This window comes from Setaria italica, chromosome V (genome assembly GCF_000263155.2).
Source record: "Setaria italica strain Yugu1 chromosome V, Setaria_italica_v2.0, whole genome shotgun sequence".
Classification (NCBI taxonomy): Eukaryota; Viridiplantae; Streptophyta; class Magnoliopsida; order Poales; family Poaceae; genus Setaria; species Setaria italica.
The window spans coordinates 24,332,987-24,393,934 of NC_028454.1; the positions used below are offsets into that span (position 1 = coordinate 24,332,987).

Below are 60,948 nucleotides of genomic sequence, written 5' to 3' on the forward strand. Positions count from 1 at the left end.
GTAGGCACATGCACGTAACCCCTTTAGTCCCGGTCGGTTTCACCAACCGGGATTAAAGGGGGTCTTTAGTCCCGGGTGAATGACTCGGGACTAAAGGATCCTCTTTTGTCTCGAAAAATTAACCCCTATCCAACCGGGGCTAAAGCCACGTTTTCCATTAGTGTTACGGGCTCCTGTAATTTCTTTTGATTTAGTACTGTATATATAAGCCATAAGAACTGTATATATGCTCACTACTTCAAGAATACAAATGCCTTTAGTTTTAACATATATACTCATTCCCTGCAGATCTCGTTAACATGGGATATGTTTGGTTGCATGCACAACATGATACATGTATGGATGATCCTGGATGGTGGGGGTTCAACCAATTTGTTTGTGCCATATAGTATACAATAATAAATTAAGTGGGATGGCTTCATCCTAGATGAGCTGGTACAATTCACCCAACCAAATATAAGGATCATTATTATTTTGAACCATTTCATACATGAACCAAATTATACAAGCAACCGAACACACCCTTGAATACTACCGTAGCCTTTGTTTCAGAGTGTGCCTAAAATCAAGTAAGGCACTCCTTTCAGTATTAACTATAGTCCTCACGGCGTGGCAACCAAGGTACTGTAGCAATTCATGCCTAGTTGGAGATAGTCATTGATATATATGTATCTACTATTTCCACTTGTAGCTAATTATTTTGGTACATATGGATAGGTTGAGGGGGCGTGGTTATACGTCGTCAGAGGTGACAAATCTGTTTGTCACCTTTTAATTAGCGCGTTCGTCCACCACGCACACGCACGGATTAGTGGGCCACTTTTAGCCCAATAATTAGTGGAAGGGTCTCCTCATTTATCGATGCATGCAACCATTAGTGGAAAGAAAATGCACCGTGCTTGCAAAAAAGACAAAAATGATGAAGTGACCCACATGCATGCAAATCACTAAAAAAAAGTCATAACTCCTAATCCAAACATCCAAATTAAATTTTAGTTACACCATTATGTTTATTACAACGAGATCTTCAAAACAAGACCTCACTTGACTATGTTTGGATAATATTTTTAAAAAAATATTTTTTAACATACAGATTAATTAGTTCTAACTAATGCCAACAAATACTTGGATGCCAGAATAAATTACTATTTCCTACGAACAAAAAATTAAATATGACGAACAAAAAATGGTACGATGTGAACAAAAATATTGAACATTATGAATATTTGATTGTGTATGAAAAAAAAGAATCCGAATCATTGTGAATAAATAAATCCACGTCATCGAACAACTTAATCTACAAAACCAACAAATAATTTAGAATAAATTAGTCTAAAAAACTAGAATCACATGTGTCAGTGTTTAGATCCGGCAACCTACTGAGAGGGTACCCGAGGTAGTGTTTTATGCGTGGGGCTCACCGAGATCAGGAACTCAAAGGTGAACTCGAACACACGATTTAGGCAGGTTCAGGCCGCTTATGTCACATAATTCCCTTCATCCTGTGTGTTGCTTGGATTGTATTGATTGAACTTGTTTGGAGGAGGTCCCTGCCTTACCTTATATTGCTGGAGGCGGGGTTATAGGTTGGTTCTTTACAAGAATACTAGTCGGATTTGATTAGAGAGTATTACTCTAATTTCTACGAGTAGTTTCCTAATCGTCGACTAGTTCTTGTCCTCCACATAGACTACGCCGTCCTGCACCGTAGTCTCCATGTCTAACACGTCTCGGTGTACAATCCCGTATGTAGGACTGTCCAAACCTTTTGGTGGGTCCATAGATGTTTGGACGACAAGCCTCTGAGTACTTTTTAGTCAAATGTAGTAGTCCTAAGTACTTCTGTAGACGTCTCCGACTAGTTTGTGGTTCTCTTTGAGTACTCCATCAGATTGAGCCTTCGAAGGAACATGAGTATTGCCATGCGGCGGGAATGTGCTCAAGTCTCATTTAACTTGGTCTTAAATCTTCAATCTTGAATCTTATATGAAAGTGCGATGAAAATCGCAGTCTATATGGAGTAGCCCCCAAGCCTTAGGTTGAATCGAAGAGTCAGGTTGAGGGTTAATCTTGTAATTTCACATCTCTTTTATCCTAAAACCCCCCGAGTCGATAGGCACATGGCACGCAGCCCCCGAGCCGTTACACAACTAGTTTTGGGTATAAGGGTCAACTACTAGCCAATGTGACTGTTCACCAACAGTAACCTTATCTCTTTCCGAAAATATTGGAAACTGTCAAGCCATAACTTCGAGCATTTAAAAATGGAATATTATCCGTTAATCTCGCCTTTGTTTTAACTATGCCACGGTTATAAATAATAGAGGAATTCATCCCTTTCGTTTCACCCTAGCCATTCTGCCCGTTCATCTTCGACATTGTAGCCCTAGCGCCGCCGCTTGCAATCCTCGACCTCGAGTGCCGCCCTCCCCCACCGCCTAGCTCCCAAGCGCAGGCACAAGAAGACCCTCATGGCAACACGAATGGGGAAGAAAGTGACCTCCAGCAAGGTGGCGGAGAGCAAGAAGAGGAAGGTCGAGAAGAAGAAGGAGATTCAGTTGCCGGTGCCCAGGTACGGAAAGACGGACTAGGCGGCTCCACCAAATGAAGCCTGCACCAGGAAGAAGTCCATGAGGAAGGAGGTGGACATCCAGGCATTGGTGGGTTCCAATCTTCTCCAGGAGTAGGACTCCATCACCTGGAGGGTAGCCTGCAGCAACCCATAACCCATGGAGAGCTACACCCATTGAGAAAGGTTTGGCTCTCCCCACATCTGATTTCTTCCGTGGGTTGCTGAGCTACTACAAGTTGGAGTTAGTCCACCTCAACCCCAACTCGATTTTGCATGTAGCTATTTTCGTGCATCTTTGTGAAGTCTTTCTTGGAATTCAGCCACACTTCCAGCTCTTTCAGAAGTTCTTCAGAGTGAAGCCTCAGCCTAGAATGGACCACGCAAAAGGGAGGGGGCAGGTATCCAACTGTGGGAGCAAGTTAAAGGCTTGTACCTGGATTATGAGCTGATTGACTCCCACTCGGGCTAGAAGGAGCGGTGGTTCTACATTGGAAATCATAAGCCTCGACTACCCAAGGTGACAGGCCACCACCCAATCTGGAACAATCGTTGGTTGGATGAGCCGAGCCATGCAGATAGCTTTCGACTACCCGAGCTTCTAGAGAAGATCGTGGTACTCAAGAAGGATGGGTTGACTGAAGTAGGCATAGCCTTCAACTTCATGAGGAGGTGAGTCCAACCCCTTCAGCTGCGCTGCACATGGGGGCATGACTACTCAGGCCCCAACGACCCATCCCGGATGATGTCAGGAGACTTGTCTGTGGATGAGGAAATGGCGCGACTAAGGCGCCTTTTCAAGCACGCTAGGACAATTCCAATGATCGTGCAAGAACACTGCGCCACCAACCCACTAAGCAGTGTAAGTACCTGTGGCCTGCAACCCCTAAGTACTAATTTTTGTACTTGTCAATTTGGTGACTTGTCTTCTTTCACAGGAAGAACGTCACTTGTTTTGCTCCACTCCTCCTCCACCTGGATCGGTTGGCTCAGATGCCACTCCACATGTACATACCATCGCGGATGTACAGAAGGCGGTCGAAGAGGAGGAGTCGGAGGGTTTTTCCTTCTTCAGCAGCTCTGATTCAAAAGCTGCGGAGAAGTATGTTGTCAAGCCCCGTCTACTAGACAAGGCGGGATCTTCCTTCGGGACATCAAAGCATGAAGCAGAAGATGACCTAGAGGCCGAGCTAGCGCCACCACCGAAGAGGAGGCGCACTGTCTCCATGAAATGTGTGGTGAAGAAGCCGCCCACCACCAATGAAGTCGCTCCTCCGGTAATCACATTTGAAGAAGGACAAAATCCTATGGATTGAGTACCCGTAAGTTGTTTCCCTCTTCACTATGTCTTCTTAGTTATGACGTTGGAGGATTGCAGGTAGTCAAGGAGGAGACAAGGTGGAGAAGATGACTACTGAAGTCGTGTAGCAAGAGCTGCTGGAGATCAAGGAGGTTGTCAAGCTTGAGGATGACGAAGAACCTCCTGTTGCCAGGGTCAACCCTGTGGGCACCCAAGCTACTCAAGAGATGGAGATGGCAGCCAAGGCTGGCAAGGATCAAGCTGTGATCTCGCGGGCCGCGCCAAAGAAGCTGTCGTCCACCATAAAGTCCCTGCGCCTGGGGGGAAAGCCCTCCTTGAAGATAAGGTGGTCCACAAAGTAAGTACTCGAGTACTGATTGTGACCCGTCTATGCCTTGTATTGTATCTTAACACTTGTTTCTTTCAGGAAATCTGCCAGCGTGGATATTGGAGGCCCAAGCCCAAAGTTTGAAGCCGATGGCAGCAGCCGCTTGGCCTAAGAACTCATCCTGCCACCTTCAATTCCGCCGCCAACAGAGCAGCTGGCACCAGAAATAGCTCCAGGTACAGTATCCCTAGTTGCTGCGCTTATGCATGATGTTATTGCATCACTTAATGTCACTATAGTGCCAGCCCCTGAGCCACCAGTAGCTAAGCCCGTAGCGGCAACTTCTTCTGCTGTGGTGGCTACGTTGGTAGCCCCTGAGCTAGAGGCGGAGGATGAGGCTGCAATGGCGACTACTTCTGGGACCGAGGCTACGCTTGTAGCCCCCGAGCCATAAGTGGAGGTTCGAGCTGCTGGCACTTTGCAAGTGTTGGCTGCCATCCCGCCGTCTGAGGCTGAACCGTTAACTAGTCATGGCAGGGCCTCCATTGCATCTTTGGAAGCCGGTCCATGAACTAGCCAAGAGCTGGTTCCTCTTGGTGCGCCAAATGCCAAACAGCATGAGGAGCCGTAGATAGTCGAAGGGGTGAACCTCGTGGATATCCAGCTCCTGGCGAACCATTTGACCAGAGTTGGAGGCCACAGTCATGGAGATGCACCGCTGTTGAGGCGAGTACACAGTGGTAAGTGCCTCTTCTACGTTTATCTTTGTCTTGAAATCAGTACTCGTATAAGATACGAGTAATTCCTTTGTTTTCTGCAGAAGTTGATCGAACGCTCCTTCCGGAAGTCAGATATGATCCAAAGCTACAGGGACACCATAATGCGAGCTCAAGCCCTGGAACGTGAGTTGGCAAAGGAGCGGCAGTACTCCTCCCGACTACTTATGAAGTACGACGGCCAAGCTGCCGAGTATCGCAACCTTGTCCAACAAGCCGCGGAGGTGAAGGACCATATCCGGAGGCGCAACAAGATGTTAAAATATCAGTTGGAAGGTAAGTTGTCATCTCCCACTGGTCTTCGAGTAATGGTTTGTACTTGGTGATTCTGAGTTGCTCTTTGTTTTGTTCTTTGCAGCGCTTAAGAAGGAGAAAGATGATCTCCAAGGCCGGGTGACTGACTAGCAAAACTCGTACTACAGAGTGACAGAACAACATGACAAGTTGTCCGCTCTGTACGAGACTCTCGAGCACCAGCTGGAGAAAGAGCGGAAGATGCGCATGGATGGAGAAGTTGATCTGGTGAACACCATGATGATCCTTCGAGAGCACGAGGATGAGTTGGCGGCAACAAAACCTTCTTTGAAGGAGCTATCAGAAGCCGCTAGCCCATTGTTGATATGGTGGAGCCCCAGATGGAAGGTGTGGAGCCTTGCCCACTGGCGAAAGTACTCAAGAAGGTTCCTGCAAAGATCACCGGGTACATCCAGAAGATGGCTGAGTCCATCTCGAAGCAGCTACTCACCATTGTGAAATCTCTATAAAGAAGTGCAAAGAAGTGTGCAAGCTAGAAAATAAATTTTTAGGCTTGGAGTTCCATCACGTTGCCCGTGATAACAATGTCGTTGCGGACGTCCTGTCCAAGATGGGTTCAACACGTGCTCAAGTTGATTGATGTGGACTTTGCAAACCATCCATCATAGAGCAGGCACCTGTCGGGGATACATCCCCAGTATCCGCAAGGAAGGAAGAAGTCAGACTCCTACTAGGATTCCCCTATAATCCGACTAGGACTAGTCCTGTGTACTCCTACTAAGACTCCTCCTTGTAATCCGACTAGTACTCTGCCCCCTGGAGTATATAAAGGAGGGCAGGGGTACCTAGCTTGGCAGGTCATACCTCAACACCCAAGCCCAGGACACACGAGAACAACTCCAGTTCATCAAATACAAACCAACACACAGGACGTAGGGTATTACGCGATCTAGCGGCCTGAACCTGTCTAAATTGTGTTCCTTACATCACCATCGATTCCTTGATTCTCGACGATCCTTACCGCACAAAAGACCTCCTAGGGAATCCCCTAGGTGGGTTGTCGGTCTAAAACACCGACAGCTGGCGCGCCAGGTAGGGGAACTCGTCGGGTTTCTCAGCGCGAACTCAATGGCACGGTCGTCATCAAGCCCATCTTCGCTATCGAAGCGGGCGCAACCTTCATTTTTGGATCCTAGCTCTGCATCGCCGACGGCGCCAGATCATTCCGGCACCAGATCGTCAACTTTGATGGCGACCTTGGGTTCCACCGTGATTCGAACTCGAACTCCGACGGCGACTTCAGGTCCGACTACAACTTGGAGTCCGACGGCGACTCTGGGTCCAACTACGACTCGAAGTCCGACAGCGACTCTGAGTTTGACTACAACTCAAAAGTCTGACTACATCGCAAGCTCGCTGACGACTACGGGCGGCTCGTCGATGATTTCATCGACTATGTCGTAGGCACGCCGACTACTTCAGCCAAGCATGGTCTACGCTCAAAACGCACCCTTGTCTCGGGGTCTTGGATAAGTCCGACCCTCTAAGCTGGGGGTCGGGCGATTCGAAGCCTTGCGGCAAGGGGTCGGGCGCATCCAACCCTGGGACCAAGGGTCGGGTGAGGCGGAGTTCCACCCTCAAAGCGTTGGGCGCATCCGACCCCGGGACCAAGGGTCGGGCGAGGCGGAGTTCCATCCTCAAAGGGTTGGGCATGTCCGACCCCGGGACCTTGGGTCGGGCGAGATGGAATGAACTACTCCTCGCCCACATCAAGACAACCACGATCAGTTTGCCGACCACTCCGTCAGCTACGGGTAGCTCGTCGATGACTTCAACTCGTCTCGACTAAAAATGAGTCAGGGCAAACTTTGCATCACCGACAACTAGTCAGAATCACCTCTGACTAGTCGACTTCGTCAACAACCGTTACGGCTTCATCAACGACTGTCACGGCTTCATCAACAATCATCCACGAATCAAGCTAAGTCACTTTTCTAAATTATTTTCCGGCTTCTTTTCCGTTTGCGCGCAACACGCGCTCTACTTGCCAGAAACTCTTGTGCGCAATGCGCGCACTATTCGCCGGAGGGCAGCAAACTCTTTCGCGCTACCACGCTCTCTTTTTATCGCAACAACGAATTTTCCCTGTTGCCTTCTCTTAAGGTCACTACTCTTTTCGAGCAGAACACGCCTTAACTCGTGAAAGCCTCAGGTGCATCTGTCATGCCTAAGCCCATACGCGTATACGAGACAACGATCTCACACACGCAGCGGCAACGGCTACCCAGAGACTAAGAGCCTAAGCGTAATAGGCTAACTACTCGGGAAGAGTATGACAAACAAGAGCTTGACTCGCAATCGTGTAGTCTCTTTCTTGTCACAGTAGCGACTCCTCTCACTTTTGTCTTCTCTTAAGGTCACTACTCTTCTCGAGCAGAACACGCCTTAACTCGTTAAAGCCTCAGGCGCATCTATCACGCCTAAGCCCATACGCGTATACAAGACAACGATCTCACACATGCAGCGGCAACGGCTACCCAGAGACTGAGAGCCTAATCGTAACAAGCTAACTACTCGGGAAGAATATGACCGAAATAAGAGCATGACACAACTTTCATACTGATCGCTCAATAAATTTCAGCAATTTCAAAATCCTACAAATATGCTACATAATGTACGCATTTTATCTTTCAGGTCAAGCTTTGGCGACGACGCTCGTCGCGACGCCCACTAAGCATGCCTCCAACGACACAGGCTAGTTCCCGAACTTGGGGGCTAAGCACCAATCAGTACTCCTAATATCTCTAGTGGCTCAGCTAGCTCCCAGGCTCGGGGGCTGGACGCCGCACAACCACTCGACGTGGCTCCAACGACTTACCTGGCGCATAAGCACGGGGGCTAGACGCTGCAAGACTACTCGAATGATGACCCGAGTGAAGATTCAAGACCCTCGGGTTGATTATTCAATCAATCCAAGGCTCGGGGGCTGATAAGCTACACCCAACAATCGATTTTTTCAAGTCGAAAGAGGAAGATTCAAGATTTTGACCCTCAACCTGATTCTACGATTCAACCTAAGGCTCGGGGGCTACTCCATATGGAGTGTGACTTTCGCCGCCCTCCATACACGAAGACTACAATATCATGTTGATCAAAGACTTTGAGCACACCATAGCCTCATGGCAGCTTTTAGAAGCATTGAAAGATTCAGCCTGACAAAGTACTCGAAGAGCACCAAGACTACTCGGCGAATATCTCAAGACTACTCGAAGATTGCTGCATTCGACTATGAAGCACTTGGGGGCTTGTCGGGGATACATCCCCAGTACCCGCAAGAAAGGAAGAAGTCAGACTCCTACTAGGATTCCCCTGTAATCCGATTAGGACTAGTCCCGTGTACTCCTACTAAGACTCCTCCTTGTAATCCGACTAGTACTCTGCCCCCTGGAGTATATAAAGGAGGGTAGGGGTACCTAGCTCGGCAGGTCATACCTCAACACCCAAGCCCAGGACACACGAGAACAACTCCAGTTCATCAAATACAAACCAACACACAGGACGTAGGGTATTACGCGATCTAGTGGCCCGAACCTGTCTAAATCACGTTCCTTGTGTCACCATTGATTCCTTGATTCTCGACGATCCTTACCGCACAAAAGACCTCCTAGGGAACCCCCTAGGTGGGTTGCCGGTCTAAAACACCGACAGCACCCTCAGCAGCCACCGATCGCAGCCCCATAGAACCAGATCGAGAGGTTATGATGATTGATGTGGATTGGAGAACACCATTTATTCACTATATCAAACATCACAAACTACACTCAGACAAGACACAGGCAGAGAAAGTCTTACGACAAAGCAAAAGCTATGTACTCATTGGAGACAAGCTATACAGAAGAGGCGCATCTTCAGGAGTACTCATGAAATGCGTCACACGAGAGGATGGCAAGGACATATTGGAAGAAATACACAAATGGATCTGCGGCAACCACACTCTTCATGCACAATAGTAGGCAAGGCATTTAGAGCAGCATTTTACTAGCCTACTGTACTAGCCGATGCAGAAGCACTAGTCCGTCGATGACAAGGTTGTCAGTTCTTTGCAAAGCAACAACATGTCCCTGCCTACAAGCTCATGACGATACCTCTAACATGGCCCTTCGCATGCTGGGGGCTCGACATGATTGGACCACTCCCAACTGTGGCCCGAGGATTCAATCGAGTACTCATAGCCATTGACAAGTTCACCAAGTGGATTAAAGTCAAGCCTGTCACCTGCCCCAGACAGAGTACTCGACTTCCTTGACAAGACCACCCACCACTATAGATTCCCTAATCGGATCATCACGGATTTAGGCTCCAAATTCAACAACCACGAATTCTAGGAGTACTGTGAAAACAGCGGAATCGACATTCATTATGTCTTTGTCGCTCACCCAAGAGCTAACGGCCAAGTCGAGCGCACCAACGGGATGCTATTGGAAGCTCTGAAGAAAAGGCTGCACGACATTGGCAAGACCAAAGGAGGCAAGTGGCTCAAAGAACTACCCAATGTACTCTGGGGCTACGTACTCAACCGTGCAAGCCTACGGGCAGTCACCCTACTTTTTGATCTATGTTTCAGAAGCCATACTCCCTGCCAACATCATGTGGAAATCCTCCACAGTCGAACAATACGATGAAGGCGTGGTAGAAGAAACAAGGTGTCTAGACATAGACAGACTAGAAGAAGCCCGCTGTGCAGCACTCGTCTAGTCAGCAAGGTACCTTGAGGGACTCCACCGTTACCATGATCGCAACGTCAAAGAACATTCCTTTAACATCGGTGACATGGTCCTCAAGAGCATCCAAGACACTATAGAGCTGCACAGACTCAATTCGCCATGGGAGGGGCCTTACATCGTATCCAAGGTCACAGGCCCAGGATCCTACAGGCTACAGCATCTCTTCGACGAAGACGTCAAGAACTCGTGGAACATTGAGCATCTCAGTCGTTTCTATTCCTATTCAGTAGACTACGGGACATTGTACACAGGTCATTGGCCTCAACCTTTTTTTTTGTGCATTTACTTTTCGGCGGTAGTCGACTACTTGTCCTCACCTCCATAAGCGGCTTGCAAAGGCGGGTCAGCTGCAACCATGAACTATTCAGCTCTCAGGGCCTTAGCGCCCCAGTTTTGACTTGTAGTCACAAGTCTTCTTGAGTTATTCAACTCACCCAGCGGCTCGCAAAGGCGGGTCAGCAGCTACATGAGCTAGCCATGCGCAAAAGCACAGTCGACATGAGAGTACACAAAACTACTCGTTTCAACTACTTATCTCATATATGCATTTTTTGAATTTACGAATCTTGCAAGATATATCAAATGCTTCCACCCCAAGAAATCAGAACGTCAAAAATACAACAAAAGTGCACAACAACGACTGCAAGCAACTGCCTACTAACAGTTACAACATAATTCCTAGGCTTTTACAATATCACACCAAGCATGCGCAGATGAGCCTAGAGACTACTCCAACACTAGGAGCAAGAAGCGTGGAGGAGAAGGAAGTGCATGCAAGAAAGCTGCACTCTAGGCAGCTGTACCCCATTCCTCCCCTCTACGGTGACCTGGATGTAGACTAGGGCATACAGCACCCCTGTCCTGTCATCCAACATCACCTCCCTCTCCCTTCCACAATCACTTAGAACAGGACTACGAGTACACAACGTGTACTTGAGTCTTACCCAGAGCAACTTCGGAGAGAGGGAGCGGTCGAAACCACACCACCGTCCTCAACCAGATAGCTGGATAAAGACCAGGACCCTCGCGTTTCTCCTCCAGCGAGCTCCAGCGTCGATTCATCCAGAGAGCAGGGGAAAAGCCAGGGCACATGGTGCTTTCTCGTACGAGGATTCTTCTAGCATCGCAGCCAACGGACTCAGCTCAAAGATTTGTGAAGGGAATGTGGAACCTCCATACGAGGAATCTTCTAGCACTAGGGCGCTCATTGGAAGCTCGCCACCATCAAAGAGAAGAAGCCTAAGGCCAACTACTGCTATAACCCGAGCCATGCTTTTCACAGATGCAGATGGAGCTCTATTTATAGCTAGGAAGCCAAGCTACCATCTAGGAATCGCCACCACACACTCATGACTACATAGTACAAAGCTTGCCCCACCGCCTGGTACAAGTACAGTACCCACGTGCAGAGCCAATTGACCAGAGTAAAATGCTCACATGTGATCCGCCCTGATTGCAAAACGACAAGGCATGCATAGTACTCTCGTGCGTCCTCTCGGATACGCTTGCAATAATGCAGGCACAAAGGACAAAGGCACAGTGTTCTCGTGTGTCCTCTCGGGTACACTTGCAATAATGTAGAGAAAAAAGATGACTACTTCCTCTGCGAGGCTACGAGTAGTAAGCTACCACAGACTACTCATCAGCCGAGCCCACAAGTCAAGTCAGCCATAAACAAATGCTCAACAAAGTACTAAGGATCATCACAACTGCACTAGTCGGAAACTGCAAATACAATATTTCAGTTCCTCCAAAAGATCATTGTTCAAAGATACAAAGTTTAGAAATAGTTGCAACCAATATGAACCTAGAAGACTACTGCAGGTTGATGAATTTGGTTGCTTCCTCAGCATGGGGTCCAATTCTTCCAAGTACTACTGATATGTTTCGTCCGAGCAATCCGCAGCAACACCCTCCACCACTGGAGACAGCCTTGGGATAGAATGACTTGACAAATCCCAGCAGCTGCTTGGATACCGACTTGGCCATGCCTTGGACTAGGCTATTAATCTTCGCCGGCGCATCCTTGACCCTCTCGAGCAAGGGACGAGGCTCTACTCCTTCAGGGGGCTCCACCATGTTAGCTGGAGGTGAAGGGGGCTCCACCATGTCAGCCAGAGGTCGCATTGCATCAGACCACTTCTGAAGAAGCTCTTGTTGCGCCTTGAGAGTAGTCATGGCCCCAACCAGGCCAACATCACCGTCTCAACGCATCTTAGACTTGTTCTCCAGATCGCGCTCTGTTTTCTCCAATCGGCTTTTGAGCTCTTCATGCTCATCCATCAGCCTACAGAAGGCATTCTTCCAATCAGTGATTGTGTTCTTCAACACAGTTTCTTGGTTTTTCAACTCTGCAAAACAGCAACGAGTAGTCAGAAGACAAACCACATACAACAGACAACTCAAAGACTACATGCACGAGTACTCACTCTCAACTTTATGGTGCAAGGCCTTGTTGTGCGCAACAATGAAGCTCTTTGCACCTTCAAATTCCCGCCGCTCCACCTGGAACAACGCAACAACGCTATCATACTGCTGCAGAAACTCGGCAGTCTGCCGACGCTCCTCACTAATTTCCTTCTCCAGAAGCTCAATGCGACGCGCAGCCTCGCTTTGCTCCCGCAGAAGTTGGACATTTTGGCGAGACTTCTCAAACAGATCCTAAGTATAGAAACATCAGCACTCCCAATGGAAAACTAGTTACTCAAATCAAGCAAGAAGATTACAAGAGCTGAACTCACCTTAGTATACGCCACGACATGCTAGTTCATCTCCAAGATGGAGGATATGGCCTGTGGCTCCAACAGGGGGCTCTCAAAAGCCTCGATTTCCCTCCGCGGCAATGGACGCTCAGCCGCGGAACTCGTCTTTGCGCCGGGCACCAAGTCTAGTTCCCAACTAAACGACAGCCCTGCAGCTGCCGCAACAGATCCAAGGGCGCGCCTAGCCTCAAGCTCGGGGGTTTCAGTATCCACAGAGTTGAGAGGAACGGCGCCCAAGACATTTGCCGCAGACGGATCTTCAACTAATATGGCCTCAGGCAGCGGTCCATGGGCAGTTGTCTGGGCAGCTCTCGATGCTACATCCTTGAGAGAACCAATCATGTCCTGTAGTAACACGGCCGCCAATGATGTAGCGTCTTCCCCCACCTACGGAGCTAAGTTCTCCTCCGATTCGATGACAGGCATGGGGGCTGAGTCCACAGTTGAGTGGCTTTCGTCATCAACTGCTAGGCCCATGGCTGCCGCACCAAGGTCAACACTCGAAGATGACCTACACACAACAAAGCATCAGAACTAGAGAGCAAATACTCGATACAAACTCAGTACTCAATCACAGTGCAGGGTACTCATCTGGTCGACCGACGAGGCATCAGAGGAGCTTTCCTCACCAAGCGCATTTGCAAGGTACTAGGAATTGGCATACTTGACGGGGTAGGCAGCGGAGCTCCAGGATTGTCGCCAATACCCGCAGCAATTACTTGGGCAGTAGCAGCCACGTGATTGCCACTAGTGTCCACACGTTCTCCACCGTCGGAAATTTCGGATAGAGTAGCATCAGAAACAGCCTCCGGCATCTTGACTGCTTCACTCATGTCCGTCTCCGTTGATCTGGCTACACTGCCAGTAGTCACCACCTCCTCCAAGGTCATGCGAGGAGTAGTTACCTCTGAAGCCATGGCCATATCACCGGTGGCCGTATCTGCCGCATCAATCCCGACATCGGCAATTGTTTCTGCAACTTCGCCGGCATTATTGGTAGCCATCTCACGACATCAACAACCTCATCAGCAGCTGCCTCTATGGTTTCATCTACTTCACTAGTAGTCTGCAGAAGAAAGAACTTAAAGAATAGTCAAAACTTAATACAACAAGTAAAAGAGTACTCGTACCTCAAGGCCTTGTCCTTTCGCAAAAGTTATTACCGGCGGGGGTGCATCATGAATGTGAAGATCGCGCCTAGTGCGCCTCTTGGGCACAGCATTTCGCTGCTTCTTTGGCGGTGGCACCAAATCAACATCTATGTCGTCGTCGGCACGACGTCTTGATGCGAAAGAAGACAACTTATCTTATTTTGAGATGCACGGCTGCAATAAAAAGAAACCCTCACCGTCAGAATTAGAGCTGTCAATGGGATCGGTCCCTTCATTCCCCCTCTCCTCCTTTTCCTCTTCTGAGGGAACCCCAAGCAATTGCAGTGAATATACTGGCATTGCATTCTTTGCGACATCCGTACCGGGAGGAGGAGGAGGCAAATAATACACAAGTACATCTGCCTGCACAAGAACAAAGAAGTCGAAAAACAACATATCAAAACAATAAAAGTACTCAAATGACAATAATGATAAATACTTACTTCATTCATCTTGTTCTGGCTGTCAAATTCTTCAACCGCTCCAGGTTCGCCCTCAAGTTCCTTGAACATCCGGTGCAGTCGGGCTCCAACCTCTTGATCAGGGATATCATCAAGCGACATCCGCGAGGGATCATCAAGCCTATAGTACTCGTATGCAAGAGTCTGCCGAAACTACAATGGCTGCAGTCGTCTTTTCATAAAGCTAGTGGCTCTGACTACTCCTGTCAAACCCTGCTTCTTTAATGCAGCAATCTTGGTCAACAGATCAGGTACTTGAATACTTTCAGTAGTTGTCGGTTCGTCAAGCCATCGGCTTCTGTACTTTGGACAATGTCCAGTAATCTTGGGCAGAGACGGCCTGTGATCTTCAATATAAAACCACTTCTCCTTCCAACTACCATGAGATTCCTTCAGCTTATACTCCAAATATAGATCCGAGTACTGCTCACGAATCTGGAAGCCAACACCTCCAATAACCTACATATTCTCTCAACTAGGCTGCAGCTTCAGACGAAAAATCTTATGGAAAAGACCGAAATGAGGAAGAATCCCCAGAAACGATTCACACAAGTGAACAAAGATGGAGATATGCAAGATGCTATTGGGATTGAGATGGACGAGTTGCAATGAATAGTACTCCAAGACGCCCTGGAAGAAGTTAGAATTCGGAATAGCAAGCCCATGCTCCACAAACCGAGCAAATATTACTGTCTCATTGGGGTGCACTTCAAACATCCAAGTATTGCCATAAGGGGACCTCCAGCCCACAACCACCTGCTCCTATAGCAGCTTGGCATCCACCAGCTCTTGGATCTCCACATCCTTCATGGTGGATCACTTCCAGGCCATCGCCTGATTGGGCGACACAGTCTGGTTGGTTTCCCCACACTTCGACGCCAGCAGTTCGGGCTCCTTTCCCTTTTGGGAAGTTCCCCTCTGGGAACCCTCCTTGGGTGCCTTCTTGGCATCCTCCTTGGACTCCTTCTTCGGACCTTCAACCTTCCTCCCCATCCTGATTATTGCCTTGGTATTCACTTGCATGCACTCGGGCGCTTCGAGGAGGCATCACAGGTGACGGAACGCGCGGCGGCACTAGCGGTTTAAGATGAGATCATGGCGGCACTGAGAGCTAGGGTTCTTTTCATCCAAATGAAAAATGCAAAATGATAGCATAAAGGGTAGGGGTAACTCCCCCGTAACTTTTATAAACTGCGGTGGAGTCTCCGGGGTAACGGCCCGATATTTTCGCTAATCAGCGGCAATTATGGCCTTGTCCATGCAAGACAGGTTTTTTCCAAACCAGTAGAATCTGAAAGGTCACGGAAATAAATTAAAAGACACTTATACCTCTCGAAACTAGTCGGGTAACGGCTTAGGGGCTGCATATACCATGCCTATTGGATAAAAATTTCTTTTTCTTTAAAGATCAAGATGAATATGGAACAAATGCAAATTGACCCTCAACCTGATTCTTCGATTCAACCTAAGGCTCAGGGGTTACTCTATATGAAGTGCAATTTCCATCGCACTCCCATATAAAGGATTGAAGATAGAAACAACGTCAGATGAGGCTAGAGTACCTTCCAGCCGCATGACAACACTCAAGTACTCGAAGACTTGGCCACAACCAAAGTACTCAAAGAGCACCAGAAACTAAGTCGAGCAACGTCTCCAGAAGTACCCGAGGTTGTTACATTTGACTACAAAGTACTTGGGAGCTTGTCATGCATACATCCATGGGCCCACCAGAAGATTTTTATAGATCCATATGAGGAGAAGTACATCGAGACATATCAGGATATGGAGACTATAGTACAGGGTGGCATGGTCTACATGAATTACCAAGAGCTAGTCATAGACAAGAAAACTACTCTTTCGATTTAGAGTGGAACTTTGTAGTCGTATCTGACTAGTACTCTTGTACAAACAACTACCCTATAACCCTGCTCCCCCGAAATATAAGGGTGGGCAGAGACCCTCTACAAAGAAGTTCAATCCAATACAAGCAAACAACATACAGGACGTAGGATATTACACGATCTAGCAGCCCGAACCTGTCTAAATGGCGTGCCTACGTACACCATCGAGCTCCTAATTTTGGCGACACCCACCAATCAAAACTCTACCTCGGGTACTTCCTTGGTAGGTTGCCGGGTATAAGACACCGATAGTGCTGCTACTCAGAGAAGAATTGACACCCCTTGCATCTTTGGAAGAGCTCCTTTGCATGAGCTACCACTGTTGGCCAGTAGAAACCAAAGCGGAAGGCTTTGCCAACCAAAGTGCTTGAGGCGGCGTGGTTGCCGCATGTTCTCGATTGAATTTCATGCAGTAGTTCAATGCCCTCTCTATGTAGAACACATTTCATCAGAATCCCTGTGGATGCAGCTTTTCGATAGAGCTCTTTGCCGATGACGACCTAGTTTGCACGGCGTCGAGCTAATTTTTCATGCTCTATTTTATCCTCTGGCACCATCTGGTCGGTGATCAAGGCTATGAACAGGGTGCGCCAATCTTCTTCTGCCTCAATCATCATGACATCGATGGGTTTTGGGTTGGCTGGGGCATGAGCGCCAATGTCGTTGGCCTGGTACGGATCTAGAATTTTGATGGAAGGTTCTCGGAGATCTTGTACGAATACGCCAGCTGGAACCTACACACGCTTGGAGCCGAGCTTGGACAGGATGGTGGCAGCGACATTGTGGTCCCTGGGGACATGATGGAACTCAAGACCATCAAAGTGTGCCTCCAGTTTACGGATTTCTGCACAGTAAGCATCTATGTATTTCTTGGTGCAGTCCCAATTCTTGTTGACTTGCTCGATGACAACCTTGGAGTCGCCATAAGCAAGGATGCACTTGATTCTGAGGGAAATGGCGATGCGGAGGCTGTGGATGAGATCTTTGTACTCAGCGCCATTGTTGGTGGCCTTGTAGTGGATCTGGAGCACAAACTTGAGTTGCTCGCCTTTGGGGATTATGAAGAGGACCCCCGCGCCGGCTCCTTCGAGGTTGAGGGTGCCATCAAAGTACATCGTATAGTGTTCTGGCCTCTCCAGGGAGGGTAGCTTCTGGATCTCCGTCCACTCTGCCACAAAGTCAGCCAGGATCTGCGATTTGATCACATGACACGGGCTGAAATCGAGGTCGAACTCATCGAGCTCCACGGACCACTTAACAACTTGGCCGTTGATGTCCCTGTTGTGAGAATTTCACCGATGGGGAACAAGGATACCATACAGATCTTGTGTGCCTAAAAATAGTGACGCAGCTTTCTTGATGATATCACCACTGCGTAGAGCAGTTTGTGAACCTAGGTATAGCAAGTCTTGGAGTTGTTGAGGACTTCGCTGACATAATACACCAGTCGTTGCATCGCGTAAGTATGGCCAGGCTCCTGGCGCTCCACGACTAGCACGATGCTGACAACATGCGTCGTTGTGGAGATGTAGAGATACAGTGTTTCTTGGTTAGCCGGGGCCGTCATGATGGGAGGAGTGGTGAGGAAAGCCTTGAGCTCTTCAAGTGCCTTGCTGGCCTCGTCATCCCACACAAATTTGTCCGCCTTTTTAAGGAACTTGAAGAAGGGTAGACCGTTTTCTCCAAGTTTGCTGATGAAGCGGCTAAGGGCTGCCATCATGCCAGTAAGTTTCATGATGTCCTTCTTGTTAGATGGTTTCGCCATGTTCCGGATTGCATTCACCTTGATGGGGTTGGCCTTGATGCCTCGCTGGCTGACCATGAAGCCTAGGAGCTTTCCAAATGGGACACCAAAGACGCACTTGCCCCGATTGAGTTTCTAGCGGTAAGCCCGGAGGCTGTTGAATGTCTCCTCATGGTCGAATATGAAGCATTCCTCGTCCTTTGTCTTGACAACCACATCGTTGATGTAAGCCTCGATGTTTCTGTGCAGCTGTGTTGTGAGGTAGCCTTGGATTGCCTTCTAGTAGGTAGCGCTGGTATTTTTCAAACCGAAGATCATAGTGTTGTAGCAGTAGATGCTGAAGGGCGTTATTAACGTTGTCTTATCTTGGTCGGCTGGATCAAAGGCAATCTAGTGATAGCCCGAGTAGCAGTCGAGGAAGCAAAGCAGGATGCTTCCCATTGTAGAGTCTACGACTTGGTCTATGCACGGAAGAGGGAAGGGGCCCTTAGGGCAGTGTTTGTTCAGGTCGGCATAATCAATGCACATTCTCCATTCACGGTTTTCTTTCTTACGAGAACTGGGTTGGCTAACCAGTCTGGATGCTTACATTCACAGATGAATTCAGTAGCTAGAAGCTTATTTAATTCTACCCTAATGGCCTCCTTGAGACCTTGGGTGAAGTGATGAAGTTTTTGCTTGACCGGCCGCGTAGTCTTGCTCAAGTCCAAGGCGTACTCCGCTAGCTCCCTCGGGACACCAGGCATATGAGATGGCTTCCACGCAAATACGTCCGAGTTTTCCTAGAGGAAACTGGTGAGTGCGAGTTCCTATTTCTCCGAGAGGTCAGCCCCTATGAGGGCCGTCTTGGTCAGGTCTTCTAGGCCGAGGCAAATCTTCTTGACCCTGGGGTCAGGCTGCAGCACCATGGACATCGACTTCTTCTTAGGGATTGTTAGTTGGTCCTTGCTCATCTTCTGGGCTTCACCTACCATGACGATGGCTTTAGCTGATATCTCCAGGGCTTCTGCGAGCTGAACTGCCTTGGTATCGCATCTGTACGACGTCTCCACATCGCCGTAGATGGAGAGGACTCCGTTTGGGGTTAGCATCTTGAGGATGAGGTAAGTGTGGTGTGGGATTGCCATAAATCTTGCCAGCATGGGCCTACCAAGGATAGCATGGTAGGAAGTCTTGAAATTGGCCACCTCAAACATAAGGTGCTTTGAGCGGTAGTTGGCCTGTGTGCCAAAAGTGACCCGCAAAATAACTCGGCCAATGGGGTAGGATCCTTTGCTAGGGATGATGTCGTCGAAGGGTTCTTCACAGGGCTAGAGCCCCTCAAAGTCGAAGATCATACGCTTCAAGGTCTCAGTGAAGATGATGTTGAGGCTGCTGCCACCGTCAATCAGCACCTTGGGGAGTAGGGTCCGGTCTATGATTGGGCAAACCACCAGCGGGTAGGACCTGGGATCTAGGATGTGGACCCAATGATCTTTCCTAGAGAAAGTTATGGACTGCTCTGACTAGCGCCAATACTGGACTGGCTGTACAGAGACAAAGTGCATCTCTCACTGGCGTAACTTCTGCTGGCGGTTGCTGCAAAAGGCATTATAGCTGCCCACGATGATATTGACTTGGCGCTATGGTCGTTGGAAGTCCCCATTCTAGTCGTCACCAGGCCGTTGGGCATCTTGATGTGGGTGGTCACAGTGCTCCTCTCTGTTCTAGTTGTCACGATCGTCGCGTCTGCTATTACTGCGGTCATCATGTTCATCGTGGTTGTCACAGTGGCGGCCTTTGCGGTCGTCACAGTCATCACAGTGGCGGTCATTTTGGTTGTCATGGCAATGGTTGTTGTCATGGTTGCGATAGTCACGCTTGTTGTTATCCCGGTGGTAGTTGTTGCGGCAAGGTTGCTTGTATTCCACCTGGGCGCCGAGCTCTTTCTTCAGGACTGTGCAATCCCGAAGAGCATGACGTGCGTCCTTGTGGAAGGGGCATGAAGCGCTGAGGGTTCTGTCAAATTCTTCCCGGTTGAAAGTGGTCGGCCTAGCTGGATCAACTTCAGCAGCGTAGACCTCTGGAGCCCTTTTTCGAAGTTGGGACTCTGGGCATGCTTGGGGTTCATCGTGGATTGGCTGATCGTAGTCGTCGATCGGGTGGTGCTTGATGTTCTGGAACTGAACTTTTGCCATCTCCTCTATGTCTACTTGCCTGTTGACAACTTCCATCATCTGCCCGACCATCTTTGGGGTAGCCTCATACAACTTGTAGAACATGGGGCAGTTCATCAAGCCGGAGCGAAAATACCGGATGATACCATGGTCATCGATGCCAGCCAGCTAGTTGCAGTTCTCAAAGAAGCGGTTGGCATATTCTCAAATAGTTTCGCCTATCCTTTGGTGGACTTGGCCAAGTTTCTCCATGTTACCAGGTCAGCTGTAGGTGGCCTCATAATTCTAGGTAAAAGCTCTAGCGAGCTGACCCCAACTATTGATGTTATTTAGAGGGAGATTCTCCAACCACAGGAGCGGAGCATGACCCATCACAACCGGGAAGTAGGTGGCCATCTGGTCGTAGGTGCCATTGACAGCTCTCACCATGGTATTGTATCTCTTGAGCCAGATGGTTGGGTCGCAGCGACCGTCATACTTTTCATTGATGGCTGGCTTGAATGTGGCCGGCCAATCAACAGCCCTGCAGCATGGTGTGAAAGTAGTAAAGCCATCGATCGCCGTGTCTTTGTCATAATCATTGTCAAGGTAGTACTAGACGGGAGGAGCCCTACCGCGTCCACCATAGTTGCGTCTGGGTGGGTAGTAGGCATCTTCAAGAGCGTCATACATGTAGTCGTAGTCACGCCTAGGTGGGTTGTATGTGTCTTCAGGAGTGCCATACACACGGTCGTAGTTGGCGTGGCAGCGCATCTCATCTTCTTGGCGATAGCGGTCCTCGCGCTCTACCTCACGGTTGGGCACAGGAGCGCCATAGTCGTGATCGTACTCGGCGCGGCGGCGGAGGTCATGCTCATCACGCTCATTGTGGTGATTATTGAGGTCGATGCAGATGTCACGGTTCTGATGAAGGTCACGTAGCTCATCATGAAGATCACGTTGCCGTTCTGGTCAGCCACGGTCGTCATCATTGCCTCTCTCACCACAATGGTGGTTATCATTGTTGTCACGATGTCGGTTGTTGTTGATGTTGTTGTTGACGGGCAGGTTGGCGTTGTTGTTGACTGGTGGGTTGGCATTAATGTTGACAGGTCGATTGGCGGGTTGGATAGCATTTTGCTCCACCCCCTCTTCGCAGATTGGCTCCAGCTGACCACCTACGTGGTCGCCTCGGCGATGGTCAGATCTTCTATGCCCAGATCAGCTTCGGAAGTTCCTGGGAGATGTGGACCGAGAATGTGCAAGTCGGTTGTTGATCTGCTCCTCGATCTAGGCATTGGCAACTTGGAGTCGCGTTTGAATCCATTGCATTTGGTCTGAATCTGGAAAATTTTCTAGCTCAGCAAAGGCAGCCACCAGGTTGGCCTGGGGTGTGGCAAAGACATTGTGGCCGGCCTGCTCGAGGTCAGCTAGTAGATTGCGGGCAGGTACAGGATGTCTATGTCTTTCCCGAGCGCCACCTTGTTTGGCGTTATCTCGATCATTGCGCGGCTGCTGGCGCTGGTCGGCTACTGCATCTGCATTAGCAACAGGTTGCTGTTGGGCGTCGGCTTGCTCCTGTTGGCGCTGTGCTGCGCGGTTTTGGTTCCTGGCATTACGGACTTCCTCTTGAGATTCCATTTCACTATCCCGAGGTGGCTCGTCAGTGGAGACCATGAAAGCTTCACGATCTGGCGTGGAGGAGTTACTGTCACCATTGCTTCCATAGGCATTTGGCATCAGGACAATGCGAGGCACCTGGAATTCACCACAGTCCAGAAACTAGGCGGGTTTGGGTGGGTCTCCAGATTGGATCTGGAAAACCTGATCAAGCTTGGTGGAGTACTCAGTAGTCGAGTGTCGCAGGTCGAAGGGGACGCGGGATGGACCCTGCGCCGACCTAGTTGAGCGTAGTGCTGCCTCGGATAATTCTATGCACTCAGCAATAGTGCTGCTGATGCAATCTAGCCCCACGATCAGATCAGAGGGCATGGGTAGGTGGGCGCCAACGAGTAGATCTGGAACTTTCTCGGAGAGAGAGAGAGAGAGAGAGAGATAGAGAGAGAGAGAGAGAGTTCGCCGACTTGCTAGGCAAGCAGCATGATGATCCTTGGGTGGAGAACTTGTCCCACCAAGACTGATCCGATGGAAGCCGAGCTGGTGCTGGACGCCGAGTTGATGGCAGTCGCCGAGTCGATAGGAGCCGCTGAGTCTACGGAAGAAGTGGTCAGATTGGAATTCGCTGTCATGGTCCCAAATTCAATCTGGACCGGATTGGCAAGGAAGTCCTTCATGCTCTCAGGAAAAACTACACCGGGACGGGATGCCATCGAGGTCGCAAAAAGGATCTTGCAACCTCCCCTACCTAGCACGCCAACTGTCAGATTTATAAGGCAGGTAGTCCACCAGGGGGTTACCCAAGTGGTTGATTTGTAGGTGAGGGTGATTGCGAAACAAAGAACTCAAAGGTGATCATGAGGACATGAAGGGACACGAGGGTTTTAGATAGGTTCGGGCCTCCGGAGAGTAATACCCTACGTCCTGTATGCGTGGATTGTATTGCTTTGTATGAGATGAGTTGAGTTGTCCTCATGGGGTGCCCTTGGTCACCTTATATAGGCTGACGACCAAGGATTACAAGTCGGTTTTAATCTAATCTACTCGGTATTTACATGGAAAGCAATCTGAGTCAGACTACAAAACACGTCCCATGATATCCGGGCAGATTTGAACTGTCTAGTTGCCTTGATGTGTACTCCAAGTAACTTCATATCCTCAACCCGCATGTCCTGGTCGGGCGGGCCCACTTATCAGGTCTGGTTAGTATCCTGGTCAGTGGGGACCCATGGGGTACCCATATCTCACCCTTCTCTTTTTTTGTCTATCCCCATACATGCAATTAGGTTACATTCATAGGTGCAATCAGTTGGTTTTTTTCCTTAACTTTTTCCACACATGAAACTATCTCACATAAATCATTGCAACTGTTGTAGAATTACAGTTGCAACCGGCTATGTCTTTTACACTGCAATTTTTTGTTTTGTAGTTGTCGCATATATGCAATCTGCTAGTTTTTCTTTTATAGCTTCATAACTATCCCCACCCCAATCATAGCATTTTCTGGGGCAACTTCTATTTTTTACAGTTGTAATTGGGTTCCTTACTTTTTTTGTTTCTTTTAAACATAAATGCCGATGCTATATGTTGACCGCCTCCAGCTTAGGCTAGACATAGACCAGGCCCGATTACCTCGATGTTTTGTGCTGGACAACAGGATTATTGACAGAATAGCAGCAATGGATAGTAGGGGAGATGTACCTTCTGGAGCGATCGAGTACGGCAATCTCGAGGTGATTTTCTTTTTTTCTCATGTACATGTTTGTTTTTGCAACTGCTTAGCATTTGTATATTGCAACTTGCTTTTTATATTTTTACATTTGAAATTTGTTATTTTTCCACCGCACTTACTATGCCTCTGTGTGTTTTTTATTGACTTCAGTTGAGGAGTCTATCAAGCACCTGCTATGCTCCCCCACCTGCTGCTGCCCCCGTACCCACCCCTGCACCTGCACCTGCACCCGCCCCTGCGCCCACACCTGCTTGTGCCCCATCTGCTGCTGCAGCTGCTGCCTGACCTTCTACCCCTTCTAGCAGCACCATGGACACACCTGTTCTGTTCAACTATCCAAGTTTCTTCTCCGGTTTTGGCCAGAGCCTATGTGAGTTAGTTGGAAGAAGCAAGAACAGTTAGGCTGAGAAGATGCTGAGGAGCTATGATGCCAGATTGCCAAGGCTTAGTCGATGATAAGGAAGGCTCATAATCTGACAAGGATGGCTGACGAGCTAATGGCAAAAGCCCACCATGAGTGTTACATTGGCATTAACAAACTCTTGAAAGATGCTCGTGCTGCGAGGTTGGTAGCCAATTTCATTCCGCGGAAGAAGGGGAAGAAGCATCGTGTTTCAGGAGTGTAGAGACGTCGAGCGTAGCATGGCGAAGCATCTGGTTCAGCACACACTGAAGGTGAACAGCGCCCCTTGAGATCACACACTGAAAGCAGATGTTTCAATGGAAGACCAGGAAAACCAAGATTTAGAGGAATCTTTCATCAACTTTTCGGGACACCCAGCCTAGATCCGCATCAAGATATCCCCAATACCCCAGTGCATGATGACAGCACTGGACAACAAAGTAAGGCTGATTTGCCATGCACCCAATTTAATAAATTTGCAAGCTAGTTTCGACATCACAAATCTTTTTTCTTACATATTTTTTTCACTCTTGTATTTTTGTTTTTTTTCTGGCAGCACTTCTTGCATTACATGGGGAATCCTAGGTTGTGGAAGATATAATGGGCATGTTCCAATCTCCATCACGCTGTGGCAGTCAGGGTGACTAGGTTTTTTCTCTTTTATTTTTGCATTTTCCTCATTTTTTTCTCCAAACGACCTTTTAATACAAGCGCACAGGATGTGGATGTTCAGAAGCAAAACATTGGTATTGATGGCACTGCATCTGGTGCGAAGGGTTTGTTTTCATGGGATGCACATGATGCCGTTGACACTGTAACAACCCTGTTCTTTTTTAAAAAAAACATTCATTTTTTCCCTTTTTCTTTGTTTTTTTACTGCAGGCATGCATGATATATTTTTTTTATGCCACTCAGGACCTACTGATGGGCGAGGAGGCACGTGCACCATGATGTGTAGCTGCCAAGAGGAAGGCCCCTACAACCCCTGGTAATAAGCACCAGAGCGAATCCGAGGTAAGCCCCTGCTGCAAAAAAACTCTATCTGTTCTGGGTTGCAACCAACCTTGTCTATCACTGTGCAATCACACACTCATTTATGTTGCACTCTTTTTTTTGCCTAACTGTATACTGAGATGCAACTTGATTCCATCCAGATTAGCAACTAATCCTTCTACTAGTGTGCAACTACACATTTTTTTTCATGAAACCTTTTTTTTCCACGCACACACTTTTTTTTTCAAGTGCATACTAAGATGCAACTGTCTTCCCCCAAGATTAGCAACCAAAGCATTTCTAGTGTTGCAACTGTCATCATCCATTACTTATCACAACTTTCTATTCTACACTTTTTAGGGAGACACAAACCAGGAGATAGTGGAGCATGATGCGTCGCATGAAAACTAAATTGAGCAAGAAGACAAAAGTTTAGAAAACCAAAGTGAACATCATGGATACACTTCCTATGCAACTCAGTTGACATTTGGGTTGCAATTCATATTCTTACATACTTTTTTTTGCATTTTTTGTTTGAGAAAAAATAGGAAGTTAATGCCCCGCATGTCTCACCTAAGAGGCAGTCAAACGCACCTGAGATGGACACATGCGAACAAGGAGCCCATACAGATGATGTAGCTACCCTCACAGACAAGGTTCCCGCCCATGTCAGTCCCCAACAAGGTGATGGACAGGTCATTGTCACATCTTCAGGCATCAGCACGGAAAATGTAAGCATGACCAAATACAGCAAGCAATCCAGTAGATTAGTGAGTCGCAACCAGGGTTCATATATCCTTTTTTTTGCAATTTGTGTATAAACAGGTAATTCTAGGTCTGCCCACGATGCATGAAGATCCATCCAAGCAACCTGCCCAGGCTACAGTTACATACACAAGAAGATCTATACGAAGCACAAGGTCTACTATTGCTGCAAACACAATGAATGCTGAATCTGAAAAGATGGAGGAGAAGAAGTAGGCAGCTGAGAGGAAGGAGCCCGAGATGAATGAGGAGAAGATGCGGGCAGCTGAGATGAAGAAGGCAGAGAGAGAGAGGAGAAGAAGCTACAAGTTGAAGTTGATAAAGAGTTAAAGAAGAACGCAGCTGGTATGAAGAAAGTGGGGGCGAAGGGCAAGGCAATTGCAAATAAGAGGCTGCAAACTCTAATTGGAAGAGAATATGCTTTCAAGCGCGAACAATATGAGAAATGTTTGGAGATGCTCCGCTACGAAGCCCAAGCAGACATTGCTAAATTGAACAAGAATGTTGATCACCAGGCAAGCCCCAGCTCATCTGCAGAAGAGATCCAGTTCCTAGGAGAGTCCGATGATGACATCAACAACTTGAGACCACCAGTTCGACTCTCCTAGGAAGAAGTATCACAAGTTTTGGAAGATTTCAGTGAGTTTCAAAGGCTAATTTTCAAGTGGCTTGGTAATAGACTACTGAAGAGGCCAAGACAATACATATCTCCTTTCAAGATCCCATGTAGCTGGCCCGACATACCCCTAGAAAAGGCTATTGCATTGAGGAGGATGTTGCCGAAGATCCTGAATTGCAATGGTACACTCGTGCACACTATATCTCTTAGTAATTATCCTTGCAATTCACACTCACACATCTACGTTTTTTCTTTCTTGTTTTTTTACAGTAAGACTTTGATACAGTTCGGCCTCCTTTGTGACTTTAGTGGCGAGGACCTCCTAGCTACCTTCACTGATGATGCACAAGGCGAGTCGGGGATCATAGATTTCCTTGTCCACTACTTACGACACGATGACATTGTACACAAGGTGGATTCTGTCGGCTATAGGGTGTTCGTCACCACTGCTTTTTATGTGAGTTATATTCTACGCTTCGCTTCATTTTTTTCTAGGTTTTTTCATCCATGTGACATAAAAATTAATATTTTATGTGTGCTTTTTTTATGACCAGCCCCCTGATCCGTTTTTGAATGATGTTTCACTCCAAACACAGTTTAATGTCTCACAAACTAAAAGAATTTTGAACGATGACAAAACTGAGACGGATGAGTTCATTCTCGCATGGAAAACTCTGCAGACTGAGTTGGAGAATTATGACTTATCAAAGGTAAAATTGGTTAGCAGTCTTTTTACACTCTGCTTGTTGTTCAATACACTAGCATCACTACCGGTAGCAATCATTCTATGCACACATATGCAACTGGCATCTTTTTTTTCCACTTTTGTTGTTGTTGTGTGTGTTTCATGGGATAATCACTTTGCTTTTTTTTTCCAAATATTCATTCCAATCAGAGATGGACATCACTTTTTTGTCTACTGCTTCAACATGATCCACCAGCACATAGACGTCCTAGATTTGAACGACTACTTGCTGAAGTGCACTGACCAGCTAGAGCGTCACGAGTCTGTTTTTGCTAAGATCCCCATTATTGATGTTGTGTTCCAGAAGGTTTCCAACTTGAAACTACCTCAAGTTCACAAATGGAAGAGGTCATTTGTTGATGTACCAAAGCAGGGGGGCGAATGATTGCTTGTTCTTTCTTTGGAAGTGCATGGAGTATTACGACAGGAAGTCCCTAACTAAGGAAATCAACCTGGTGAGCTACATTACTACCACTTTTTTATCTCTTTTTATTTTGCATTTTTTTAGCTGGTCTGTTACGTAATATGTGGATTAACTTTTCAAATTCCTCTTTTCTTTTTGTTTGGTCGTGTAGTTCAAGAGGACGATATACAGATGTGAGCGGATGCACTACCAGTTGTTCCATCCCCTCAACCAAGTAGAGATTTTGCTGGACAGGTTTAGAGTTGGGGGGCGTCGAGTTGATTGGGACAACGGTGGCAGTCAATAGAACTTTTCAGTTCTTTTTTTTAATATGGTGCATAGGTGGCTGGTGGAACTAATGTCTGTGTCTGCAGAAGTTGTGCAGAATGATAGTGGTGCCAGAAAAATGTTAGTTGTGTATATAAGTGCGCATGTCACTTTTGAATTCCAAGCGCTCTAACGTAGGTTATCATGTATATAAACTTGGGTGTGCTGCACTTTTTTCGCATGTTAATTGGGGGGGTAGGGAACTATGTAATCACGTTGAACTATCTAGCATCTACCTATTTTTTATGTTATCAAGTTATTTTTTTTGTCTAGGTAGTTTTTTTTTGTTTTTTGTTTTTTTTATCCAGGAACTGTTCTACTACACGAGTTGCAACCAGTCTACAATGCGATATCGCAACCAGACTACCACACGAGTCGCAACTGGTCTACCACCGGGGTTGCAACCGAGGGTGCTACCTTCGTAGTTGCATTTTGTGTACGACGGAAGTTGTAATCGGCTGACCAGCTGAGTTGCAACTGTTTTGTTTTCTAAAACTAGAAAACAGAAGTTCCAACTGATGTATAAACAAAGCTGCAACCAGCTGACCAGTGGAGTTGCAACTGGCCTACCCGACCGAAATGCAACTGGTATACGACTGAAAAAGTTGCAACCGGGGCATCTGAACACATCATCTGCACACATAATAATAGTTACCACTCAAAGTTTTTGCAATTGGTATAACAACTAGAGTTGCAACTGGTGGGTAGTACATGCAGATTCATTCAGATTCAGTTGCAACCTTTTTTGTCATCGGTTAGAAAACAAGATAAACAATAATATTATTATGGGGGAACATGTAGCTACACGCATTTAAGTACATGCAGATTCATTTAGATTCATAGTCGTTGCCATCACTATTTTCTTGGTAATTAACACAGCCAGATATCTCATCCTACCCACTCTAGCCCCCCTCTTGTTCTTCATTTAGTCCTCTCTGTATTTTTGGCCGACCTCTCTTTCTTGGAGTCCCACCTTGTGTTTTGGCACCCCTCTTTTTCGCTCTGTTCTCTGCTATTCTGCTCCTGTTTAGTTTCAACGGGCATGTTGTGCTATAGTGGCTAGTAACATTGCAAGTCTAGCACACTTTGCTCCCAACTTCCTTACTCTTTTCAGCAGATTGACTTTCCTTGCCAGATTTCCTACCTTTTGTGCACGACCGGTGGCTCAACTAGTGATATACCAGCTAGGTAGTTTGTAGAGGTTGGATCAAGGTTCGACCAAGACTTAGGCTCATTGGATTCCACAACAGCTGCACTACACTCTAGCATCGATGCAACAGCACCAGCGTTTTGGATTGCACCAACAGATTGCAACTCACCACTTGCCCTCCCTGACGAATTGGATGGATGCATAGAAGAACCAACTTCTATGGCTTGGAGAAGCTCAATTCCAGGAGTGATCATATCTATCTGTCTTACTGTCTCAGCGTAAGCGCGATCTATTTTACTTCCTACTCTACCCAGCCTCATTAACTTAGGTAGCAGTTTCAACAGTCGTGACTACTCCGTGTCACCTCGTGGCCCAACCTGCACAACATTATCTCTATCCTATGGAATCATAGATCTCGCATCACGCGTGTATCGTTTGAGAATGTACTTTCCTGGTATGCTCTGCACCTATAGGTGGGTGAATGCCTTTATGATGTGCATGCATAACAGCCCTTCAGTTTTGCAGTATATTTTGTTTAATATACAGAAACACCTAGGGACATTGATGTGCAACTGGATAGGTAACAAGGTTGCAACCAGCTTACCTGTGTGCTCCCACTGCTTGCATTTGCATTCATACACTCCTGCTTCCTTGTCTTCCACCACCCTGAAAGCATATCGCGCCCAGCAGAAGCTCCTCATGCCCTTCTCATGTGTCACCAAATAACCATTCCTCACTTCTAGATCAGGATTAGGCTCTATGACAAATGTTGTGCTGTTACCATATTGCTTTTTGTATTCCTGGTACACAGTCTTGTACACCTTGCTAAGCTGCTCATCGAACCTTGATTTGCAAGCTCGAATGACCTCAGCCTGCACAAATTTCTTTTGTGATCAAGATGCAACCAGCAGCGGGAATGATTTGTTATTTTATGAGAATAAAATACCTCAGCATCCATGTGGTCTGTGTGCTGAAGCGAGTGAAGCACCCTCTTTGCAAACATGTGCAGGGTTGTATTATTGTTAACATAACCATCCTTCAGCACCCTATTCTGGCTTTCCGATCTTTGTGTAGATGTCATTTTCCCGCAGTACATCCCCTCGAAGTATGTTGCAATCCAGCTCTTCCTCTTTTCCCACAGCGCAATTATTGCGGGGTTATCAACAATTCCACACTCATCTACCAGCTTCTTCCACTCTACCTCAAACTGTGTAGGCCCCAGCAGATAATTTATCAGAGATTCTAGCCTCTCCTTCAGGTTTTTATCTTTGTGTTGTGTGTACAGTTGGTTGAGCTCGTACTCCCAGACCCTTGTTATATGCCATCTGCAGCTCCTATGTTGTGATTTGTCGAACACTATCTTTATCTCTTTTCTCATTGCTGCATCCTCATCTGTGGTAGCCATAAAGAAATATCAAACAACAGTTTCCAAAAGAACCAACAATACAATAGAGTTGCAACCCCATACAACACCTAGTTTGCAACAGGCAGACTCTATTTTATTATATTTGTTCAATTATCAAGTTTGTAACCAGGAATACATTATATGCGCAATTGAAGTAAAAGTCATACCTGTTAGGATCACATAGGGCTAGTGCCCCCCATGCAGTTCTTGAAAGTTTCAAACAGCCATTTGAATGATTTAATTGTTTCGTCCCGAGGCAGCTTGTCCAAAACTGACATTCTTCGGGTTGTTATTGGCCCCCACAAACATGCCTAGCGGCATGTTTTTTCTATTTATTTTGTGAGTCGTGTCAAACGTGATCACATCACCGAAACCCTTGCACTCAGCTCTTTGGCTCCCGTGGCTCCAGATATCAAAATCCACATCCCAATAAAATAAAAGTACTTGTTGCTCGCCTTGCACTCTCTAAACAATGAAAAAGGTTGTCCAGATTACCATCCCTACCCTCCCTTGCTTGCTCAGCATTCTTGGAACATAAAAAGAAATAAATACATTATTTTTTGCAGTTATTAGGATATTTTTAGTTATGCTACATGAGGTTTTGTTTCCTTTTTTTTGGGATTTTTTTTGGATTGAGCACAGAGGGACCTACATGTTTTTCAAATCCTTCTCTGTGAATGGCCAGTTTTGACGGCCACCAAATAGCTCGGACATCATGTTCCTTGCAGCCTAGTGCACCACCCCACTCCTTGACATGATAGCAAACAGGTCATCCATCACCACCTCTCTTTGTTCGTGGGCATGCATGTACCTCACCATCCTGGGTGACAGGTGCAGCTTGTGGTTGTGTGCTTCCTCAATATGGTCAAAGTACCATTGCTTCCCTTTGTTACCTTCCTTGACCTTAGCATGTGCAGGACAGTCCACTCTGATGTCTTTTCAATCTATGGTTGGTTATTCTCTTTATCTGTTTTCAGAAACCCCTCTCGGTTGCAAACCCAATGTGTAGTCTCCTTACTAGTTCTCTTCACCCTTACACTGAACCCGACCAGTCTTGCATAATCACAGTAAAAGAGGTAGGCTTCTTTTTTTTTTTTTGTCTCAAATGTCTGCCTCACCCTTAGGATAAATACATCAAGTATGTTTGGATCCCGCGAATAAAAATACGCGGCGGTAAATACGAATGAATTCTGGCACATAACTAAAAACAGACAGAGTTGCAATCACAATATCACAACTAAATGCAATCAAACTACAACTAATGTTGCAATCCTGCATCTAAAAAAGTCTTTGCCAAGTCATTACCAAATGTTGCGTTGCAATCACAATATAACCACTAGTCAATCAAACTATATATAATGTTGCATTTCTCATCTGAAGTTGCAATTATCACTAGTTGCATGCATCTACCTCATAGATAGAGTTGCAATTAGACTGTAGCTATTAGTTGCAATCAAACTACAACTAATGTTGCAATTCTAATATGAAGTTGCAATCAACGCATCCGAAGCTGCAACATACATCAGGCACGCTAGTTTTTTTAACCAGGTGCAAAACAACCAATACACCACGATGCAAACTGTTTTTTTACCTGTTGCAACCAGATAGCTCCCCAATCTACATCTAAAATCAATTTTGACTACAAACATCACAGTTTAGTTTTTCCGTTTTGGAGGGTTGAGGTTGCAATCACACTTCGAATGCTTGCAATCAAAAATAAAAAAAAAATAAGCATGCCCTCCACGGAAAAACGCAGTTGCAAAAAGAGGAGATACTCGCCGGGTGGAATCTCTAGCCAGGATTAGGCATGATTAGTGCTCCAGCAGGAACCGAAATGAGGGGCGTCAGTATTGTCATGTGATGCAAGGGATTACCCGATCCGCGGGGGATGGGCGTGATCATCGGCGAAGCCGGAGGAGTTGCAGCCGCAGATGTAGCCGTCGCCGGAGACGATCTCCACCGCCCGCGACAACCATCGTCATCTATTGCTGCAGATTGGGCTGCTCAACTGGAAGCTGCGATCCGATGGCGCGGCCATGGGTGCAAGCGCAGATCAACTGAATTCCTAGGCTAGATTTTCTGGGGGCGAGGTTAACGGCGGCGAGGGAAGGAAGGGGGCGAGATTTGGTGGCACGGTTAACGGGGCGAGGGAAGGAAGGGGGGAGGCACAACTTATTTTCTGTTGGAATTCGGATGGGGGAGTAGGGAATCCTTTTTATCTGGGCAGGTAGGGGCGCGTCGGGTCAGCCAGGGGGTCCAGGCGGGCGCGCCGGGTCAGCCGAGGGTGGTTCTATGCACTCGATGCACAAAATGCATCTGTGTATATTTTAACCTCGTTATATATATATATATAATGTATTTAGAAAGTCAAATGACATGTAGTTTATAGTGGAGAAATTTGACTAATCTTTGTTTCGGCTAACAAAAAAATTGTGAAGCAGTGATAAAAAAATGCAAATGGCTCGTAACATAAACAAATGGACAAGCCTCCGTGGGTAACTCCAAACGGAAGTGGAAAAAGTTGGAGACCACGTGTTTAGAAAATAATAGATCGCGCTTTTGATTAAGTGGACTAATTTTTAGTTCGGATACGGATATTTGATATTAATTAGAAGGACTAAATGTAAACTAATTATAAAACTAATTGCATAAACTAGTGTTAATTCGCGAGACGAATCTATTAAGCTTAAAATACTTCTAATTAGTATGCAAATATCCGATGTGACAGAACCAAAGTTTAATTCGGGGTATCAAACACCCCTAAACGCAACCCGGCCGTCCTTGGATGTGATGGTGAACTCGTGACTGCCAGGCGAGTCTTCTTTTCAACAACACAATGAAGGCCGTCGCGTCTTTACCCGATCTGATTTTCTACTGCGCGCAAAAAGCTTTCGCCCACCGAAATAGAATCAATTTTCCTTTTTTTTCCTCAAAAAAGAAGCGGGCCGTACCAACACACCTACTCCACGAACGAAACACACCTCCGCCTTCGGATTTTCCTTCCGAAGCCAACTCATCTCGACTCCCAGTAGAAAACTTGAACCAGCTGGGCCTCCTGTCTGGTGTCTGCCCACAGAAATTCCCCATTCAAAAAGGAGGCTGCTCCGCTTCACACGCAGGCTTTGCTCCGCCCGGAATCTCTCGCTCCCATCAATGGCGGCGTCGACCGCCTGAGCAGCTCCCCAGCGGCACCGGGCTCGCGATTCTTCGCCACCGGGAGGCGGAAGAGGAGGAGGGAGGCGGCGGAGATGGTTGGGGGAGGCGGCGGCGGCGGGGCGCTGAGGCGGGTGGGGAAGTACGAGGTCGGCCGGACCATCGGGGAGGGCACCTTCGCCAAGGTCAAGTTCGCGCAGAACACCGAGACAGGGGAGAGCGTCGCCATGAAGGTGCTCGACCGCTCCTCCATCCTCAAGCACAAGATGGCTGAACAGGTGACCACCCGAGCTCCCCACGTTTTTGTTCCCTTGTGTTGGGTTGGATGCTCGGATTATTCGGCCGCATCCCTAGCTTTATTCAGTTGTTTGGGGGTTGGGTTGATCGAGGATTGGGAGCTACTGCTCTTGCTCCCCCAAATAATGCTGTTGGAATGGATCGCGGAAGCATTCCTTTGCTCCGTGATCGAAGCTTAGCGAACTGTTGCGCCGTGGCTTCTTCTTTCGATAAATGAATGGATAAATAAATAAATTGATGTGCCAAGCTCGATGATGTGGATCGAAATGTTTTCTAAACAGAAATACCTGTGCTAGCTTTGTGATGTACAGCTGCATAAGCTAGCTGAAATGATAGATTTCCGAGGATGACTAATCTGCGTGCGCATAATATTTTTATGCAGATTAAGAGGGAGATATCCATAATGAAGCTTGTCAGGCATCCCAATGTCGTTAGGCTACATGAGGCACGCTTATCTTTTTCTTGCTTATAACGATTGTTTAACTTCTTTCTTATCACTTGCCTTTTTTTAAAGTACCCATGCTGTCCATTCTGTTATGTGCAGGTTTTGGCAAGCCGGAAGAAGATATTTATAATCCTGGAGTTCATCACTGGTGGTGAGCTATTTGATAAAATTGTAAGAGGTTAACTGTCCTTTTCACTCTTCACTTTTAGATATGACCTATGGAAAATAAATATAGTTCCACGAGTTTGTTGTTTAGATTATATATGCCTATGGCAGTCCTTGGATGTTCAATTGTCACCTGTGCTTTTTCTTTAAGAGGAGGAAAATGCCTTGGACACGGAAAAGACAGCAATATGACACACATTCCCCTCAGAGTCTTTGCATTTTTTATTATATTTGCAAAAATGAAGATGTAACTATAAGTTTCTTATGTCCACCGATTCTGGATGGTATAGGCTTTAATTCTAATTCCATTTGAAATGTGTTACCCTTACATATATGTAGAAACCCAAGGAGTTAAATTTGAAGGCACACTTGCTGTATTTGCTCTATCTTACTTGGGTTCAGTTCGAACAATATGTCTACATGAAACAGAAAGCTAATAATACTGTGAAACATACCATTTTCAGATTCGTCATGGGAGACTCAATGAAGCAGATGCACGCAGATACTTCCAGCAGCTTATTGATGGTGTTGATTTTTGTCACAGCAAAGGAGTCTACCATCGAGATCTGAAGGTGAACATTGGATAGGAACAATGATTAATCTGCATTTTATAATTTATGGGCTTGCTGATCTCATTTCGCACACGTGCAGCCCGAAAATCTCCTCCTTGATTCCCAGGGCAATCTTAAAATTTCAGACTTCGGATTGAGTGCTTGGCCTGCCCAGGTGCATATCTTTCTAAAGCTTCACGATGCTTTCATTTTTTAGTTCCTTCTTAAGTTGCTTAGTTGGTCAACTGCAGGGATCTTCCCTTCTACGTACAACCTGTGGAACACCGAATTATGTTGCCCCAGAGGTACTACATCTGAGCATATAATTTTAGTTCTTTTTTTAACAATTAGTATTTACTAAACCAGCCCATGCAACAAAGTGGGGTGTTGAAGATATAACTCCTCCATCTTAGAAATTAGTAGTTCTCGTATGTGGATACTGGACCAGATGCTAATAGGGTGAAGAACTTTTATTATGCCTTTTTGTGTCAATTTGAAAAAAAGAAACTATGTCACTTGAGTACTTACATTTAACGAGCATGCGTTACAAAATGCCATTCTTCTATGTAACATGTCATGATAGTTTTATTTCGGTCGTATCACCTGCTGGTAGGGAGTTCAAGTGATGATTCATTGCAATAACGAAAGCCACGCCTGTATCTATATACTGAACTAACCGCATAAAGGAGAGACGAGATTTTCTGTTCTGCTGGTGATTTTTGTGTAGAGAACTTGTACCTTTGTGCTCAATTGTACTCAGTAGTCAATACAAACATCTCTTTGCACCAAACTAGATTCTTTCAAATACGACTAATCAATTACTGTCTATTCTTTTCATGATAAATTCAGCTTCCTATACATGACAAATATTCTCTTGTGCATTTACTGCGCCAACATGTTCATTTCATCAATGGACCAGGTTCTGAGTCATAAGGGATATAATGGAGCACTTGCCGATACATGGTCATGTGGAGTCATTTTATATGTGCTGTTAGCAGGTTATCTTCCATTCGATGAAGTGGACTTGACTACCCTTTATGGAAAGGTTTGGCTCTTAACCACAAGTCACTGAGTAAGATGAAATGCATATGGATTAGGGACTACAAAAAGGAACTATATACGGTTTTTTAAATGCTGCATTGAATCTTTATATGTCAAATCTCATGATGTTTTGTTTTAGTTTTCTTATAGTATGTGATGATCTGCATAGGTTTCCAAAATGAGTTTGAGTGGACTGTATGGTCCAACTACCATCAAGATTACCAAATTAGTGCATAGAGAACTAAGTAGTCTAACCTGTGACATGCTTGGATGTGGTAAGTGTAAAATAATCCTAATTTTTCCATGACCGTACAGTCACTATATAAATAAATAGACTAAGTAAATGGTAAATGAACTTAAACATCTACTAATCTAACATTGGTTTGACACGTACTACTTATTAAATAGAAGAGAGAGGGAGGTAAAGTAGCGCAACTACAGCTTGGCTTACATGAACTCACAACTAGAACAATTCTTATTTTTCTTGTAACTTTGTCTTGTTTAGATTTAAAGGAAATAAACATTTGCTCTTTAGAAGAGATGCTTTTTATAAGAGTACCTCTTATTGCCTTTTGCGGCTGAACTGTATATCACTATTTGTTACTTTCACCCTTTGTATTCAATTCCATATATGTATTTCGTGGTGGTTTTGACAAGAAATTTTATCTTAGATAATCGGTGGTTCTTGTGGAATGGAATTTCTAAATCCTACTGTCTTCTTTTCTTAACACAGATTGAGAGTGCACAATATTCATTCCCACCCTGGTTTTCAGGTGGTGCAAAGTCACTGATTCGCAGAATTCTTGATCCAAATCCAGATACAGTAAGTTGGGCTCTACAATTATTTAGATGGAAGAAACTCACTAGGAGCTGATACCTTATTGTGACTTTGGGTATAATTATGCTTTTAACTGTTCCAGCAATTCTGAAGTGCTCAGTATATCCATTCACATACTAACAGACAATAAAATATAACATGTTAGCAATTTGGCATAAAGTTTGCTCAAGTGCAAGTGCAACTACTGTTTGGTATGTCATATGTTGCCAATTTTACCCAAATCAGACATTGATATGAGTTCACATCATTAAAGGTATGGATTTATGTACTCCATGTATAGATAGTTGACCAATTGAACTACTAACCAAAATCTTGGCTTTTTAGTAATGTTAGCTAGGTCTAATTGACAGATATCGTTCAATAGTTCAGCTTAACTATGTCAATTTGTAATTGCTTTGATTTCATTCCACTAAAGATACACTTTTTACTGGATTCAGTTAAAATAGCTGTTGGGAGACATAAAATACAAATATAAGTTAAATGAAAAGGGATGATCTTCCATATAAGATGCAGCTATACAAGGACATTAAATGTTTGATGGTTGCTATCGTCATTGGGGTTTGTTGAGTAGATATGTTTTCTGACTTGGAACAGCGAATCAGGATAGAAGAGATCAGAAATGATGAATGGTTTCAGAAGAATTACGAACCTATCAAAGACATAGAAAATGAAGAAGTCAACCTTGATGATGTTAATGCAGCCTTTGATGATCCCGAGGTATAGACCTTCACCTCGAATTCATTAATGCATTTAGATGTATCATGCAGTGTACTTAAATCTCATCGTTTGGTTTCAGTAATACCCTGGCAAAATGTTTCACTTGCCAATCTTACTCATAAGAAAAAAGCTACGTGATTATGTATATTCAAAACATGTTTTATCCTTGCGCTCCAGTGCTTTCTTGAGTTTAGTGTACTTATGTACTTAGTCATAGAGAATTATTAGACAATGCAGTAATAAATCGTTTTTTATTTGTTCACAATTATTGAGTTAGAAGACCAAAATACATTAGCTATATATTCTGCCCACAGGTTGTCTTCCTTGTCACACCATATTGTCAAAAGAGTGGAAGATAACCTTGAAAGAGAAACAAGCTTTAGTTTGAGAAAAGTTTGGCTTATTTTTAGCAATCTTACCTGCAAGAAATGCCACTTTTCTCATTAAAGAATAACCTCAATCCCCATAATTTGTCAATTATTCAGTAATTGCTATATTCCATTACCGATAAGTCCTTATAAAACCTTTTTTTATATGTATTTTTATGAGAACTGTAGTGGTTTTTAACTTTTTGTCTATATGTTATGCTTGGGTAAAGAAATAGCTGACATTTTCTGGCAAATTTTTTGTTGAAATCATGTTTTTTTTAATGCAACATCCATACATGATGTTATCTAAATGGTCTTGTTTCTTTTCTTTCTATATTTCTATATCTCATTAGCAAATATGTGTGATAATTGTACCATTTGCAACTTCAGCTCCCTCCCACTCATCTTTAAATTGATATTTTCTGGGGACAGAGTCAAAATCTTGTGAGTTCATAAGCTAACTGGAGAAAGTAACGCATAAGTGGCATTTTCATTTCTTTACCATGGGGTAGTTGTGGTCTCAAAATAAGGCTTGGTGTTTCCATACACGTCAGAAACTCACAGTAGCCCTCTACCTTTCACAATAGCCAAATGGAACACTGGGCCACTTCCAAAAAAAAAAAACCTGTGTAGGAAAAAAACTTCCTACTCCATGTTAGCATATATGTGTGCTTGCCATCACCTTGCACATTATTGATTGTAATCTTCTCTGTCTTCTTTGCCACTATCTTCCTGAACCCTACAGTAGGCAGAATTCCTGTTAGAACTTGCCAGATCATTCTTTTCCATTGCTTTGTTACGAATTAATTATGGAATTGAAATACAAAGGTAAGGCGACACTACTGATGGAATCATCTTCCGTTCTGCTACTTTGTAAACTGATAAGAAAGCAGTGTTTTGAGGTTTAACTCTGGTGTACTTTGTACTCATTAGTAATTTATTTCTTTTTGCCAATTTATTTTCTATGATTTCAGGAGGATACTGAGGATGCTTTTGATGAAGCAGCAGGTCCTCTGACACTTAATGCATTTGACCTAATCATTCTTTCGCAAGGGTTGAATCTTGCAGCCCTCTTTGATCGAAGACAGGTAGGGTGCTAGTGATTTTATTGTAACTAATGTTTTGACAAAGAAATGATTTATAATAAAATAATTGTAATATAAAGTCCCAGGTATGACTGTATAAGTTCTCTTACCATTATGCATTTATGTTGTTTGCACATGGTGGTGTGGTTGCTTTTTGTTAGTTAAGTGAATTGTTGAAAGACTGAAAACCTGACTTAACTCAAATTTGTATCTTCTGCATTCTCGTATTTTAGACAGCACAAATTACGACTCATTCTTATTCAAAATAATGTTTAATTGTTGGAGGAAAAGGTGAAAAATGTTGGCTCATCTGACCAAGAGCAAGAAATATGTCTTCCTTGTCCACTCGGCATTTTGAGTTGTTTCACCTCATCTTGTTTGCAATGCAAATCTTTGAAAAGATCTTGATTGCCTATGTGTCCTAAAGGACAACTATTTCTAAAAGGGGAAGTAAATGCCCTTAAGAATGGTGTTGCACCCGATGTAATTCATAGTATCCTAAGTGGGGTAGAGTTGCTGCTATATTTGTGGAAACACAACGTTTACTCACTTTTACGAGCATTTTAAGCGATGATCCTATATATGCCATGGTCATGCTGCGAGCATTTATAATATCAATTTTGTGTTTTTCTTCTGAGACTTAATAACTGCTTGATCTACAGGACTATGACAAGCTTCGAAATAGATTCTTGTCTTGCAAACCAGCTAAGGTTATCTTGTCAAGTATGGAGGTCGTTGCGCAATCAATGGGGTTTAAGACACATATTCGCAATTACAAGGTACATTTTGTTTTCCCTTGACATGCAAATCTTCTGGCATTAGACCTTGACAAGCAAAGCTATTGTTCCATTCATCTCTGTAATTGCTAACAGTTGACTGCCTTCTAGTGTTAATAAACTTGGCTTTCTTTTTGGTCAGTTGCATTGGTTTTTTTTTTCGGCATAATGCAGGATGTTTTGATGAAAAATTGAAGGCTAAGTTCATTTCTATGTAACATAATTTATCAGGAGATTTTTCTTTCGAGATTATTATGTTACAAATTACTTTTGGTTTCTAGTCAGTTGGCATTACTTTGGTTAATTGCATTACTATAATATTCAGATGAGGGTGGAAGGTCTAAATGCGAACAAGACTAGTCATCTCTCAATTATGGTTGAAGTGAGTCTTGCCCTCTTTCTGTGCTCAAGTATAATTCTGTTTTATTGCTTTCTGTTGTATTTTACCCCCGTTTTCTCTGATTTTAGGTTTTCGAAGTGGCTCCATCAATCTTCATGGTAGATCTACAAAGAGCAGCCGGAGATACTTCAGAGTATAACACGGTCAGAGAATTTCTTTAGCACTTCTCTCTCTTTCACATGAAATAGGGACAAATTTACATAGGACAGCAATGCCTGTAATTATGTGATGGTGAGGCCTGTTGCACATATTAGTCTGTAAAAATGTAAATGTGAAAGTACAAATTGGCATGTTTAATTACTTTCGATCCAGGGACATGCTCCGCTAACTCTGCTACTTTTTTTTATATCACAGTTTGTAAGTAACTACTGCAGTAAATTAGATGATATCATCTGGAAATTTCCAATGGAGAAGGGCAAGTCAAGGATATCGCGGTCATCAAAGTGCTAATTTGCCCTCAACATCCATCATTCGTATGCTATTTTCCTGTTCCATTTTCAACTTTTAATCCCATAATTTTGCATCTGACATCTACATACCTGTATCATTTATCTCTAACTACATTGTGTTCTCCAATTGTTTCAGGTGTCATGCATAATCTAGTGCTGTGTTGATATCAAGTATCATGGGCTTGATGAGTGGAAGTGCCTGTGAAGTGTATCACAATTGATCTCTAATATTATAGTTCTAGGAGTTGGTCATCGAGTAGTATGCCGTGATTGTATATTGAGAGTCCCCATGTACAAAAAGGCCCATCCTGTAGAGGTTCCGTTACCTCAGCTTGTCGGAAAAAAGATTCCAGCGATGTGTTTGACTGCCTGTAGATTTAGTTGAAAACATCGCTTGGTTGTAATTGTAAACACTTACATAATGTGTCATGTGTGGCTGTGTCGAATGTCAATTCATATTTTTACATGTTGATAGAACACAATGTTGATTCCTAATGTACCATGAGGCTGTTGCTGGATCTGCTGTTTCTACTTGTTCTTGCCATCAACAGAGCTGTAGGCCTAATACTCAAGCAAATGTTCACTCGAAGACGACTCCTGACCCTACCTGCATTATTTTCTTGACCCAATATGAATATCTGGTTCACGGCTAACCAAAGTTTGTACTGCAGGAATCCATCTCCGCAGCTGCCAAATCTCATGGTTTCGCATCTTGAAAAGAATTCCAGCACCAAACCTGCTCTTGGCTGCTTATAATGCCAATTTGGTTAAGGACCAGAATATGGAATTTGTGAGACGCAAGCACACATAGTTTCTGTTAAGTGCATCTTTGCTCGCATATAAGTTATCAACCAAACTGGGCAATCTTGAGTAATTTGTCTACAGAAGTTAAATGAACTAAATAGAAGAGATGGTCTCAACCATCATGGACCAGAGGCGTATGTAACCAAGTCCTGCACACAAGAATGTTTAATAACGGGTAGCACGGTACCAATACAATACAACAAACAGTGATCCAGTTCACTGGTAAAAATGTCTAGGATCCCACCATATACTTGCACCAGAAGAAACTAAGAGATCTACAACTCTTTTTTGAACCGAAACAGATCTGCTCCTAAAAAACAAATAAGTTTAATGCGACATGATCTGATCTTTCCTTTTCTATACTAAACCCAAGGTACATGACCTGAGTGAGCCATGTTTCAGCAATCCTACTGTACAACAAATAGCTTCATCTGGATTGCCTCTAGAAATTGTATACCTACTGATCTCCAGTGATTGACTCCCAGACCTGAATGCTGGACAGAATATAGACATTAGCAGATGCCAAACATCATGCCCATGGTTTGGCATAACAAATGAACTGCCTTGTCAATTGTCATCTTCAGCAAGTATTGACTAATCTGACTCATTACATCAGGTCAACAAAGATGAGGATCTGTGCTTCTGATTGTCAGAAGTGTAATGCAGCTTGATGTCGTAAAGGCAACTTGCTTTAGAATAGGCTGGTTACAGTGAAAAATGGTTGTTGTGATGCATGATTCGAGCGAGAAGACACAAGTCCTTGCTGCTTGGACTGATGAACCTTCTATCTCTGTATATGGTTGGGCTATTAGTGAGAAGCATCTCTAATCTTTTGGTACATCCTCCTGTATATGGTAGCTCCTTCTAGCTCTGCATGGATTTCTCTTTCTGTCCGGATTCCCATTGGATTGTCCAGAAGCCATCCTTCATTGTCACAGTGAAGATCTTTATCAACACAATCAACATGTTCCAAAATGTCAGAGTACCCATCAAATCTTTCTCTCATGTCTGCAGCTACTTCCAGTACATCTGATTGTATGAGAACCTAATAAGTCAAATACACTGAGATGTCAACTTGATGAAATAAAGAACACGTCTGCAGACATTATAGACAAACGGGTGATATCAACTGCAAAATCAAAATGACAACAAAAACTAGCCTTAGTTTAAAGTAAAAAAGCATATTGGTCTGAATAGATAGTTTTGCATTGTGTTATCAAAGTTTTAGTCAGTGCCGTGCAATGCATAGAGCATGCAGTATTACTATAAGCGGAGAAACCATAATTATTATTACAGGTTACAGCTAAGAAAGGAGTCAAACAAACACTATATGGATCATGCCTTTGAGATTGGCAAGGCAAAGCTTGAATACTAAGTTGAGATGATAAATATGCTGCATAACATTAAGATGATCTTACAATTAAACCATGCCTGGTTTAGTGTGCTCGAAAGAACTCAATGTACAGGTGTTAAACTATACTCAATGTAATGTATTTTAACAGCCCTTGAGAATATAGTTTTCATCAAAGGCCTCTCTTGCAAATGACAGCTGTTTGAAGACTGACATAACTTAAAAAAAATGCTACTAGGGAAAATTTACACTGCATTGTTTGACAGCATTTTCTCTAGGTAAAATCAAATGACACATCACACCTACAAATCTCCACAAGTATGGCTAGAAATCTAAAACAGACAAAATTGATATTAGTCCAAATCTAAGGGAGTTCATTTTTGGAAAAGACTGATGCACAAAGAGCACTAACCTGAATGCAGCTTAGTAAACAGAAAAATCTTTTCATGAAAAACCATCCATTATTGAACTGTGTACAGAATTGCCATACCTGCCCTCCTAAACAGAGATTCTTGGTGATTGAATCGACCAATGGTGGCTGTAGAACTCTTCTTTTGTGATGTCTCTTCTTAAAGTGTGGATCAGGACACTACAAAACCAGCAGATAGACAATTCGAATCTCACTTCCATAACACCGGGAAACAACGAAACACTGAACCAGCATAGCTCTCACTGAGCTGACAGACATAACTAAAAAGACTCTGATGGTGCACCTGGCTACACTCACCAGTATTGAAACAAGTGACAAGGGGCCAGGGTATGACGATATGATTTTCTCAAAAGACACCGTTGCATTTGCAAACATAAAATAGCTGTGAAAAGAGAATAATTCCAAGTGTAAGGAATTATTATTGCATGATAAGAAAGAGCAAATACCTAATTCAGATGTAAGGAAACTTACATGTTCCTAAGCCCCAATTCATTCACCCAAAATTGTGTTCGCTCCACCAACTACACAAACAGAGAAAGCAGAACATCACCAAACTAAAAAATTCAATAATGTGCCATCCATTCCAAAAGCAAACAAGAAACCTTAGAATCACTAAAACCTTTTCCCGGATTTCCAGCCCAAGGTAGTTCCGCCTCTGGCCTGAGTTCTTTGCATGCCAAATCAAGAACCTCCCACTCCCTGAACATCAATATTCCCTAAGAACTTTTCTTCAAGCAATATATCACCCCCAAACGAACAAAATCAAATTGCGCACCGCAGCCGATGTCAACCATGAGGGGCAGCAGGGGGTCCTCGAACACTTCCTTCCAGTCTGGTGGCTCCGTGGGTTCCTACGCACCGTGCAATTGAGAACAAATTAGAGGAATGCAATGAGGGCATGTGCTATCTTGGCAATCTTAAAATATTGGTGGAATTGGGAGGACTTTACGGAGAAGGATGAGCTGAGCGGGTTCACGTGCTGCCGGATGCGCAGGTGCTGGCCCCTCTGCGTACAGAGACGGATGAGCGGTGAGATTGGTAGAGCAGGCATTAGGAATGAAGTGAAGAAGTGTGGAGTGCAGACATTGGTGTAGAGCGGCCGGAGGTTGAGGTCGGCGTACTCCTTGTCCACCGCGTCGGGGCTCTGCGTGGCAAAGCACCGGGCCCGGGACGGGGGAGGGCGGCGGGCGGAGGGGAGGCGGATGAGGCGGCAGCACAGTGTGGCCGTGGCCGTCCAAGCCATACTGCGCTATGGTCCCGGCTGCTGCCACCGCCGCCGCCGCCGCCGCCTGTTGGAGCTCGACACCAGGGGAATAGGGGTTTATCTGTAAGATTGTCAACACTAGGCAATGTGAGATTTTCGCCAACCTACGAATTTTAGTAACTTTTTTCTTAAAAATACACTGAAACTCTCTCATTCTCAAAATATTATTATAATTAATCTAAGTTATAAACTATTCAAATCTGACTAAATTTATATAAGAAAAAATAGTCATATCTACATCACAAAATTCGTACACCGTCGTAACTGATTTTGTAATAATAGTTTGATGTGGTAGATCTTGATATTATTTGGAAGATACTATTTATGAGTTGCCTCAGATCTTGTTTTCTTTCAGGCAACCAACCTCAACCGGCGAATGGTGTTTTCTTTTCCTTTAGCAGCATCTCTTAGTTTCGATGCAACTGATGTCGATCGAGCCTATCTCACGCTCTCCTGCCTCCCGCTCGCCTCCATCCATCCCCGCCGTGTCATCGCCGTGGATTCCGCCACCATGATGCTAGAATGATAAAAAAAACTTAACACCTCTTATTTGACTTTTTCACTATTTTAAAATACGAAAAAGATCCAATTCCAAAACGCAAAACCTCAACCATCATATCCCTCTCTCCCACTTCACACCTCAGAACGTTCTTAGGTGTACCCTGGGAAACGATCCGGTGGAGACGGGTTGGACTTGTAGCTCAAAAGATTAGAGCACGTGGCTACGAACCACAGTATTGATCACGACCACACTAAACTGGCTCCATCGATATCATCGGCTCATTGCTGTATCCGTTCCTATCCATTAGTTGTTTCCGGATTGCCCATGGCCGATGGCGCCTGCCTCCTTCATTGGGCAGGCCTGCTTCTTCAAGCTCCTTGCTAAAAGCAACTCCAGCAGACCCTCTAAATGGTCTCCTAACTTAGAAGGTCACGTAAAAAAAATCATTTCAGCAAGCCCTCTACTAGGCTCCCATTTTGGGGAAGTGTCCAAATTCTCCCCTCCACCTCCATTCCTGGGGTCTCTAAGGAGCCTTCTATCCATGGGGCTATTGCTGGAGTTGGAGATATTTTTGTCGTCCATAAAAAATAGAGAGAACCTCATTTTATCTTTAAAGACTTTGATTTGAGGGCTACTGCTGGAGTTGCTCTAAAGTCACCGAGTACAGTCTCCTTGGAAACCCCCTGCTCGAACCTGAAGGCCCCAACAAAGTACTAAAACTATTTTCGCTTGAAAGTGAAGCGATTTTTAGGGTCGGTTGAAACGACATTTGTAGGGGGCACGTGAGAGGGGTCGCTCCTACCTTTCACAGCTAAAATAGCTTTTTGCAGGAGTAGGCCACTGCTTGCCTCGGAAATGGATTTCCACAGTGGGTGAAGGTGAAGGCAAGACCTCTCCCTGGAAATGCATTTTCAAGGGTGGCTCGTTACACGGTCCGCTTCTAGAAATCATTTTCTTATCAAATTTAGGACTATTTCAAGCTAATTTTTTTTTAAAAAAATTGTTCTTCCAAGTATCAACCTATTCGAATTCAAGTTCATAAGTTCAACACTCACATAACATCATTACTCAAATAAATATACAAACATAACATTATTTAATATGAAAATAAAATATATATAACAAGTCTCACAACTTCATACATGGTGATTGGTAGGCTGCATAGATCCCTTGATTAGCTTCAGAGCATGCGTCATGTTAGGAAACTGTATAGCGTCTAAGCCTGGCCCTGATAGTGCAAAAGAGGGGCAGTTGCCTTACTTCCTGGGAACGTAGTGAGGGACCATTTCCACTAATGCAGGCTCGCACAAGCTTGGGTGGCCCAAGTTGATGAGTCGTCTCACCTCCCTCCCATCCCCTTTTTCTGTCTCCTCACCTTCCTGGCGGCTCCCATGGTTGCGCTCGCCATGCTGCTCTTGCTTGGCGACGGCGGCCGCGAGGGCTACGCAAGGGTGGCGCTCGTTGGTCTCCCAGCCAAGATCTCGACACCGCTGGAGGCCGTGCCGGCACCATCATGACGCCAGTGCTGCTGATTGGCCCACGACAGCGACGACGGCGAGGGGAACCACTAGGGCTCAGGCTCATCACCTAGCTGCACCGTGGGTGCGAGAAAGGACACTGCTGCGGCCAAGTCGACGGCGGTGATGATTGCGCCCACGTGGAGCTCGAGCTTCTAGCCACAGTAGATCTTGAGGGCATCCACTGTGAAGGAATGTAGATTCTCATTGATGAAGCTTCTTCCTTTCATACCTTTCTTGGTCATTCCCGATTGGTAATTTAGAGTATTTGGTGCTACGCTCATGATTTTTTTAATTGTTGGGGGTAACGAAAGTTGGATGCTATGATTTGTTAGATCCAAGTTGTTGCCTCAATACTGACTGATTTGAGCAATGTCTATGGATTGGTCTTTGTTTGTTTTTTCCTTCATTGTTGACCTGACGAGAGGAATGTTTCTCTAAATTTGTATGTATCAAATTAAAAGCAAAAAAGAAATTGCAGCCGATGGTGAGAACGATGAGAGCAAGGAAGCAACAGACGATGGTAAAGATGATTGAGAAGAAGAGAAATGGGATGGTAACTTCACCTTCAACCAACACAAGGTCACCATATCACACTATGCACCCAACCAAACACGAGCATAGCAAACTAGGATATCTTTAGCCACCCAACCAATCATGAGCGATTTGTATTAATTTAGCCTGGTCAAAATTGGTCTGGGTTAAAGTTAGCCTAGCTAGAAACTAGTGCAGCTTAATGTCCAGAGAGAATAAGGTCAAATTCAGATGAAAAGGGTACATGGTACATCCATGCTACATGTTTCATATGTTCCTGTGCTTCCTTAAATATGGAACATAGTTAATATATCCAATTCTAAAGCCTAACACGTCATCAATATAAATTAAAGTATGAATTAGTGCACTCGCCATTACTTCACATGGACCATCACATGCTCTGCCATAAATGTTGAATAATGGAGAGGTAAAATTCATTGTCCTATAGAAACTAAGATGAGCCAGGCCCTTGCCATCTCTGGTGCATTCTGGGTTTCCATTGATGTAACTATAATTCAACACATCCAAAACTTAAGCTAGAATCATATGAAAGCTCATTATCACAATGGTTTGACCAAATATATCATAATATAAAAGATGAGAATAATATGATGAAACTTAAATCGTGTGCCACAACAAAAGATAAAAGGATGATTAGATATGCTCAATACCATGTCATTTTCATCCAGCTAACAAAGGCTCATTCCATTCTCCCTCCTCTAGCATCGTTATTGAAAATATGAGAAGTCTAGCACAAAGTACCCATGATCCTTGATCTGTAATAGGTAGGCAACACAGTGGATCTTTGAAAGTCAATCTAGTTGGTGATTCTTCACCCCATGCCACAATTGATACCATCGAGCTCGTATCTTCTTGAACAATTATGTCAAATGAAATCTTTAATCTCATAAAGTTTATTTCACCGACGAGCTTGGATTCCACCAAAGGAGGAGTACCACCTAGAGCCTTGAGAATCTTTGAGCCATTTTAACAGGGGTGATAACCTACATTATATGTAAGTTAAATTTATGGTGTACCATAAAAAATAATTAAAAGAAGAAAATAATATTACTATGTTGGGTTTTACTCCTATGCTTTGGACGCCAGTTAGCAAGCTAAGGACACCATTAAAGAAGTGAATACCTGGGGGACGAGCCAAAGGTGGAAGCTTGAAGCTATAGCGTTGGTCACCCCCACAGGCACCCTCATGGCCAAAAGTATGACAACTCGCCATAGGTAGACCAAATTATTCAAATAGAATTGAAATAAGACTGTTTATTTGAAAACATGAATCGAACTTCGTCAAACTTATCCCATTTACGTCTCAAAAAAATGAAGTTGCACTAAAATAAATCATAATAGAAAAATGAAATTGCACTAAAATACATGAACCTTAAAAAAATAAATTTCACTATAATTGATGAAATAAAAAACTAATCGGCAGATCGGATCAAAGGGTCAGCACGGAGTCGGACGGAGCAGAGGGGGCTAGTGCGGAGACGGTCGTCACGGAGGCGGACAGAGCGGAGGGGGCAGGCATAGAGGAGGACGGAGCGGTGGGGGCCTTCACAGAGGAGGGAGCTAGTGCGGAGGACGGAGCAGTGGGAGCCTTCACAGAGGAGGGAGCTAGTGCGGAGGAGGGCCCGCAACGAGGTGCAGTTGGGGGAGGGGGCCAGCAGTGGTTGTTGTGCGGCGGTGATGCCCAAGGTGTCAAATTTTCGGCAACATGGATGGATTTGCAAAGTCCTCCAACCGGCCTTGGAAACGATTTTCCATGAGCACTGGTAATATTTTTGCTTTTTCATTTTTAAGCTACCAAAAATTTGTTTAACTTGAAGAAAATAGCAAACTGCGTAAAAAATTTGAAACTCCTACACTCATGTTATAGTGAAGTATAAAAGATGGAAAAAAATGTGCTTTGCATATTTTATTACATATAAGGGTTAAGAGTGTGTAAAATTCAAAGTATGGCTCAAGTTACATGAGATAGTGTGAGTGATGTATGAGTTTATGAACAATGTATAGTATGCTTTGACAAGGTTACACAGCTAAACAATGACTTAACAGAATTTTTGGACCTCTTTTAGATATTACTATAGTTCTTTTCATTTTTAAGCTGCCAAAAATTCATTTAACTAGCAGAAAATTGTAAAACACTTAAAAAACAATTTGAAACTGCTATACTCAAGTTATAATAAAGTATAAAGCATGAAAAAATGAGCTTAGCATATTTCAGTACATATAAGGGTTAAGATTGTACAAAGTTCAAAGTTTGCCTTGAGTAATATGAGATAGTGTGAGAGATGTTTGAGTTTATGAACAATGTATAATGTACTTTTTGTAAAATATTTTGGATCTCTTAGGACAAGGTTACACACATAAATAATGACTACATGCCGATTTACAGAATTTTTTGAGCTCTTTTAGGTATTAATATTATTCTTTTCCTTTTTTAAGGTGCCAAATATTCTTGTAGAAAATATCAAAAAACTTTAAAAAAATAAACTTCTACACTCAAGTTATAGTGAAGTATAAAGCATGCTATTAGGTGATCATAGGCGTTAAAGCAAGGAAAGTTTCAATAGGCTTTTGAATAGGGTTGGATTTCACTCACTGGATCAGAGAAAAGCCTAGCCTTTTGTAAAAGCTCATAGGCACTGGCATTCACTCACAGGGTTTTGATAAGTTTGTTTGCACTTTCTGTGGTGCACCACTTTTCTCGATAGCCTTTTTATGAAACAGGTCGTGCGTGCTAGAAAAGCCAGAGAATTCAGCACCGTACTGCCAGGGAGTCCCATTAAAACGAAACTCATATATAGTAGTTTCTATGATTTGGTTTTTCAAGTAGTATAGTTTTCTCAAGAAACCGGAAAAAGATAAGTTTAGATAAGTAAGGAGGGACCCTCGGTGAGCGGGAGATGGCGTGGGCCTGTAGCTCAGAGGATTAGAGCACGTGGCTACGAACCACGGTGTCGGCGGTTCGAATCCCTCCTTGCCCACAACCTTCCAAAGGGGGAAGGACCTTTACTTTCTCCCTGAGGGTAGAAAAATCATGATCGGAATAGCGGACGTAAAGCTATTGAACTTGGGTATGCTCTTTCCTTTTGTGGAAGTGGATGGCTAACCCAATAATGAAAGTTTCGTAGGGACTAGAGTAGGCTACTATGATACAAAAAGATCTTCTTTCTAAAGAGATTTGATTCGGAACTCTTATATGTCCAAGGTCAATATGGAATAATTCGATTGGGGTAGTTGCCGATCCATACCACATAGTTCCGGCAACTATGAAAGCAGCAAAAGAAAAATAGTAGCAAACTGGAAAGTACGGTTTCTAATTTGAGCATGATCAGTTTAAAAGATACGCTCGTCCTCTTCCTTCCCATTCTTAGTTTAGGATAGTGGAAACTCTTTTTCTACGGCCAGGTCTCTCTCTAACCTGATAACTAGTATCGCCTCCCTACCCAGCTCTATCAGTAGGCCCCTTGTTTTGCAATACTTAAGAAGGTCTCTCATGGCCAAATTCTTATTAAAGCCTTTTCTACCATTGAATACGGCCTTCGGGATCAACCCAACAGTTTCTATGAGGAAGGCAGCACAAAAGAGGCTTGAGGGCTTGTCGAGGAAGACGGCTAGGGATGCTAAAGGAGGGAAAATGAAAGGCGTTTCCTGGTCTCTCCTTCGCCTGGGGGTGTTATTTTTTTTTTGGGGGGGGGGTGCCACGACGAAACAAGGGAATGAAAGGTCGCTTTGTGTTGGATACTCTTTACTCTCCCCATTATGAGGGCTCTGTTGTCTTGGGGAGCGTTGAAGATTGCTTCTTTTCCATACTTTTCTTGGTCATCAATAGGACGACCTATTCTTAATAGAACCAATCTGATTTTCACTACAAGAGGAATTTCGTGCTTCTGCCAGGAGATATGGGCTCAAGCCACTTACTCACCCTAAGCCGGAAGGGACTGCGGAATTGAGGAGAGACTCGAGTAATCGCAAGAAAGTTCTGTACATAAGAAAATTAAACTTTCTTATAAGGAGCTATTCACAACATATCGCACATTTTCCATTTATATTATTTTCTTATCTTAGAAAATTTTTTATGTTCTTTTTTTTAAGGATCTCGATTGAAGCACCTCATGCTATTTTTAAGCATGAAAGATTCGTAGGTTTTTTCCATTTACTTTTTTTTGTTTTACTATAGTATATTCGCGTATTATTTTTCTTTATTTTTTAAAATAAAGGGTTTCATTTGTAGACTTTTGTAATTATTCCAGACTAATAGCATATCCAATCTTTTTAGAATATCATAAAGTTTAAGTAGCAGAATTTTTTTTAGGACTGTTTTATCAATTCATTTTTATTCCATTTCTACCCTTGCTAAATCCATTTGATTGACAGGATTTATCACTACTTTAGCTACTTTAGCAGCTTGGCCGGTTACCCGGAATTCGTGATTATTCTATTTCCTGATGCTTGCAATGTATAGCAGTCAAATAGGATTATTCTCTCTTTTTTTAGGAAAATCAGTAGGAGAGGTCCCTACCTATATTTTTTATATATATGGTAAATGAGATATGTAGATGTACAAGGCCTCGAGCCCAAGGATTATTCTCTTCATGAGACCTTTTACTTTTTTTATCATGTGGGAGTTAGAATTAATCTCTGTTTGAAAAATGCATTCCCCGCAGATGTATTATGGAAATCTACGCCTGTTCTGGAAATCTACGCCTGTTCTGAGGTCCTTAACCATCTACCTGAGAAAAGTAGACAAAAAAAGTCAAAATGGACTGAATATAGCCTGAACGATCCTAAAAACCCCTCGAAGGAGATAAAAAGAACTGTCTTCCAGTCCTTTGATCATATAGCCATCCATCTTTCATCAATGAAATTGTTCCCTATGGGTAGCAAATACATATATCAGAAGAGCCAACCTGAAAGCACTTGCTTCAGAAAATTTACATCAGAGGACTCCTCAAACTCTTCATAAAGAGGATCCGGAAAGTCTCTGGTTAGTGGATCCTCCCCATTTACTAATTTCCTCTCTTCTTTTGCACATGGAAAAAAATGAGCTTAGCCTATTTCAGTGCATATAAGGGTTAAGAGTGTACAAAGTTCAAAGTGTGGCTTGAGTTAGTGTGAGAGATGTATGAGTTTATGAATAATGTATAGGCTAATTTTTATAAAATGTTTTGGATCTTACATGACAAAGTTACACACATAAACAATGACTCCATGCTAATTTACATAATTTTTTGACCTTTTTTAGGTATTATTTTTGTAACTCTTTTAGGTATTACTATTGTTCTTTTCCTTTTTAAGCTGCCAAATATTAATTTAACTGAGCAAAACACTTAAAAAAAATCCATGCAGAGGAGGTCTAAATTGTGCGTCTTGATTCAAACATGTACCGAGCTTATTAGTTTTTTAAAACTTGATTCATATTGAAGCTTATTATGTCCTGAAGTTTGATTTGAACTGAACCTTGAAAAGGAGGCGCTTCACTCCGGATTCCTTCTAAGCTGGTGGCATGCTGCTCCGGCAGTGGTGAATATGGGTGAGCTTAAACAGCAGGGCGAGGTTGAGCTGCTCCGGCGATGGTGAGATTCAGGCATTAAGGTGCGGGGCCAGCTCAGGCATAGCACACTTGCTAGGATAAAATTATCTAGAACCATAGAAATTAGCAGGTTTAAGCATTACGTAACAATAAGAGCTCCAATGAAACTGAAGGCATCGATCTGTACCAAATTGGTTTTTTAGATGCATAGATGTTTGTATGCACCTAAATATATTATATGTCTAGATGCATACAAACACCTATGAATCTAGAAAAATCAAAATGACTTACAATTTGAAATGGAGGGAATACCATTTTATATAACACAAACTTCAGTTCATAAAAACAAGCAAATTAAGACAATTAGTTTTTCTTTTCTTTCTTGGCAGCTTGTGCCTCCTACCTCGCATGAGCAGAGGATGTCACACTTGGGGAGTTCACTCTAAAATGCTCTCACCAGTTATGTGGCGACTCCTTAATCGATTTGTAGGCATGTTCGATTATTTCTTTTCTCTCTTCCACGGTAGCTTCCCAGCCCATAAGAGTTGTTGACACCGATTTTTGACCAGAATCAACCACTATGGATAAGCTTCTGATAGTCGATGAAGGAGAGAGAAAAATACCGTTGATGACTCCATGTTGACCAAGACTAGCCGCGGGAGACTAGGGTTCCAGAAGCCGACAAAAGACCGAAGGGGACCCGATTCAAAGCAAAATCGACTGCACCAAATAAGGGAAAGTGTGGAGATTTATCTTTAGTAATTTTTAGAATAGCTGTAATAGTTATGTCATAATCAACTAGGATTTTAGTTTGCTCCAGGGTATAAATATAAGTCCATGAGCCTTGTAATAGAAAAATTATCAATCAATCAATACAACCTTTCGGCGCCAAGCTGCCAAAACCCTAGGAGTAGGAGTAGAGTAGATTCAATGAGTTCCTTCCTGCGTGCACGACTGCATCAGCTTTGATCTCAGGCGAGCTTGTAAGTATCGTCACCCGGTTATCACGTGCTCCATTAGAACTTTCTAAATTAAGTCTTATATTCATATATTCATGCGTGTGGCTAGTTATCTTAGATTGTAAGCAGAACTTTCTAGGCTTTGTCCAATATTCTGTTTGTCTTTGACGTTACTCATAGTTATTGAGTTGTTTGGTTTTATTAAGTTGCATCGTATCGATATCTTAGTTTTATCAAGCGCTCACAATTATCGAACGACTTAGACTGGTTATGTTGTCTTCATCGGCTCCTTGACCTTGTTTAAGCGTTCACCAATTATTTGATCGTATTGGCTGGTTGTATCTTGCATGTTTTTATTGCTTTACATATGCTAGGTCCGATAAATCTTTACTCCTGCCCCTCGTATCACTAGCCATTGGATCCTTAACATCAGAACGCTACTGTTGAGAGCCGATGCATCGGCTGGGTATCATCCTTATCTCACAGAAGCTTGATGATGTCATTGAGCTGATAAGTGCGCATATGAGACCTTGTTGCCATGAGCTTGTCTGTTAAGTTAGTGGGCCGAAGTTAATGTCCTCTCATTCGTGTTACCTTGTCTAAGTTCAATACACTTATCATGACATTGATTAGATCCGTTAGCTTAGCTAGCTTGTAAGCGGTAGGCAAGAGGTTCTTGTTGCTGTGTTCTAATCTTTTAGGCTAAAATATTGATGCCAATGCCCTCTCATTCATATTACATTGTCTACGTTCAATTACACTTATCAAGAAATTAACTAGATCTGTTAGTCTATCTGATATGCGCATGGTTAGAAAGGGCTCCTTGTATGTCTACTGCTTTACGATGCTTCTTTCTTAGCCCGTCAGCTCATATAGCCGATGGCACATGCCATTAATACTTTATTTATTTACACCACATGATTACATTGAATATTTATCTATCGTGGTAAATTCCAAGAATGCCTACCCATGACTTCGAAAGGCTTCACCGCTGATCGGCTCAGAAATTTAACGTTTACCTTGTTATTTTTATGGTCAAATTGAATGGCACGCCTTGCACCTTCGTGAGCTGATTTGAAGCCTGCACTGGAGTTAAGTAGATCTCCCAGGTTCTTCGTTTTATTCAACGTAGAAGCTTGAAGTCCAGTTTTTGCGTCAACACGCTCTTGGCACGTCCGGTGGGACAACAATCAACGAATGTCATTAGTGCTCATCGTTGCCTCAACTTCGACTAGATGGTCGGTGAACCTGGTGACAATCAAAGTGATCCCAAGGCTCCCAAGGAATTCGCAGCTGCTGAGATCACCCTGCAAGCTTGATGAACAACAAAGGAAAGAAGTTGAAGACACCAGGGATCTATTCGTGGTAGCATGTTTGCAATCATTCAGTTTGAACTGCAACAAGGCTCACAGGAAGCATCCTCTCCCAGTGCCAATGCCACCACCCAGAGATGAGAATGTGGTGATTGAAGAAGATGACAATGAGCTCCATTCTAAGGTCACCTCAATGGTCAACAATGCTTTAATCAGCCTAATTGGGGTATTGGCAAATGAGATTCAGAAGATGATCCAGCAGGTTGCGGATCATTATGTCATTAAGTATTTTTGGAAAAGGTATAAGGCTAACACATATGGTCACGGAGGTGACTCATCTTTCGGACAGCTGGCAGGATGGCCTACAGTCGGCCCATCTGATGGCCAACCAAGGTAGGCATTATGTTCAATTCCTATAAGAACTGTTAACCCGCAAACGCCGCCGCCAAGACATCCAGATTTTACATCCGATGGGAACAGAGTGTTTGATACTCACCAACCTCAAACCATAGAAGGTTTTATGCCTCCAGCTTCTCCACATTCACATGATGGAAATGGGCAGAGCAGTGAAGATTGGGCTACAAAGATTGTTGAAGTGATGAGGAGTCAGCTTGGTTTGAAGCCTAAAGAACTATCCTACATGTATCAACACCCCTACCCTGGCTGGTTTGATCAAGTGGTAATGCCACCTCGGTACCGTGTTCCTTACTTTGGCAAATTCTCTGGGGAGAACAGTATGTCTACAAGGAAACACGTCAGCCGATTCTTGGTTCAATGTGAAGAAGCAGCTACCATGGATGCGCTTAACGTATGGATGTTTCCGTTGTCATTGACAGGGCCTGCTTTCACATGATTTTTGATATTAGCACCAAACTCCATTAATAATTGAAAAGATTTGGAGATGTTATTTCATAAACATTACTATGTGGAGGCTCAGGAGATGAAGCTGAGCAATCTCATAATGATGAAGCAAAGAAATGGAGAGCTAATGGCTGCATTTGTTCAGAGGTTCAGGGAAGTGCGCAACAAATGCCATAGCATGTACCTAACTGATGGACAGTTAGTAGAATTGGCTTATCAGGGGTTGCTGGACCCTATTAAGGAAAAGTTTGCTCCTCAAGACTTTGATAGTCTAGCACATCTTGTGTACAAGGTTTTGGTTCATGAGAGTCGATTCTAGAACACGCGTAGGGGCAAGTATGGAGTTTCCCACTTGGAGGAATATGACTCATCCGATGAAGATTCTGATGCAGATGGAGAGGTCAGTGTTGCAGAGTGGGTTAAGAGCAAGAAGCCAATCTCATGCCCATGGATCAAAACCAACACATAAATATATGACTTCGATATCACCAAAGCTGACAAGATCTTTGATCTGCTGTTACAAGAAAAACAGATCAAGTTGCCTCCGGGTCACAAGATACCGTCGGCTGAGGAGCTCAAAAAGAGGATGTATTGCAAGCTGCACAACTCTATTACACATCATACTAACGACTACAAGACTTTCCATCAACAAATTCAAATGGCTATAGAGCAAGGAAGGCTTAAAGTTGACGATTCAAAGAAAGACGATGAAGGTTGACAAACATCCGTTCCTAGCAGTCAACATGGTGGAGGCTACGCCGGTTGCTGAGTGTTGATGCAAAAATTGGGAGGTGACCTTTGCGTACTTACACACGAAACCTGAGAGATCTGCTTCGCTCATGTACAAGTTGTAACCCTGTCGATCCAAGGCGTGCCTGTCAATTTGACCTGCTAATTGACAAGGGCAAAGGAGAAGTTAAATTCGAGAGCGAATCGGCTGATGTTCCGATTAGCTCCAGGAGATCGTAACGGCTGGGTAGCCGATACAGAAAAATACGATTGGCTAGATTAGTCGATGTGTGCGTAATTAATGCAAAGGACCTGTTGAAATGCAACCTAAATAATGCTATGCGAACAACACTTGAAACAGATCTAATCGGCTATAGAACAGTCCTTGATTGAAAAAATAGGATAAGAAGCCGATCAGGACCTATTCCTAGCTGGATAGTGGTGATAAAGCTAAAGCAACAAAATTTAAACAAATAAACTTGCAGATCTAGCAAAAATCAATAACTTGATGAATAAATCTAGACGAAACAATAACAATGCGTCGGAAGTTAAAGCCTAGAAATTACTCGATAAACGCGGAACTTACAATCCAACCGGAGATCAAGATGATGCAGCCCTGCTAGCTTAGAAGAACTCGTAAAAAAGAGAACTTTGGCGAAGTCGCCGACTTAAAAGTAAATTATGAATAACGTAGATTTGTTTGTTTGTGTGTACATGTTTTTCAGACCTCGCAGGGTCTCTATTTATATCCTAAACTTAAGACTCCTAGTCCTAGTCGATTACGACGCAATACAATACTAGTAACTAAAGAAACAAACTTGTCTAAATAAAATGACTCGTACAAGAGTCGGAAATGAATTTGGCCTCCCTCGACCAATTCTACATCCATTGTCTCGCAATATCTTCGCCGATCAAGACTCTCTTGCCTTTTAACAGTCGAACCCCAATATCTCCAATTGGCTGGAATCCTCTTGCTCGCATCGGCTGGGTCCCCATCACCCTTCATTGGCTGACACCTTCTGTCCTCATCGGCTGGGTCTCTGTCACCTTTCATCGGCTGACACCTCTCGTCCTCATTGGCTAGGTCTTCGTCACCTTTCGTCGGCTGAACCTCTTTGACTCTATCAACCATTTTCACTAGCCATTGCCCTTCTGTCATGCATCAACATCTTTGCTTCCTTTTGACGCCAGTTTTGACACATGTCAAAAAACGGTGTCAACACATGCCCCCAGTTTCGGAGTAAAATATATCTTTCACTTTCGAAATTCTCTCGGCCATGATTTACTTTCCTGAGAAAGCACCGGCGAACAACGGTTCCAGAGTAAAATATATTTTTTGCTTCGAAATTCTGTCAGCCATGATTCACCCTCCTGAAAAAGCATCTACGAACAATAGCTTCTCGTATTCCTCACGGACGGTGGATGAAATGCCATACATACCCTTCACAGGCAAGACTATAAGTCCATGGCCATCATCTTCCTCCTCTGCCGGCTCACCCTTTCGCACATCAAAGCAGATTTTGTTCCTCTCCTTCCTCGAGAAAAAAAGTGATCTGCGGCGACCCGTCCGTGTTCCCCAACGGTTGCTTCAAGTCACAGGTCCGCTCCATCCATGGCGAGCCTTTCTTCAATCCCTGAGGTATGTTTCCTATCTCCCATCATTCTTTCTGCATTCTTGTTTTTCCTCATTTGATCTAGGAATGTCCGCATTCTCAGGAACTTAGGAATAGGATTACCATTCCTATAGATGATAAGCCTGGATTTGTTTGCTTAGGCCCTATGGGGAATCCTGACCCAATAGATCTGATCAACTTAGAAACCAATAGGATCCCCTTCAAGCTTGCATCCATGGATTTATCTGACTGGAGTCAAGCCTTTAGATCTTGACCTAGTCATACAGCAGGATGGAAAGACTGGTATCTTAGAATAGTAGCCTCAAAACGACCCCTTTGGGAGCAATACAACATCAACAAGTGCATCACCCTTTCCCTGTCAAATATGGCCAGAAACAAGTCTATGCTAATTGTTGCATCATATCTCTGGTCAGATGCTCTAAATGCATTTTTGTTTGGTCACGGGCCGATGACCCCCACACTACCCGATGTTCTGATGCTGACGGGCTTAGACATCACTTCTGCCGATAGCACACTCACCCTTCCTGCCAAGCCCTCTCATCGGCTAGAAACAAAGAACATTGGCGGATGGAAAGGCTACATCGGCCGTCATGCCAAAACGGGCACTATTGATGCTAAGGAACATGTTGCTTTCTTGAACATGTGGCTGGACAAGTTCATTTTCTGTGGAAGATCGGCTGGACCAACTACCAATCTGCAAAGCTTGGCCGAAGCGCTGTCGATGGGGAATTCAATTCCATTAGGGAAACACCTCCTTGGATCTGTCTATCATGTGCACCCTGCCCCCGGCCCCCGCTGCTGCTCCCTGCCCCCAGCCCCCACCTCCCCCTCAGACCCCGAGCAGGACGCCACCACCGCATCCCCAACCCAACTGCCACACCACCACTGCTAGGGACAGGTAAGGCTGTAAGGAGAAGGATTTCAGGATTTCAGTAATGCACATGTCATTATTTTGATTGATATATATGCTGGAGTTACCAACCAATGCAAAATCAGTGCATGGTGAAATGGATGCTTTTTCATAGTTTTCTTGAATTGCATGTAGTTTTATGAAATTGAATTTTTACTATGTAAACATGTAATCTGAGTGGTAGTACTTACAAAGATGCATTTTTTTCATAGAAATATGTCTCCTTAGTTTATGTGGTAAACAACTGTCTTATGAAAGAACACTAATCTTGGTTGTGGAGGCTACATTGGTTCTTATAGCTGTTGCATCTTTCTAAGTATGTTTTGTTTATTTTGCATCTATTTCATTGTATTATCTATGCTAATTGGTTTACTCTTTTTAATTACAGGTGATTGAACAATGGTGGGCGGTACGAGGAGGATAGCGTCGCTTTACTCAAAAGTGACAGCGACGCGTATAGGGTTCGATGCAACTGAGGGTCTGGGAGGAGACCTCGAGGTAGACCCAGGGGTGGAGGTAGGGGTTGAGGGAAGGGTGGAGGTAGGACGAGGCCAGAGTCGCTTGTACCTTCATCGACGTTTGAGTCTGAGGAGGTACCTTCCGCTCACGCATCCTCTGAGGAGGAGGAACGCATCCTCTGAGGAGGAGGAAGTACAATTGGAGGAGGAGGCAGGGGGTACCTCTTCCTCTACTTCGTCGCGTGTGTGGTTGCGAGGTCCCTCGACCCTCCCAAGGTGATCGATACCTCCTGAGAGATGCCCGCTGATTCGACCCGATGGAGACAAGTAAGTAACTTTAGATGTTATCACTAATTTTTTGTTTGATATGTTCAAAATTACAATAGAAACTAATAATTTATCTTAATCACTTTGGCAGGGGTTGGAGGAAGGTTGGTGGGGGTGATCACGCATGCCATGTGAAGGTCGGGCTTTGGGTAACTCTTTCTCACACTACATTGCTCAATACATGGCATTGATTGGACATTCTTGAAATAATAACCGGATACATCGTGTCTATATGCAAGATTTCTTTAGATGCGAGGAGGGATATGAGGCCAAGGCGGATGTTGTGGCTAACAAAGCCACCAAGAAACTCGTCAAGGACATGCACTACTAGGCGCGCGTCCAGGCTATGATCCAATACCACGTGGACATCTGTAGAGTGAGGATCCCTAAAAGTGAGGCAAGAACCATGAAGCTGACCCGGGAACAATACATGAAGATAAAAATAGAACATTAATACTTATTTTTTATTAGATTAATTATGCTTAATTTCATCTTCTTATATGTCATATAATTGATGACGTAGGTGCCTCCGTGGTGGTGCACCCACGATCTGCAGTGCTGGGCCCGGATGGTGGATAGGTGGTGCGACCCCGCGTGGGAGGAGAATCACAACGCTTGCCGGGAGCGGTGTTTGCGGATGAGGGGTGCACCACACCATTAAGGCAACCTCAAACTCTCAGAATACGCGGCTAGATGGGTATGCGAATGCATTTCTTTATTCTAACGCTCATTTCTGCATAATTTCTAATCATATTGCTTTTTTTTGCAGTCGGTGGCACATGGTGGCGAGCCTTTCTCCAGGTTCATGGCATATGCTTTGGCCCACAAGGGCAAGGTGACGGCCGACATCGCCTACAACCCGGATGACCCGCCCTTGGCGTATAGCAATGAGTTCGTCCACAGTTGCCTCGATGGATACACATCGATGGCAAGGGCGGTCCATGGCCTAGAGTATGATCCAAGCGCCCATGACCTTGATGGAGAAGTGATCATGAGGGTGGGAGGAGGCAAGCAGTATGGCCGGTTCTGGATTGGCGATGGCACAATCGACACGGCCAGTACTCCAACTCTCTCCCAGCTTCGAGCACGGAGCATGTGTTCTAGCTCGGCGATACGCCCTCGGCCGGACTCTACAGGGTTCCAGATGTATGAACTCCAGGTTTTTGTATTTTATTCACCGTTCATTGATTTTTACAT

At 44.3% G+C, this 60,948-nt stretch overlaps 2 protein-coding genes across 3 annotated transcripts; one reads left to right on the plus strand and one right to left on the minus strand.

The window, feature by feature from the left end:
* Positions 1–33,332: 33,332 nt before the first annotated feature.
* LOC101782586 (CBL-interacting protein kinase 8) lies at positions 33,333–41,130 on the plus strand. Its single transcript, XM_004971850.4, has 15 exons — positions 33,333–33,756; positions 34,158–34,220; positions 34,320–34,391; positions 34,850–34,957; positions 35,037–35,111; positions 35,188–35,241; positions 35,856–35,981; positions 36,711–36,800; positions 37,410–37,532; positions 38,875–38,988; positions 39,648–39,764; positions 40,087–40,143; positions 40,230–40,304; positions 40,516–40,634; positions 40,747–41,130. Exons 1-14 carry the CDS (start codon positions 33,574–33,576, stop codon positions 40,609–40,611), a joined length of 1,353 nt encoding a protein of 450 aa, XP_004971907.2. The 5' UTR covers positions 33,333–33,573; the 3' UTR covers positions 40,612–40,634; positions 40,747–41,130.
* A 419-nt stretch (positions 41,131–41,549) lies between these two features.
* LOC101756105 (tRNA (guanine-N(7)-)-methyltransferase) lies at positions 41,550–44,535 on the minus strand. Of its 2 annotated transcripts, XM_004968830.4 has the most exons (8): positions 44,280–44,532; positions 44,145–44,201; positions 43,971–44,046; positions 43,815–43,894; positions 43,667–43,716; positions 43,493–43,577; positions 43,256–43,354; positions 41,550–42,459 (listed from the first exon to the last, which is right to left on the minus strand). In XM_004968830.4, exons 1-8 carry the CDS (start codon positions 44,436–44,438, stop codon positions 42,223–42,225), a joined length of 843 nt encoding a protein of 280 aa, XP_004968887.1. In that variant the 5' UTR covers positions 44,439–44,532; the 3' UTR covers positions 41,550–42,222. The 2 variants fall into 2 exon arrangements, with proteins under 2 accessions (XP_004968887.1, XP_022682101.1); XM_022826366.1 differs by having other exon boundaries at positions 44,145–44,535.
* Positions 44,536–60,948: the final 16,413 nt, after the last annotated feature.

Coding starts and splice junctions, on each gene's coding strand:
- LOC101782586 (XM_004971850.4), top strand. CDS start 33,574: ATGGTTGGGGGAGGCGGCGGCGGCGGGGCGCTGAGGCGGGTGGGGAAG. Junction 35,112..35,187: donor TGAGTGCTTGGCCTGCCCAG/GTGCATATCTTT, acceptor GGTCAACTGCAG/GGATCTTCCCTTCTACGTAC. Junction 39,765..40,086: donor CACATATTCGCAATTACAAG/GTACATTTTGTT, acceptor TATAATATTCAG/ATGAGGGTGGAAGGTCTAAA.
- LOC101756105 (XM_022826366.1), bottom strand. CDS start 44,438: ATGGCTTGGACGGCCACGGCCACACTGTGCTGCCGCCTCATCCGCCTC. Junction 44,047..44,144: donor CGCTCAGCTCATCCTTCTCC/GTAAAGTCCTCC, acceptor CACGGTGCGTAG/GAACCCACGGAGCCACCAGA. Junction 42,460..43,255: donor ATCTCTGTTTAGGAGGGCAG/GTATGGCAATTC, acceptor TTGACTTATTAG/GTTCTCATACAATCAGATGT.